This window comes from Epinephelus fuscoguttatus, linkage group LG5 (genome assembly GCF_011397635.1).
Source record: "Epinephelus fuscoguttatus linkage group LG5, E.fuscoguttatus.final_Chr_v1".
Lineage (NCBI taxonomy): Eukaryota > Metazoa > Chordata > Actinopteri > Perciformes > Serranidae > Epinephelus > Epinephelus fuscoguttatus.
The window spans coordinates 8,171,735-8,241,125 of record NC_064756.1 but is presented as its reverse complement, the minus strand read 5'-3'; the positions used below and the strand labels follow the sequence as shown (position 1 = coordinate 8,241,125).

At 41.8% G+C, this 69,391-nt stretch overlaps 7 protein-coding genes across 7 annotated transcripts; 3 read left to right on the top strand and 4 right to left on the bottom strand.

The window, feature by feature from the left end:
• Nucleotides 1-1,473: 1,473 nt before the first annotated feature.
• LOC125888857 (thymus-specific serine protease) lies at nucleotides 1,474-10,004 on the bottom strand. Its single transcript, XM_049576489.1, has 13 exons — nucleotides 9,944-10,004; nucleotides 9,197-9,372; nucleotides 8,501-8,600; nucleotides 7,925-8,054; nucleotides 6,537-6,660; nucleotides 5,921-5,998; nucleotides 5,476-5,523; nucleotides 5,267-5,383; nucleotides 2,934-3,098; nucleotides 2,546-2,687; nucleotides 2,260-2,439; nucleotides 2,031-2,185; nucleotides 1,474-1,936 (listed from the first exon to the last, which is right to left on the bottom strand). Exons 1-13 carry the CDS (start codon nucleotides 10,002-10,004, stop codon nucleotides 1,880-1,882), a joined length of 1,533 nt encoding a protein of 510 aa, XP_049432446.1. The 3' UTR covers nucleotides 1,474-1,879.
• A 3,648-nt stretch (nucleotides 10,005-13,652) lies between these two features.
• Nucleotides 13,653-15,693, top strand: LOC125888840 (lysophosphatidic acid receptor 6-like). The gene has a single exon (XM_049576463.1). It carries the CDS (start codon nucleotides 13,721-13,723, stop codon nucleotides 14,576-14,578), a length of 858 nt encoding a protein of 285 aa, XP_049432420.1. The 5' UTR covers nucleotides 13,653-13,720; the 3' UTR covers nucleotides 14,579-15,693.
• A 3,819-nt stretch (nucleotides 15,694-19,512) lies between these two features.
• On the bottom strand, nucleotides 19,513-25,636 carry itm2ca (integral membrane protein 2Ca). The gene is made up of 6 exons (XM_049577231.1): nucleotides 25,385-25,636; nucleotides 23,603-23,746; nucleotides 23,222-23,410; nucleotides 22,577-22,687; nucleotides 20,845-20,995; nucleotides 19,513-20,665 (listed from the first exon to the last, which is right to left on the bottom strand). Exons 1-6 carry the CDS (start codon nucleotides 25,475-25,477, stop codon nucleotides 20,568-20,570), a joined length of 786 nt encoding a protein of 261 aa, XP_049433188.1. The 5' UTR covers nucleotides 25,478-25,636; the 3' UTR covers nucleotides 19,513-20,567.
• A 3,787-nt stretch (nucleotides 25,637-29,423) lies between these two features.
• Nucleotides 29,424-42,261, bottom strand: cab39 (calcium binding protein 39). The gene is made up of 9 exons (XM_049576560.1): nucleotides 42,042-42,261; nucleotides 38,906-39,061; nucleotides 38,623-38,787; nucleotides 37,789-37,907; nucleotides 35,977-36,145; nucleotides 34,284-34,343; nucleotides 33,549-33,614; nucleotides 31,776-31,919; nucleotides 29,424-31,688 (listed from the first exon to the last, which is right to left on the bottom strand). The coding sequence occupies exons 2-9, from the start codon at nucleotides 39,017-39,019 to the stop codon at nucleotides 31,500-31,502; spliced, it is 1,026 nt and encodes a 341-aa protein (XP_049432517.1). The 5' UTR covers nucleotides 39,020-39,061; nucleotides 42,042-42,261; the 3' UTR covers nucleotides 29,424-31,499.
• Nucleotides 42,262-47,389: 5,128 nt separating this feature from the next.
• On the bottom strand, nucleotides 47,390-52,787 carry LOC125889433 (keratin, type II cytoskeletal 8-like). The gene is made up of 9 exons (XM_049577456.1): nucleotides 52,291-52,787; nucleotides 51,482-51,690; nucleotides 51,316-51,376; nucleotides 51,110-51,205; nucleotides 49,518-49,682; nucleotides 49,273-49,398; nucleotides 48,905-49,125; nucleotides 48,727-48,780; nucleotides 47,390-48,550 (listed from the first exon to the last, which is right to left on the bottom strand). Exons 1-9 carry the CDS (start codon nucleotides 52,723-52,725, stop codon nucleotides 48,433-48,435), a joined length of 1,485 nt encoding a protein of 494 aa, XP_049433413.1. The 5' UTR covers nucleotides 52,726-52,787; the 3' UTR covers nucleotides 47,390-48,432.
• A 4,777-nt stretch (nucleotides 52,788-57,564) lies between these two features.
• her8.2 (hairy-related 8.2) lies at nucleotides 57,565-62,325 on the top strand. The gene is made up of 6 exons (XM_049577457.1): nucleotides 57,565-57,709; nucleotides 59,149-59,266; nucleotides 60,534-60,812; nucleotides 60,946-61,041; nucleotides 61,132-61,210; nucleotides 61,625-62,325. Exons 3-6 carry the CDS (start codon nucleotides 60,750-60,752, stop codon nucleotides 61,993-61,995), a joined length of 609 nt encoding a protein of 202 aa, XP_049433414.1. The 5' UTR covers nucleotides 57,565-57,709; nucleotides 59,149-59,266; nucleotides 60,534-60,749; the 3' UTR covers nucleotides 61,996-62,325.
• A 3,792-nt stretch (nucleotides 62,326-66,117) lies between these two features.
• Nucleotides 66,118-69,105, top strand: her13 (hairy-related 13). The gene is made up of 4 exons (XM_049576461.1): nucleotides 66,118-66,632; nucleotides 66,856-66,942; nucleotides 67,022-67,103; nucleotides 67,857-69,105. The coding sequence occupies exons 1-4, from the start codon at nucleotides 66,546-66,548 to the stop codon at nucleotides 68,321-68,323; spliced, it is 723 nt and encodes a 240-aa protein (XP_049432418.1). The 5' UTR covers nucleotides 66,118-66,545; the 3' UTR covers nucleotides 68,324-69,105.
• Nucleotides 69,106-69,391: the final 286 nt, after the last annotated feature.

Below are 69,391 nucleotides of genomic sequence, written 5' to 3'. Positions count from 1 at the left end.
TAACACAGTGGGTGCTACATGCCTGTAAAAGGCCTAAATTCAACACTGAATCGGGAACAAAATGTGTCTACTGAAGTGAATCATCATGCGTGCACCAATCATGAAACCTGTGTGCTCATTTCTGTATGTTAAGAAACCACTGTATGTGCACAAAGTGCAGTTGTGCAGTCGTGACCTGACTCGGAGCTGATAGAGTGCTCCTTCACCTCCCTCCTCTCCTCATCGACCCCGCCGCCACCCTCCGCCCCAAACTCCCCAACCTCCCCTCCATCCACCCGGGCCACATTTTTCATGGCCCAGCTGTCGGAGGGCCGTGATTGGTTGGCTCTGCAGACAGATAGCCGATAGGCTCTGATTAATAGTTGAGGCCCAAGAACTTCCTCATTGATCAACAGGACAGGCTGGAGGAGGAGGAGGAGGGGGAGGAGGAATTGAGGAGAGAGAAAAAGCATGCCCTGTCGCTCTCCAAGTGCTGGCTGATAACCCTGATAGTGGCTCTCGGAGTGTGTGTAACTGTGTGTGTGTGTGGGTGTACTTGTTTACAATAGTTAGAAACAGGATGAAATGGAAATACTGCAGTGAAAAAGTGCTTTGAGTTTATTCACTTTCTTTCCATCTTTAAAGCTTTGTCTCTGGGCCGCGGTGTGTGATAGCATCTGGGAGGTTCCCATGAATAAGAAAGCCTGTATGAAAGCTCGTATGAGAGGCTTTAATGCATGTAATCGTGTGTGTTTGTGTGTGTGTGTGAGTGCAGCTTTGAATATAACATTTCTATTGTATTTCTTTGCATTCATCAAACTTGTTGGATTCAAATGTGCTTTTGATGTGTTTTATATATTGTTTCCAAGGTACATCTCTGTGTTACAGTATCTAGAGGTGTGTGTGTGTGTGTGTGTGTGTGTGTGTGTGTGTGTGTGTGTGTGTGTGTGTATGCGTGTGTGTTTGTGTGTGTGTCCCCCTGCTGCTCTGTCCAGCCCCTAGCTGATTGATGATCTCCACTCCCACGGGGTCAGCAGGGTCATGACCTCCCACTTTTGACCCCCTACTGATAGGGTCACACACACACACACACACACACACACACACACACTGCACTGCACTGCAGCCCAGAGTAAACAGATGGCCTTCGGACAACTGGTGCTTCCTCACTCTTCCAACACAAACACTCTCCAACGCTGTTACAAACACAACAACTCAACTGTATCACAGCCGCAGATACACTGTGACATCACACGTTCAATCCCCTTACTGACTCATGACAAATGCCCCATAATGATGGAAATAAATCTACACAGAGGCCTCACAATACCAACACTTCCTGCCTTTTATTAGGGACAACAGATGAATACCAGCATTTTGATTCTCTGTGTTTCACAGAGAATGAGGAGCAAGAACAGGGTTTGACACATGTGTAGCAATATCGCACCCTAGTGATACTACAGGGTTATGGCAAGTGATGGATACTGTAAAAAAAAAAAAAAAAAAAAAAAAAGAGCATACCCATAAACACTTATAAATTCAGTACATGTAAACTTTAAAATTCTCTACAAATATCAAATCTAAACTAGCAAGGGAAGAGAAGCATAAAAGGAGCTCTATCTGCATTTCCAAATTAGTAATAACTTTAAAATCAGGATAAACATCTGTAAAGACACTTTTAAAAAAAGACAGTCCACACAAACACACAAATCGAGCACAGTGATGAGCTATGGATGGACAGTGCGGAGGTGGAGAACAGGGTGTGCTCAGAGAGGAAATGGAGGAGGAGGAGGAAGAAGATGAGAGAGATCAGAGCAGCTCCGCACACCAGCTTATTAACTGCTTCCTATCTGTTTAAGGAAACAGCGATAAGAGCTGATCAGGTTATAATGTGATCTGATCAGACCTTCTCCTGTGCAGCCATCTTCAGCCAGCCGACCACATGCTTCTCAATCTCCTGAGAGGTAAGCAGAGGGAATGTTTTAAGGACTTCATCATCTTTGTGTCTGTTATGAAGATTACACAGTAACATGTTATTGAGGCATACATACCTGTCTGGCTTTCTTGAGCGAGCAGCGGTCTGTGACTCTCCCACTCATCATGTCAGCACAGTGAGCGGTGTCCTTAATGAAAATGGTCTGAGCTTCATCACCTTCCTCAGTCCTGTCCTGGACCACTGACAGCTTTCGCCATGGATCAACTCCACCTGTGGAAATGATGATATAGATTTTTTTTCTTAGTCATCTGCTATGATTTGGTCTCTTGTAAACCCAGTCTCACCGTTGACATAGAGGACCCTGTGTGTGTGTGCGTTGTCTCCTCCATAGTAGGTGTTTGTGAAGGCAATGCGTCCAGGCAGGGAATGCTGGGAGATGCCAAACAGTATGGGGCAGAGTTCAGTCTGGGACTGAAGGGTCACCATCCCAGAGAACGGACAGGTGGCATCCTCACAGGTCTGGTCTACACACACAGACAAAGAAAGGGTGTCAGGCCAAAGACAGAATGATGGTTGATTATGTACGTGTTGCTGTATGCATGTGAGTGTGTGTGTGTGTGTGTGTTGTACAGAAGCCAAACTCGGTGCAGGTCTGGTAAGTCCACTGTCTCTCTGCTCTCCGGCCTGAGTGGACGGACGTGTCCATCAGGTTCTTCACTGTTTTCTCATGGGAGATATCCAGACATGGCTCCTCGCTGGTAGAGTGGTAGATCTGCACAAACACACACACACATACAGAGGAAAAAAAACATAGAAAACATGTACCCTTGGGTGCTTGACCACATAGTCCTGCTGCCAAAAGAAATCCTAAATAGTTGCACCTTCGTGGTTAAACTCAGGGGGGCTACAGGCCAAGAAAATTGCTCCATGGTGACATCTGGTGGTTGTACTGTGCATGAAAAAGGCAAACAACAAACAGGAGTTCATCTTGTGCCATCTGAGAGTGTGTTTTCCGTACCTGTGAAAGCTTAACAAGGCGGTTGTAAGCCTCCACCTCCTCCTCACATGCCTCGCTCTTATTAGTCATCACAGCACAGATCTCATCAATAGACATGAGCACCCCTTCTTCATTGTACTGCACTGTTCCCAGGATGATGTCGGCCAGGTTTTGCATCAGCTCAATCTGAAGTAGAGATGTATGGTTAAAGAGTTATTTATTCTGAATCAGAATTGAAAAAGCAACAATAAAAAAGGTGGGTTGAATAGAATAAAGAGTGTAGTTTTATGATAAGAGCCATTAATATTTGTCTCAAATGCACTAATAAAATGTATGTGAAATATAACCACTGAATAAAAAGTTGGTTGAAATACCTTAAAACTTTAAGTGGAAGCCTAGGCTATTATTTGCTAAAATCACTGAGCTCAACAGGCGTATATTTAGGACAGGTCATTAAATCCTTTCACACAAGACTGTTACTCAGCAAAGATGGAAAATACTATCAAATTGTTGATTTAAACTAGTTTGAATATTACTCGTATAAAAATTTGGCTTCGAATAACATGAATTATGAATAACTCATTTGATTTAGCTCTGCATCAGAGAGCAAGAGTTATGACATTACTTCATTCTGTTAAAACAGTACTCACAATAATTTTTTATGAAAAACCCTTTTGATTCTTTCGATTGGTGGACCCATACAGACTAAGGGAATATGAATAACTTACAAGGAAATTGAGAAATGGACACATATTTTTCTTGTTTACCAACATTTAATAAATTTCAATAAATTATTGTATTCTTTGGTGCTCACTGTTTCAGTAAACCACCTGGTCCCAGTGACACAGACAGAGTGTGGAAATCAGCCAACCTCTGTAAAGACCCACCTTAAAATAAGATCAAACTGAAGATTTGTGTTGTTTTAAACAGACGTTCAAGTGAGTTCAACTCGAATTTATTCTTTCTATTCATCAAAACATTGACCAAGAGAAAAAGTTTTCACACATCAGTTGAAATGGCAAATTTAGAAAAACAGGATGCCACTAAGGCGAAAACACACGGGCGGCGTCATATGACGGCGGCGTCATTGACGCGAGTCAAGTACCTCTACCAACACATACAAAAAGAGTCGCGCTGCGGGGCGTCAACCGGATTTCTATTGCACACTCCTGTCCGCTAGGCTGGGAAGTACAAAATAACGCTTTTTCAAAGGCGGCGACGCTGGAAAAATAGGACAATAGCGTAAAGTGCCGCGGTGCGGCACGTCGACGCGCGTCGAGCCGCCGCCGGTATGGGTTTGTAAATAGAAAATAATGGGGGCGGTTGTTTTGACACGCGTCGCACGCCGCCGGTTTTGGCCTTAAGGGTTCTATGTCTGCTTTATTAAACCAGTTGCATCACCAAAATGTTTCAGCGGGGTAGCCAGATGAAAATCTTGGGGTGGGACACTGAAGCCAGAAGCCAAACCTGGCTGAAGTTCAGATATTATTTCAGGAACATGTCCTGTTTCTCCTTTGAGGCCAGAAATAGACTTGTTGCTGCTTCGTTTTTCCGGTTCAAGATTTGTTCTACATGAATGCATCAGCACATTGTTAGTACATGTTAGATACTGCATAGTGCACTCAGATCTCTGACATTTTGTAGGCCCAGTTACTAGTTTTTGTACATTTATAAAGCCATACTGGGTAACCTCCCTTTGTACAGTTGTACTTTGATTGAACAGAGATCTGACTGTAGCTACAGTCTGAGATCTCAAGACTTAGTTTTGCTGTCTGTTCTTAGTGCTCCGACTGAGCTGGGAAAGAAAGTTTTTATGTGCTCTGCTCCTCTCCCTCACACAAAAACTATGTGAATTGGTCTCTCTGTGTGATTTTAAAGCTCTCATAAGTACAAGGATGAATGAATCTGGGTCTTGTCATTGTACATAGGTGTTCTAATATGTTTACATGTTACTGTATATCTTTTATGTTTTTTATTGTGTGTTGTTTGGCTGTAACTTTCTGTATGTTGCTGTTGTGGCTAGGTCCTCCTTGTAAAAGAGATTGCTGATCTTAACAGGACATACCTGGTTAAATATGGGTTGAATAAATAAAATAGATAAAAAAAAATGCATTCAGTTATGCTGTTGAAGTATAATATGGGTTAGTTGAAAAGTATGTCAATATAAGAGTCAGGAATCACATACTGATATACTCTGGTTTCTTATCTTACAACTGATGTTACTATTAAGTGCACAGACTAACACCAGTAGGAGGTTTGATGAACGCTTTGATTTCAAGTCCTGTTTTGATGTCTTATGTACCCTTATGTAACCACTAACACCCATACCCACACACACACTGCACTGCAGTCACCTGATCATCAAGATCCTTGGGGATCTGACAACAGCCAAAATCCCTGGCCACCCGGCTGGCATTCCTGCTCATCAGTGCTTCCGCAGCAGCAAAAGCTTCCCGCACACCAGCCAGACACTGCAAGGGGAGGACCAGAGTGAATTTAACACATGAAACAGATGGAAATGCTGTGCCTGTCATAGTGCACAGACAGGTGGTTGTCTTCACACCTTTTCTGAGCCACCAACTGCTTCGTTCATGAGACTCACGCCAACACTCTGCAACAGGAAATCACAGATGTGAAAGTGAGAATGTGGTTATTTATCACAGGTGTGTGTCAATAGGCTAACTGATGACAAACAGCAATACTGCAAGTGAAGCTCTTATCATGACCTCAGTGAGACTCTTGTGAATTGAGGTGGCTTAAATACGTTCTATGACTCCATGGGCGTTGTATGTTTACACACAGATAATATAGATACAGAGATGTAGAACTCTCAACCACATGTGGCTTTTCATCAGCAATCAGACAATAATGTTGGGAGATAAAAATAAATAAATGCAAGGCTGAGTTGCACAGGGGAGCATGTGGACTCATGACCTCAGTATTTTAAAAATCCTAACTACTCCCTGGTTAATACGTAAATACTGTGACCGTGGTTTGTGCCAGTTTACATCGCTGTAGGCAGAGAAGTCCAACTTTGCCATGACAGGTGCAGAGGAGGCCACAGCTCCGTACACCAGGTGGGGAAACTGCAGTAGAATACAAGAGGAACAAAGACAAACATATTTAGGGATTCAATATAAAGTTGCTCCACACCCATTTTTAAAGGGGTCACACATGAGAAGAGATGTATTAAAGGATAAGTCTTGTAAAAGTATCTCTTTTATTATTAGGGAATCAAATTAGAAAATACCAACAATGAATTTATCCTTTTAACAAGTATCAGCTGTATATTTGTTCTTCCTCTGCGTCAAAAACATCAATGAGTGACTCTGTTGTACCTGACATGTTCGTTACGATGAACTAGTTACTTCTCTTTCAGTTATATTTGCCAAAATCTACAGTGCCCAGCTGTTTTAGGAAATTATTTAGGCTTTTTTTGGGGTGTGTTTGATTAACCGATGGATTAATTTTTGATTTTCATCTTCAGTAAGGAAGAATGGGCTTAGGTCTTAGAGCCACAGACAGGATTTGAACAAATAAGGTATATAATGATTATTATTATTATTATAAGACCTGAGTGACATTGAATTAACTGTGTTTTGTGCCTGAAAGTGTCTTTTGCACCTTTCCTCTGAACCAGGCGGACAGAGCTCCGGAGTACGAGCCTCCGAAGCTGATCCAGGTGTTCCTGTGGCTCAGGTTGAAGCTTTGGCTGATGTACTGGTGGAAAACAGCCAAGTCAGCAAGCCTGGACAAAAAAAACACACAAAAATGTTGTGTTATCATTTCAGTCTTTCACCTAACACACATTATAAATACATGCACAGACATACAAATGTAATGGAGCCAGAAAGACAGAGGCATACATGGGACACACATGCAGAAACACACTCACTATCTCCCACTTCACTGTGTTTAAAATATAGAATACATAAGGAGGATATATGAGGTGTGGAGAGAAGAGTTGTTCACATATGTACCACCTGTCTTGACTTTAACTGACTGTCCTGGAAAATGTGCTTGGGTTTCCTGGGACTAAAAAATGTTCTGTTTTTTTATTTGATCTATTTTTAAAAGTGGCTTACAATAACAGTGTATCCGTTACTATGACTCTGCACCAAGACGAGGCCAGAACGTTGTTGATTGGCATTGTAGTTACTGCAAACCACAGATAGATCACATGTATATAAGCTGACTTTCCTCGTGGGGAGGTGGAGGAGATGATGGAGGGCGTGTGCAGACCACTGTTTGAGACTGACAAACAATAAAACTGGCTGTTCGTTAGCAAGACGTCACAACATTTCCAGTGGCATTTGTGCCACCATACCTGGGTATTTTTAGCGACACATGGTGCCGTTTCCAGAGGCAATTGTGCAGGTGTTTTAAGCCAGATCATGAGCTTTTCCTAACCACAACCAAGTTGGTTTTGTGACTAAACATGACCGCTTCCCAGCTGACATTGGGTGAGAGGCAGGGTTCACCCTGGACAGGTCGCCGGACTATCACAGGGCTGACACATAGAGACAGACAACCATTTACACTCACATTCACACCTATGGACAATTTAGAGTCACCAATTAACCTGCACATCTTTGGACTGTGGGAGGAAGACGGAGTACCTGGTGTAAACCCACTCTGACAATGCTAATCACTGCACCACTGTGCCGCCATTTGTCACCCATAGCGTTGCTGAAAGGTTTCAACATAGCTGCTATGCAAGTTACATATGCATGGTTTGCAGACAGGTACAATGCCAGCATTTATTCTAGCAATGAGGTTGCAGCAGACAACCTCTAATGCAAGGGTTTGGTCATTGAAGATTTTGGATGGCAACACACACATACTCACAGATATAGACAGACAGAAGGAGAGGGAAAAGTGAATAAATATATACAAACCAGAAAAAGACACACGCACATACATATGCAATGAGGAAGGAAGTGATGTGACGAACACATCCACAACACACACACACACACACACACACACACACTTAGGGAGCCAACACTAACGCCTGCTGGCTGCTCAGGTCTGCCAGGTTCTCCGTTTTGAGGCCGTCAGGGTTGATGCTGTCACCATAGAAACGGTGCTCCAGAGCCAATAGCAGGGCCCCGTTCTCTTCAGCCATGTCAACATGGTGACCTGGAAAAACATGGTCAAAGCAGATAAGATTCAGAGTGCAGCAAAGTCTAATACTTTTTTTTTTTTTTTTAATACAAGCAATACGCCAACAGTGTGAGGGGATTAAACAGCTACAAGTTCTGCGGAGCAAAAAAAATGGCATGAAGAAGCACGAGGCACTATTCCCAGCAGAAAGATTTTGAAGAACACCAATTTAAAATCCAAAATTTAACTAATGGAAACATGGGAAGAATAAAAGTGAGGATTTGGTGGGTGTAGGGCAGAAAAGATTAAGCATATGCTCACCAGCAAATATCATCTTACTAACACACAATATGATGCTTCACTTGTTGTCTCCACTTTTATTTCCGAATCTTGGGAGGGAGTGTCAGCTGTTTTCAGTGTTTTATCTGCTGTTTGAGAGCGTGTGACAGACAGGTGCGTGCATATGCTGAATCCTACTGTACCTGCCAGAACATCAAACTCATAGATGGGCCCTTCTCCTCCAATGAAGAGGAACACTGGACCATCAGGGTGCTGCCAGTGCGCCTCGTTCACAAAGAATTTCTGAAAGAAAGAAATGCTTTATTCAGGTTCACCCAACCCAGCAGCACATTCTTAGTCTTAGTAATCCTTTATTCAATGCTGCAGTGTACACATTTACACATTGGCTGCCTCAAATAGCAGCGAGAGCTAAAGAAACATTGCATATGCTGTCAGGAAATGTTGTCAGTGCTTAGTGGAGCTGGGGAGATGAAAAGGTTAAATTTATTGTAGATTTTTCCAGATAGAAAGCTCACTCACTGCTGACAAGAGCTGCTGATTTTGCAAAGTCAAGCTTTGAACTGCAGAGTTTTTCACCACAGCAGCAGAGCTCAGTGGGACAGAATGGCAAGGCAGCTGTTTTTACTTGCTTTACCAGCTTTGCATTAAAAAAAAAAAATCAGAAATAGCACACAGTATAAAGCCATCTTGTTTTATGCTTTAAATAAAATATTACCTTTATGTTGGTTTCGAGTTCACAGTGTTCTTTTATCATCATCACACCTTTTCAAAGTCAAATCTTCCATCGCTTTTTATGTCTCAAATGTCAGGCCTTTATCATGTTACACTTGCTCTATGCACTCACACTGTCAGATCACTGATCACTGACATTTCTCTACCTGTGGGAAGGTGCTGACGTCTTTTCGGTTGAAGTGGTCCAGCTGCTGGTGAATCCTGCCCTCCTTCACATGTCTGAGAGGCTGACGACCGCTGGCTGTGTGCGTCAGGAGGAGCTGCTTGGCTTTCTGCAGCTGGAGATTACGCACTCGCTCCTTGATCTTAATCAGGGTGCGCCCTGGTTTCAGTAAAGAAACCGAGTAACAGGGAAAGGAGAGAAATGTGCACAGTCATGGGGTCATTACAAACTGTAATGGTTTGTGTTAACTAAACTGATCTGCTGGCCAATACCAGAGCTGAGAACTTGCTCTAAGAAGGCTCCAATGCAGCTCTACCAGCTGCTTCATTGATTATGAAAAAGCATATGTTCATGTCTTTGATGTGATGGTTGACAAAAATACCTAAAACTCTACCTACAAAGTCTTGGATCTATTTCAGGAGCATTCAACATCTAACATCAGACTCCCAAGGGATTCGCTGTCACCACCAGCATCTGTTTTGCTTTGTCTTCCAGCGCAAATTTGACAGCTGCAAACATAAATAAACTCAACCTGAAATGAGGAGCAAAGAATTAAATGAAACTTGATCGCCTCAGCTTCGTCACATTTGTGCTGGATGCATGACTTCAGCTTTTCAAAAAAACTTTCCAGCACGTGTGAAAGAGCTTCAACTTTTCGTATATCATCAAGCTGTCAAGTTATCAATTTTAGGACAGTGCGTAAAATCGAACACAGCTCTCATCAACTCACCAGCATCCGTTAAGGTCAAGAGGAGTAGAAGGATGAGACAGCGGACCAGAGAGAAAAGCATCTTCACCACCAAATCAGGATACTTTAGGCCGAGCGTAATGCATGCTCAACCAGCAGGACTCAAGAGAATCTCTGCCACTCATCAGCTCCCTATATAGTCCCTGGAGGAAGCTGCAGTGATGAGGTGATCCCTGGAAAACTGTGATATGACCTGTGCGTTATTGTGATCTGCATTTGGCATACCATGAGAACAGGGTGAGACTGTGTGTGTGTGTGTGTGTGTGTGTGTGTGTGTGTGTGTGTGTGTATATTATCTGCCATTAACAAACTGCTCAGCAAAATAGAGCGTCAGCTTGGTGCTGTAATGAGATCTCTTTGCTTTCTCATGGCTTTTTTGGAGTGGTTGAGTTATAGCAGCAGTTTATTCGACTTTTTCCTCTCCACAGTGTGCTTATGTGTTGTTCCTAAAGTAGCAAAAGTAGAAAAACTTTCTTATCAGTGTGAGCTGCTCCGATCAGAGAGTCACCTAAATGCTTAAAATGTGACAAAATTTGATTCCATCAATCTCAAGCCTTGAGTCACAGATACATTTGTCTTAACGGTGAGTGTTCAGTAGCTCTTTCATTTTAAAGTGTCACATTAAATATCATTGTGCAGTTTCCTCAAACTGAGCTGTGAAGACACTCAACCACTTCCTGACATCTGATAAGCGGTGTCATTTGAACACCCCCATTTCTTAAAACTACTGGGCAGATTTTATCAACACTCACAGCCAATTTGCCTTCAGATAACATGACCTTGGACTTGTTTTGAGGAAAGTGTCAGAGGAAGATATTTGTGCATAAGTTGTGCTTCGATGCGTCATCCGTTTACACTGACGCAGTTGCTACTGTTGGTAAGAAATGGACAGTTCAGTTCATAGACTTTTTTAACTTCCTGTTCAAAGTAATTAAGAAATGTAGAGTTCCTGTTCCTTAGAGTGTGAATGAAAGAAGAGAAACACGTGAAAAGACAGATTAAAAGTGACTATCATTAATATTTTTTTTATATAAGCAATGGTTGTGATGAAATTAACTGGTGACAGCAGGCAACTGTTTTCATCAGCAAAGCTCCCAACATACCACCTGCCCAGTACAAAATGGCTGACAGACACATTAAGTAGATAGTTGGTGAGCATAATGGAGTATTTAGCTGTTGGCAGAGAGTGGATCAGACCAACATTCATCAGGTCAACTCCAAATGAATGCTAATATTACTAAGTGACTACTGAATGTGTAAAGCAACTATTTGCTAACAAGTCAGCCATATAGTGATAATATATCAGTGTTTTGTTTAGAACTTATTTCAATTGCCCCCAAAGTTGCTATGAAATAAGTCACTTGGGGGAAACAGAACAACACTTACTGACACACTGACACGTCGCCTTACATCAGCTAAAGTTGGCACGGTGATTAGCTTACACATTCAACAGACACAGAGCAATTAGCACTTCATTCTATGTGATCCATGATCCATTGATAAGTACAGCTTTTAATTTAATTTAAACTTACATTGTGCAAATATGATGACACATACAGCTCTTTCTCACACAAGCTTTGCCCTCCACTGGAGTCTATGGGGACTCTATGGGAAACTTTCCTTCAGTCACAAGCACTCAATCGCCCACTGTAACTTGCATAAAAGTAGCTGGCCTACCAATACTATACTGGCTTTGTGAGTGCATCTCCCAAGCCTACATGTAGGCAGGCAGAGACCCTCTCCCTGTGGTCCACTCACACTCTACTCTCTCTCTTCTTTTATCCGGGGCCTGTGCTCGCTGAAACGAAACAAGACTTTTGAAAAGGGTTGGGTGTATGTCAGCTGTTTTGCACCTGACTACCCTCTGTGTTTGATACACCAACATGTTTCCCTGCTCCTTGATGGTCCAGGAAATGTGCTGTGCAGGATGTCTTTTGCTTGTCTTTCGACCCTTGCAGGATTAGGTCAAAGCTCCACCCAGTTTGGTTGCTCACCACCTGGGTTGACTGGGCCCCCTACCTCTCTGCTATAGTAGCTTAGGTTATAAAGAAGTAGAGGGGGTCCGGGTCCATGTCATTGCTTCGACAGCCCATTGGTTCGACATCCCATTAGTCCGACTGTCCGCGGTGCTGAACGGCTCGCGGCGGGCGTATGGTGCGCCGCGACCAGCTTGAGGCGGAGCAGGCTCACGGCTTATGTGTTTGTCACTTTCTTTTTCATTTTAACCCACACCATGATCTTTTCCTGACCCTAACCAAGTGGTTTTTGTGCCTAAACCTAACCAGACCTTAACCACAGGGCATCATGATGATTTCGGAACGGCCTTCGGAACAATGAGTTTAATATGGTCGGAACAATGGGCTGTCGAACCAATGGGCTGTCGAACCAATGGGCAGTTCCCAGGGGTCCAGCGACGTACTTTTAGCTGGTCAGGATGAGCTAAGGATGTTAAGTCGCAACAAGCCGTTCATTCATAGGGCTCTACCCACTGTTCCCAAAGAGTCCAGTGGGGGATGCAGACTGTGTGAGATAGAACCATAGATTGCATATTAAGATGGAGGACATGACAGCTCCCCCAAAAGTTAAGCCAAAACATCTTGATCTCCCCCTGGTGGCTGGATGCAGTACAGGTCACATAGCCCGCCCCCTCCATATTAGCAGATGGAACACAGACCAAACTAAAAACTCAAAGTACGCCTCAAATAAATGTTTCCCATTCCCTGTTGTATGTTCAGTTGTTCATTTTTCTGATGAGTTTGGTTTTAATTAATTACTGGATACTATGAAAAGGGGATTTGACATCAGGATTGACAGCTATGTGTGCCAATCGGTATGCTCGCGCTCAATGGCGCTGCTAGAGTGGGTCGTAAGGGTGTTTGGGTGAGAACTGGACACTGCGGAGATCACTACTGCACAAACTCAGGCTCCAAATGACGTCATCAGGGCAAGATGGCGGCGGCCATATCCAGGAAGCTGGTACCTAGGTTGGTTGGTTCTGAACATAGGGGCCTTGTTGCTCCTACCTCATTTGTTGAAGAGGGTGTAGGATAGTGGATGACATCATACAGCTCTTTATACCGTGGACTCCACTTATTCAGGTAGGTATGTCCTGATTGACCTGCTACATTTATAGAAATTTCAGTGGGCAATGACTGGAGTGCTTATGACTGAAGGAGAGTATTACCCATAGAGTCCAGGAGGGCTACACCTGTGCTAACGGAACTAGGGTTACAATATTGTAACCTTTGTTTTTCGGGTTATTTGCATTGTGACGTAATGGGATGACTTGAAAAACATAGTGTAATGTTACAACAGAGTTTAGTGGCCTGTGAAAATCATCAGTGGTGGTGGGAAAAGTACTTTGAACCTCTGTGTAAAACTCAACTTGCCACAATAAAATGATGTGAATGAAAGCCCTCGTGTCACCACATGATTTGCTTTAACACTTCATCTGTAAAATATTCACTTATTCCTCATAAATGTTGATCATTTCCTTACTAACTTTGAAAAATATGTCATTTAGGGTGTGATATTGCACAAAATTTAAAGCAGCCACACTGGTAAATTCGTAAAGATCACAGTGACTACAGTTCCTGAGTTGTGTCACCACAGTAATTTATTTCCTGTTACATTTTTAACTTGCCCTACAAAAACTCCCTTCACACAGATAAAGAGCAGAGGGACAAACTGATGTGGCGTGTGCTTGAGTGCAGTACGCAGTAAAGCTCCCGGCAACATTGCTTTTCTCATCTGGCAGACATGAACAACACTACGGACAATGGACAAGAGCCAGAGCTGGCCTATGCTCTGGTCTTTGGCTCTATCTTGGTAATAGGTCTGCCTCTCAATGCTTTCTCCCTGTGGACTCTGCTAAGACACCACAGCCTCAAATCCCCCAGTGCCATCTACATGGTCAACCTGGCCATCTCTGATCTGCTGCTCGTCATCTCCCTCCCCATGAGGGTCTATTTTTATGCCACAGGCACCTGGCCTCTGGGTAAAGAGGCATGTATCGGGATCACAATGCTCTTTCTTGACAACATCCGCTCTAGTGCCATCTTCATCACCCTCATCAGCGTGGACCGACTGCTGGCTGTGGTTTATCCTCTGAGGTCACGGCATCTTCGAACCGTTTGCAACACCTGGAAAGCTGTTGTGCTCGTCTGGCTGTTTGTGGGAGTGCTGAACATCACAGAGAGAGTGTACCTTTCAACAATCTTAAAAAGCTTCGATGGAGCCAGCTGTTTTGAATTTCCTCACCATCGTACTCGTAGATCACCAATGGCTTATGTAGAGTCTGCATTAGGGCTCACCTTGCTGGCAGTCAATATTGTGTGCACCACTTCGGTTTCTTGGACTCTACACAAACATCTCAGTGATTTTGCAAGGGTCAACAGCAAGGTGAATGTCATGCTACTTTTTGTCATGAGTTTGGTTATATTCGTTGTATGTTTCTTGCCTCCGTCGATTGCTTTATTAGTTATGGGGAGACCTTTGACTACGCCTTACATATGTGTGGCTAGTGCGAACTGCTGTATGGATCCACTGTTGTATTACTTTTCTCTGGATGCCTTCTGGAAGAAAAAAGAGGATGCAGATCTCGCAATGGAGCCATAGACAAGGACATGCTATTTTCATGGGAAGACATAATAGCTTCTTGGATGCTCATTTGACTTTGTGAGTTTGATGGTAAGATGGATTTTATGTATAAAAAATCTCTTTAATAAAATATTTTTGATATCTAGTAAAAGACGGAGAAAAGTGTTATGATACAGTCTAATGTCTAATGTACAGCTATCACATTTAATTCATGCTTAGAGTCTGTAACATCACAGATTCATGCCCAGAAAGACAGAGGGCAGTTTAGGAGAAATTGTGACCTTTTTTTTTTGGCGTTTTGCAAAAACATTTATTTGCTTTGCTGCTGATAGTTAGATAAGAAGACTGATACCACTCACATGTCTGTATGGCAATATGAATCTAGAGCCAGAGATGTTTAGTTTAGCTTTAAGACTGGAAACATCTAGCCAGCTGGCTCTGTTTGAAGGTAAATCCTAAGTTTAAAAATGATACAAATACTTTAGCATTTGAGAAAATGTGCTTATTTGCTTTTGTGCTCAAAATGAGATGGATAGACAGATAAACTCTCTGACCAGATTAAAATGCAAAATCTACTTGGAATGCAACATTTTCTTTTGTTTTCACAAACATACACATAAAACATGTGTTTATAGGTAAACATATACGAGACATATGAGATATGTAGGTATATATTTATGTCTATATATATATATGTATACTGTATAAATAGTTTTCTATTTTGCTTACTAATTTAATGACCTATTTTGCTCTGTTGACAACCGTCATTCTACTGCAGGAAGTTTAATTAAAACAAGCAATTTGAATGAATTTTGAGCAGATTATTTTCTGTAAATTTTGCATCTGGAATGTCTGGAATGTCGATTGTCTGTCTGTATGATGTATTTTTTTATGACAATTATACATACCTAAAAGGGTTCTCTTTTGACAAGTTTGGTGCTTTCTTCTCTGTGACACTTGTCCATTGTTTTATTAGCTCTTTGGTAAGTTTAACTGCATACTTTTCTTATGCTAGAGTAAAGGTTCTATTAGTATAACTTGTGTTCAGGTCTTCACTGTGCCTTTGTCCTGTGAGATTTATTTTAAGTTAGTGTCTTCAATAGTAGTGCAACAATTTTGTTATTAAATGAATTGCTGAGATATTGGGCTACTGTGTTGTTGTTGTTTTTTTTTAGTTTTCTTACACCCCCAAAATAAAGAAGACCGTGTGACCCCCTATGGAGCAGTGGGGTATATATAGGGAGTGCAGGCAGTGTGGTTACACTGGGGCCTGTGAGGTGGGGAGCCCAGAGAGAGAGTTGCTGGGTAGAGAATGGGCCTTGAAAATATGCCTGACTTCAAAGAAATACTCTCACTGAATTAAAAACAGTGCCATTTGCTATATATGCCCTTGACAAAGCCAAACCCCTCTTCATCATGTTTATTTTTTCTCACCTATTTCTGCAAATCAAATATTCTATAACTATAAATCAACTACTAAAACTGTTAATGTTTGCTTATGTGTGTTGACAAAATCTGCCCTCGATCCTCTCTTCTCAGGGTTTGAAGACTGAGTGTGTTTCCAATTACAGATATCTTGGTTTATTAATTGATGAATCCCTCTCTTTCGCAAATCATATTCAGCAGCTGGTAAAAAGATTGAAACTGAAACTGGGTTTTTTTTTAGGATCAAATCCTGCCTTTCTTTTAACTCAAAAAAGAGACTGGTTGCTGCCACTTTTATGTCTGTTCTGGACTACGGTGATGTTGTATATATGCAAGCCTCGTCTCAAAGCTTACATGCTCTTGACACTGTGTATCATGGAGCTCTGAGGTTCATCACTGGTTTTAAAGCGCTTACTCATCACTGTATACTGTATGAACGGGTTGGATGGTCCTCCTTATCAATACGTAGACTGAGACACCTGCATATTCTCATTTACAAGGGAATCATAGGTTTTCTTCCTTCTTACCTTTTGTCCTACATTAACCGAAGTAATGCTGGAACTCACAATCTTCGGTCTCAGGATTTGTTCTTGCTGTCTGTCCCAAAAGTCAGAACTGAACTGGGAAAGAAAGCATTTAGGTTTGCTGCTCCCTCTGCCTGGAACATGTTACCGAAAACTTTGAAACAAAATGAATTGGTCTCATTGAACACTTTTAAGGGGAAATTGGATGACCTGGAGGCAGAAACATCTGGTTGTAGATGTTTTGCCTGAGGTTTTTATTATTGTAGCTGACCTTGAATTGTTGCTGTTTTGGATGCTATGTGTTTTTAATGTTTGTGTCCACCTTGTGTTTGTGTGTATGTATGATTATGCTGCTGCCTGTCTTGGCCAGGACACTCTTGTAAAAGATATTTTTAATCTCAATGAGTCTTTTCCTGGTTAAATAAAGGTTACATAAAAAAAAGTACATCTATGTATATAATATCAAGTCTCTGATCACGGCCAGACGATATGTGCACGATAGCATGCACATTGCATCCATCATAACACCTTACGCCATTGCTGTGGAGCTTTGGTGACCCCTAATGGGAGTGGGACCTCCAGGGTGGGAACCAGTGGTCTAGCACATAACCCTGTAAAACTATAACACTGCCATTTTTCAGACTCTGGTTTGGTTTAACCTATGAATGGCCACTGCTTTCAGTCTTTGTGCTAAGCTATTCTAAAATAAGCTAAGATTGGCACGTCCAGGCTGTAGCTTCATGTCTAGCATACAGACATAAAAAGTGGGAGTGTACTGTTTTTCTCATCTATAGGAGAAAGTGAAAAAGTGTATTTACCAACATGTTTATCTGTGTATAAAGTGGCAAGTAGGTTAAATGTTCTGCCATTTTGTAGCTGACTGAATTCACCTTGTGTCATACCTCCTAACTAAACTCTGGCGCCTGTGGACTTCTGTGTTTAACATCCAAGCAGGAGAGAGGGAAGGTTTTGGGTGAAAAACAGGACTTTACTGTCACATTAGCATCATCGTTTTCTAAATGTATCTTTTAATGGACTCTCCCATGTGTTCTGTATGTTGTCATTTTTAAGTGGCTCAGGCCTCTGTCTTCTTTAAAAGCGTCTCAGTCACAGAGCCAGCAGCTCTGCAGGCCTAAGCTGCGCCAGATGGAAGAGCATCGGTGTAAACCCACAGCAGACTGTGAGGATCTAGATTACCTCATGTGCAGATTCAAAATGATCCAAAAGTAATCATTGCAAATGCAATTAGCCATTGAGGGCTGGCAAAGTAGTATGCTTGATGTCATCTCAGACAGGCTTTATACGAGCCTAATATTACACACTACCCCGTCAAATGAGGCCACTGACGGAACACTATGTACATTTTTGTTATCTGTTTAAATCCGCAACACATTAGAAGGGTGGAAAAACTGATCAGCTCATTCGCACTTCCATTGTACAGCAGATGGGTGTGATGCAAGAGCTAAAATGATGAGATTAGAAGACGAGTTCAAATTAGCTACTTGGTGCAATACTGAAGCTAGCATCACAATAAAAGCTGTAATCAGCATCAGAACGAGCAAATAAATGAGCAGAGGAATCAGGGGGAAACATGTTGTGTTGTCTGAGACTAAAACTGATGTGTTTAGAGCCTGGTTGTAGTGGCCCAAAATTGGACACACCGGAAATGTTTCTTTGCCAGTCTCAAATCAGGAATTTAAACCAGAGCCATAAATATATGTAGACAATGGGCAGATTATGAGACAATAATGGGCCCTTCAGCACAGACATGCAAAGGGCTCTACCACCTCTCCTGCACAGGAGAAAGACACACACATTTTGTTGTGGTTTTATGTCTCTTTGAGGTAATTTTGTGTCTTATTGTGGTAATTTGCTGTCTTTTATGGTTGTTTTGTATCACTTTGTTGTCATTTTGTGTTTCTGTGTCTCTTTGTCTTTGTGTCTTTTTGTTTTTGTGTCCTTTTATAGTCTTTGTGGACCCTTTGAGCTATTTCTGTGTGTTGTGGCAGTAATTTTGTGTCTCTGACATAATTTTGTGGTCGTTTCGTGTCTTTGTATAGTCTTTTTGGTGTCTTTGAGGTAATTTTGTGTCATAAGGAAGTAATTTTGTGTCTGTTTGTTGTCGTTTTGTGTCTCCTTGTGGTTATTTTGTGTCTCCTTGTTATTTTTTGTCTTTTTGTAGTTGTTTTGTGTCTTTTGTGGTTGCTTTCAATTGTTTTGTAGTGATTTTGTGTCTCCTTGTGATTGTTTTGTGTCTTGTTGGGGTCATTTTGGTCTCTTTGAAGCAATTTTGTATCCTCTTTAGTATTTTTGTATTGCTTTGTATTGTATAGTGGCTGTTTTGTGTCTCTTTGAGGTAACTTTATGTTATTTTGTGTCTTCTTGGTTGTTTTGCATCACTTTCTAGTCATATTGTGTCTCCTTGCGGTTGTTTTGTAGTCTTTTTGGTCTCTTCTCTGTCTCTTTGTGGTCGTTTTGGGTGTCTTGAGGTAATTTTGTGTCTTTTTTGGTAGTTTTGTATAACTCTAAGTCATTGTGAATCTTCTTGGGGTCATTTTCTGTGTCTTTGTGGTTGTTTTTGGCTGTTTTGTTGTTATTCTGTGTGTCTTTGCAGTTCCTTCGCAGCTCTTTTTCTGGCACTTTAAGCTGCATCTCAAGGTCTTCATCAGTGGATATAATAGTTTTCTCAGTTGTCATGTCAACCATGACAACTAAAATAATTAAAAATTTTTATAATGAATATGCTCAAATGAACTAATGCTAAATTTCTTGTATATTTTTCATCATCATTAAATAATCTCACATCTGATAAACACTTAATGGCAAAATGCCTTGCTGCTATAAAATAAATACATAAAATACAAAGAATTCAAGTGATGTCGGCATGTTCTGTGAAGATTAGGAGGCATATTAATGTATTTAAAATAACCTGGCTGCAGCATTACGATGCTGCTGGGTCATTTTGTCAAAGCTCTGAGGGTCATAAAACTAAAGAAGCATCAGTTATTTTCACTACTTTATTCACAGACAGATTTCATGATTTCATCAGCAGACAAAATATACAGATCAAAGTTGGTTTTGTTTGACTAACGTATCGTATAATATGCTCCCTTTCAGTAGTACTGACTTTAATCCAGTCTCTGACTCTGGACTAAGGCTTAAACGTTGTTTTACAAAACATTCTAACAGTGCTGTTTTTTCTCTTATAGATAAACACATGCAAGGGGAAACAAAGACATCTTTTTTAAAAATGATTCACAAAGGCATTGAAGACTGCACTAAAAAATAAAAGAAGAAAAGAGAATAGCAGATGAAAAATAAGCAAATTCAAAATAAAAACAGGTGTTAAGCAGTTTCAATCATGATGAAATAATATACAAAAAAAGTAAATGCAGTCTAATGCCTGACCTTCTCGAACGTGTAGAAAATGAAAAGTAGGAAGGGGAGTGAGGAAGCAACAGGCAAGCAAGAGGATAAAGATGCAAGCAAGCAACTAGTCATCAGCAGTTACATGTTTACATTACAGAGAACATGAGAAAAAAAAAGATAATCATTGAAATCTATGGACAATGTTTGCTCTGATAAGCAAGGCTTCATGCTCTGCACAGATGATTGTGTCAGTAGAACTAAGGGACACAAAGTAACCTCCAGTGCAGGAGAGAAAAAAAAAACAAGTGCAGTCTCCTTGACGACACATGGAGACAGTCATCTCCCCCAACGACAGTAACCGTCATACAAATCCCCAGAGGAAGAGGAGAGGTCTTGAAATTCTAATTCATTAATGGCTAAAGCACTTTGCTACAAGGAAAATCCTGTGATAGAACCAGCAGTTTATATTGCATCGCACTTCAGGGTAAATATTATTTGAGGGAATTGAAAAAAAAAAAAAAAAAAATAGGTATTGAAATGAAATAAAAATCTTTTACGACATCAAACCGAAATCACAAGTAAAGTGCAACTCAGACATGATCAGGTCCACAGGAGGATGCTACAGTGGCTGGGGTGGTGACTGGAGATGTGCCTTTGGGTGGGTGGGATGACACGGATGACCATTCTGTTTACTCCTCCTCGCCTTCACAGATAGTCGTCTCCACCACAAATGTATTCTCAAAGTGACGGATGTGGTGGCAGTCCTTCGCCTCGCGCTTGTTGATGCCTGCGAGGGAAACAGGGTGAGACAGAGAAAGTGAACCAGTGACGTGACTTAATCTGATCGCAACAGTTTAACACAAGAAAGTTCCCTCTATTCATTAAAATAAAAACACAGACAACGCCACCATCTACAATGAGCCTCTTAAAATGTTTCCATTGATCCCTCCATTAACGCCAACTTACGTCTGCGGGTGACACGGCGGTTCAGGCGGTACGTGTCCTTCCCGTTGCACAGGCGGTAAATGAAGGGTCCCAGCTGACGCATGTTGTGCACTCTGCCTGTCACCACCATCTCTTCATGGATGATGTAGGTCTGAGGCAAGTATGTTCCCTTCTGCAAGAGACGGAGGAACAATAACAACAATCTCACAGGAATAGGTTTTCCAACAGAAACACTGAGAGGCCGAACAGAGCAAACACTGACTGCACTGGACGTGTTCACATCACAGCTTAACAGTGCTGATGTTTGAGGGAGTGAAGAGCTAGAGAGAACTTATTAGCCATGTCACTCCATCCAATTTTATTTAAGCCTCCTCAAAGTATAAACTGCACCACTAAAGACTTTGGTTTATAGGAAGGATTCAGCTGTGTCAATGCATTGTCTTGGAAAGGGACTGTTCATTTCTTATAAGGAGGGAAGGGGTGGTGCAAGAAAGTGGGAGCCATGTCAAACAATTTTTAAGCACTGGGGAGGGACTATGTTTTTTATTTTGGCTCAGAGGAGGTGCAAACAAATTTAAATGGCTGTATTTTGTATTTAGTTTTAAAGAAAGCACGTGCCTGTTTTCTTTATCTTTTTTTTTTTTAAATGCCAAAATTACACCATTAATCACAGCCAGAAACTGTAAAAACAGAAATTATTGTTGGATTTTCAAATATCTGTTGGTCCTTGAACACATCATGTGCAATAAATGCTCCATCAGAAAAAACAAAAACAAAAACATAACTAAATCTAATTTTCACCTATGTACTCTGTTATGTACTGTTAAATAAGAAAATTAATAAAAAATCATTAGAGAAAAAAATAATAAAATAAACCATTTGCACTACTCCACGATCTCATCTTCAACTTTTAACATTAAACATCAAAGGGTAACTACTCTGGAATAGAGGGAGGGTTGCACACTTTCCACCAGTCACTGCTTATCTTTGGGGAGAGTAAAAAAATAAACAAAAACAAAACAAACAAATAAAAAATACAACAACGAAGTCACACCACAGCCACCCCCCTCCTCTGACAAGTAAAGAACAGTCCCTAAGCGACATTTCCCCCCTTTTAATGACACTGTTTTAAAGTATACTGTGCAGGAAAACTGTATATACAAAAATAACACCTCTCAGTCCTCACCTATGGCCCACTATAAGTGTGTGGCAGTGTATTTTTCTCTAGAGACTCTGCCCTCTGCTTGTATTTTCTTCTTCCTCTTTGTGTTCAGGATGTCTATGGGTGTTGTCCCTCAAAGCACTCAGGTCAGGTTGAGACATTTTTAGCATGGTTTGTGGTTTGGTTAAATGTTGTTCAGTATTTTTGTTTTTATGTGAAACAGTTAACACCCTGGGACTCAGGACAAACTGTAGAATTTCTCTGATAATAAAGTGTAATCATGCTGCTACTAGCAGAGTGCTAATGAGGATAACAGGAAGAAAAACAGAACGTGGACAGACACCAAAATTTACCCTATCTGTTTGGTGGGCGAAATGATGGCCCTCTATTTTCTCATGCTTCAGCACTACACAGCTGCATCACAAGCGTAGCTGCGCAGTTACTGACGCCTACATCATTACCACAACAGACAAGTTGACCTGATCGCTTGCAGATAACCGTGCACACAGTCTGCCTCAAAGATCTGATTTCAGATATCTGATTTGCCTGCAGGTGCAGGGTGAGCGCAGCCTCAGACGGCAGCTGTGTTACCTTGACATTGATAAGCAGCTCCCAGAGGTTGCGTGGTGGCATCACGATGGTGGTGTTGAGCTCAATGACGTAGCACTTGTCCAGAGCGATGTCGTGGTAGGCGGTCAGTCCCTGGAAAATAAAGCAGTTTATAAAAGATCAACTGAAGACAAGTGCTTAGGGGTTTTTTGTTTTTCTAATGTCATGTGTTGACAGTGTATTGTACAATGATCTGAGTCATTATAGACATGTTAATGGTAGAGCTCTGAAGATTTGCCATTTGATTCAAGTTGATTGCCTTTAAGATCTGTACGGACATCCAAGATCCCCAAAGATAGGTAATCTGCTATAGTTTCATCTAGCATCATCAAGTCAGAGTTTCAGTTTGTCTAACACTTTGGCTTATGGTAACCATGACACCTGCTGAACAGCTGTATATTAGCAGTGTCACTAGATGTTAGCATCCTGATGTTAGCATTAGGCTCAAAGCACCGCTGTGCCTGAGAGCTATCAGCAAGACTGTAGACTGTGGTCTTGTTTTATATCCAACTTCATATTCCTTCTCTTTTTCTGTAATTAGTTTAAAGTGGGCTATTAGAGATTTAATAGGGTACTTATGGTGTTCTGTATTCAAGCTGTATATGTCAGATGTGTGTTTGTCCTCACTCTGTGGAAGTCGTGGATTATATCAGCAGGGTCGCTGCCTCCAAAGTGAGGCACGGGCACAGTGATCTTCTCGTAGTTGTCGGCCAAATAGATGCCGACATTTTCCTCCAGCTCCTGGCGCCCACGCAGCGGGGCATACACGGAGTCTTCATACAGTATGCTGCAGTGGAACATGTTATCCTCTGGGATCTGCACACACACAAACATATTAGCATCTGGATCATAACACCAGCGGGAACACTGGGGAACAAGTCTATAGCAAGAATATCCTTCTGTTACAGCAGTGACTTGAATTAAAAACTAAGGATGTATTTCATTTATGGACACAATATTTGAAGCTGAGACACATACAATGCTCAATAAAGTATAATCAGATCTTACATGAGGTATAAAGTAGTAGCGGTAGACATAAATGGAGGCAAGGACCAGACCGGCCATGAACACGACCAGGCCAAACGTCAGACAGCAGAGGCCGTTGAGGGGAGACTTTTTGGGCCGCAGTGGCAGGACCAGCTCATCCTCATCCTGGAAAACACACACACACACACACACACACACACAGTCATTAATACTTCAAAAAGGCACAGAAAAGCATTTCCAGACAGCTTCAATCCAACTTCCAGCTTACTCATCTTCACCGTGACAAGCAGCTGAGAATGACCCAAATTAACTAACTGCTAAAATAGAAGCTCACATTAATGGCGACGCAGCATCTCAAGCAGGAATTAGTAGAGCTGAGCCCGGCCAGAGGAAAGGATGACAGAGAGCTCGGTTATGAAAAGTTGACTGAGATGGTGAGTAATCTCTCCAGACGCCTCCAGTCTCGCAGTCCATCTGCCGGAGCCACGCGCCCAACCTGCGTTGGCAGGGTGGCACTACACACAGATAGTAGCCACTCGCTGTGCGCTTCCATTTACAAATATAATGACTAACAGACGAGTGCTGTACCATACAGAGAGTGCCGTAAGCATTCGGCAGGTAAAATTATCTCCTGGAAAAGTGGCTCTGCAAAATAACAACAAAGGTTGCTATTGTGAGCTGGAGAATGGAGTATTGTGTGTGTGTGGGGAGCAGCTGTTGTACGAAACTTAAAAGAAAAATGTTCCATAATTTTAAAAAGGAGATGACGCAGAAAGCTAAAGAGCAGTGGCTTCTTTCTTCTCTTTGCAGAACACGTTGTATACTCTGCATTTAATACTAGGACAGCATCTTATCTTGCGTGTTTTCATTGTCATCACAGTTCAGTGTGCTGTTCTTTGTGGAAGCATTTGGGAACAGAGGGTGCATGAGGACAAGGCGACAACTGTGCAAACACACTTCTGTGAGACTCAGATCTTTGTGTTCTCCCACCCCACTGAGAGAGACAGATAGAGGCTCTTTCACACCAGCTGAGAGCGTGACACACCATGAGGCCTGTGCGTCTCCTGTTCTGTACATTTGGATGAACAGATTTCAAAGTCACACAGCCTCTCCAGCTCTGCACTTCTGCTATAGCCACTTTATATGCATGCCTGTGATGTCATATCTATATTCCATTATGGCTCATCATCTTCAGGGCTCACTCATGTATCTTTGATAAGGGGCTGAGGCCATGCTGGGATGCTGCCACTGCAAAGTTGAGGACTCTGGCGCTCTTCCTCATTTAGAGCTGTGAAAAATAATCTTGCATGCGCTGCAAACCACAGCAGCCCATCTGCCATTTTGTCAGCCAAAGCTCGTGCATTTCTTGCACTCTACCTTTTTTTTTTAAAGCTGTGGTTTATTTATATCTGCATTGAAGGAAACCAGAGGCCATGTCAGATATAAATACAAATCTTTTACATAATTGCTTTTTGCTGGTAATCCTCCATACAGTCCTGAACAAAAGAGCATGTATCTGCACATTATAATTACTTACATCCTGCCTGCAATAAGCACACTGGCGCAGAGGAAAGCATCGCAGCAATGTCATGATTTGTTCCCAACCAAATGGCGATAGATGCTGTCAAAAATCCCCTGCTGCCGCTCATGGCTGTGCAGGTGCAGGCTGCCCCGCAGAGCAGCCAGGCAGCAGAGCAGCGCACAGCAGGCATCACATTACACATCATATAAAGACGACACTCACGAGCATTACAATTATTATCATTAATAAGAGAAATAACAATAAGGGCCCGCGTCTCTCACCATAGGATGAGGGATGAGGATCTCGGTCTTGTCGCCATCATTCTCCTTCTCCACTTTCTGTCCCGCGACAGACTGGAAACTGATCTTCACCATGTCTCGGTGTGTCTGTGTGTGTCCGTCTGCAGGTGTCTCACTCTTCGTCTGCGGTAACAATGGCTGGCCACCTTTCTGAAACAAGAGTCCCTCGCCTCGTCCTCCTCTCACCGCTGGGCTGCTTCTCTATCTGTTTTTGTCTGTATTTATCTACCGGAAGTGAGCAGGGTTTTTTTTTTCTTCTTCTTGTCTTTTCTTTTTTTTCAATAACCGCCCTTAAAGGACTAGTGCGGTGTTTTTCGTTCACAGAGATATCCTGACACAAGAACTTTTGTTGGGTGTACATTTTTAATTTCTCCTAGCTATTTGGGATCAGTAGGACACAATAAGTATAAAAAAACTTAACACTGTCAATGATAATAAAGTCCCAAAGTCTTCAAAAGAGTCTTAGCTTGTTACTGTTGCTAAAATTGGTCAACTTTGTTGCCATATCAAACTACAAACATTATTTATCTTAAATAAACAAGTTTCAACCATAAAATGTGATCAGGTTTTGGACCTGACTTGCAGACTGACTTGGCAGAGATGGCCGCCATCTTGTTAAAACATGGATTGTGTTTCTCAATCAAGTATGCCAAATTTGCGCACTTGGGAGTTCGGACTTGGCAAGTTCGACTCTGAGAGTACAAACTCCCAAGGGCAGCTGCCATAGAGTGTGCCAGTAAACCCGGAAATGGGATTTTGGTAAAATGCCTCAAATAAGGTCTGTGGTTAACAAAAGCTTAAGCGAGTTTCAGGTTTTGTTCTACGACATAAAACACGTCAGTAAATACCCTACTTGTGAATTTTGAAGCTTTTACGTGTTGTAAAAAAGGCGGTTGCTAACAAGTTGCTCAATACGACTACAAACCCTGTCGGGGACATTAATTGTCGTCACCCCCGAACAGGCGAGAGTGCTGGCAGTCCGCCATTACAGCTTCTTATTTAGCTTAAACAGTCCAATTTCCCCATTATACAATGTTTTTAAAATAAAGCGGCCGAAATCAGTTGAAAGCTTAGTGGCGGTGACGTCAAGAGTCATGCGACCGTGGAGTAGTCATGTAGTCCGTTAAAGCCTAACGTTAGCTTTTTACTTCTGGCGATTGCATTTAAGCTTCAAATGCGGTTTGAAAGGTGTTCATATGTGAAGATTATCTTGCTGAACAAAACCTGAAAGTATCATAAACTTGTGTTAGCCACAGAGCTTATTTTCTGACATAATCCAAAATGCAATGCAAAAATCACATTCACTTTCTCTTCTGGGAACCAGCGCTATGCTAAACTTCTGGGTTTTGACGTCAGCCCTGGCACTCTATTACCGCTGGTCTGTGAGAAATGCATTCTGGGATACCTGGCTGTCAAAAGTCCACACAAGTCACCTCCCGATGCATCCTCGCTGGAACGGGCAGAGCAAGTTCACATCCAGGCATTTGGACTGTACTTGGCTGCATGCGGACTTTGAATTGGAACAGTACTTGAGCTGCGACTGATGACGTTTCACATGTCCACAAGAACACAAGTACAGGCAAGAACGCAGATTGAGAAATGCCTACAGTGTATTGTACTCTAACTACCACTAGATGGCAAAAAAGTGTCCACAAAGGAGGACAACAGGTCTAAAATTAAGAAGGCCAAGTAAACTGTAGATAGATAGATAGATAGATAGATAGATAGATAGATAGATAGACACTTGCACAAAGTCAGGGATCTTGTAGGATCATGGTCAGGTGTATAATTAACCAACTGTACCAAACAGGTGCTAGCGATCATCAACTTCATATGTTGGTTGAAACACAGTCATGAACTGAAAAAGAAACAGCTGTGCAGGAGGCTTAAAACTGGGTGAAGAACGTTCAATTAAACACAAGAAATTTGTGCTCCAGAGAAAGCATCATCACTCAGTGAAGGACCTCCTCAGCCCTATGATAAGCTATTATAGCAACTATACAGACCAGTGAGCGGTGATGACTAACACGTCTCTGGGGTCATCAGGTGGGGAACCTCCTTTCACCAGTGTGTTGTCCAGTTGGTCCCACGACACCTCCAGGAGGCTCTCTGGCATCCTGGAGTCACTCCCCTGATGCCGGCTCTCGCTGCTCCTTGCACCAACCCAACAACCTCCTTTATCTTACCTATGTTACCACATGGCTTTGACTGTGCCGAACAGTCAAGCTCTGCCACCAAGGTGAGGTTGTGGAAGACCGTCTCATGTCACAGGTCGCACACCGTGACAAGACTGAGCACAGAAGCAAGACACAGGGTGCTTATACTGCTGCATCAGCGAGGTCTCTCCCAGGCAGAGACTTCAAAGCAGACTGAGGCTTCAAGATGTGCTCAAGCTCTTTTGAAGAAGCTCAAAGAAACGGGCAGTGCTGAGGACTGTAGACGCAGTGATTGACTGAGGAAAATTAGTGCAGCAGATGAAAGGGGATTTGGTCCGAATTAATGGTGTTCTCAATGCTAAGAAATACAGGCAGATGCTTGTCCATCATGCAATACCATCAGGGAGGTGTCTGATTGGCACTAAATTCATTCTGCAGCAGGACAACAACCCCAAACATACAGCCAATGTCATTAGGAACTATCTTTGGTGTAAAGAGGAACAAGGAGTTCTGGAAGTGATGGTATGGCCCCCACAGAGCCCTGATCTCAACATGCATGCGGCTGTTACTTTTGATATAGGAGGTATTACTGGTCAGCATGTTAAAAATGTAACAGGTCACACTAATGTGTCTAATGTAATTACTTCCTCAGAGTAATATAACCCATTACATTTGATTACTTTTCTAATAAATGTTTTGAACTGAGCAGTGGAGGTGAAAAATGCCCAGAAATAGATCATGCCAAAATAACATACTCCCATACGGCAAAAAGATGCAAAGCAACAAAATTTCAATTAGTCACCCGGGCTATTATTTCTTTAAATCACTGAACTCAACGAGCCTATATTTGGGACAGGCGTCTATATGGGACAGGTCTTTAATTCCTTTCACACAAAATTGTTGCTCCATGTGTAGCCACACTGGGCCAGTGAAAGGGACTGGGCGTGTAATTGGGACAAGGCTTTTAATTTAACTTTTACCGTAAATTCTACATTAAAGTTTTGACCAAAGATAATATATTCAGATACACCTTTGTAATCACCAACATTTTCATTAGATTTTCTCCGTAACAGTAACTGATTAAACACTAATACTAATAAGTTTGTTGGTCCAACACACCAGGAAAAGTATTTGCAATATTAGTGCGTGATAAATGTCAGGATGCTTTTTGGTCGCTGTGATCAGGTGTTAGTTTTTATTAGGTACAATTAATGACACAATTCTGTGGAAGCTAATGCAGCTAGTATCAATGTTTCAACTGCTTTCTTTCATTTCGTTTTTCATAATTATAAAATAAAATAAACATTTACAATTATGATACTAAGATATTATTTAGCAGATGCTTTTCATAATTATTATAAACTTAATTTGCCATAATAATGTGGAAAAAACCTTAGCAGTGATTTTTCTTTTATGTGGCAGAAATGAGCTTCCATACATTGTGTTGATGCGCTGTTTTGTTTTTTGCCCTCTAAAATGTAAGGAACTGTTATGGAATAAACTTTTCAACAGTATTTAAGATCTCCAACTTAATAAACTACATTAAATTCTGGATAATTCTGGATGGCTTTAAGTTTTGAATCATTTAGTGAGACGTTATGAATTTGTCATAGGCCATTAACAGGATGACTTCTGGGTTGTAAAATATAAATTTGGATGTTATATTCCCCTTTGAATGGAGCAAATCTGCAGAAGTACGCTGATAATACTTGTGTATATGGCTTGTATAGAATATATTTCAGTAAAATAAATCCTTGAACTAAAGGGGAAAAGGCACCACTTCAATATACCGAGCTGATGTACATACCCAAATGTTGTCAGCTGACTTGTGTCTGTAAAGAGGAAGAAAATGACACAGCTTTTTTATTCCAAATGTTTTTTCTCTTTATTTCAATTGTAGGGCCCAGGCCTTTGACACTTCTGAAAGCACCCACACGCTCTATGCTGAAACTGGAGTCAAAGTCAGCATACAGCCAAGCGTTCAATTTGACATTTCAATGTTGTTAAATACTTGGAAAAAAGAAACAATTCCAGTACAACATCTTTAGTACAGCATCATGCACAGCCAGTGGAGGAACATGCATGTTCAATGCGAATGGAGGAACAGTCAGATATCCGATTAGTGCTGTTAATCTGCACTGAGATGGTTTCTTATTTGCCTCTTGGTTTTATTACATGGACCATTTCATTCACTGTAAATTAACAAATCTGCAGTTTCATCAGTTTTGCTCAGCACCATGAGGACAATCCAACGTGCCCTAAGTACTCTGCTACCCACAATGCTTTACACTCACAATTGTACTGGAATTATAAACCCTCTGAGGAGAAAGGCTCAAACATGAGGAAGGGGGAAAGTAAGAATGGTGCGCTGAGTTGCCAATGTCCTGATGAGCTCACCCCTGAAGCACACTCACTGCGGGGCCACACAGCACTCCCAGGCCTCTAGCAGAGTGGTGAGAATGAGGAAAAACAAGTTAATGAAATTGAGGAGTTTTGGGGGGGCGCTATCCTCGACTCCAGTTAGGTGATGTTGATCGCTCAGCATCTCACAAAGCGCACAAACACACAGACTTTAATGTTTCAGTTAATGCTCTTCCAATCCCCTCCCTACCTCCCTCCACTCTGGCACATTTTCAGCAGTCTGAGAGATACTCAAAATGTACATGGAGAATAAAAAGAGGATTAACAGATCCAGAGCTAATACCATGACATTCCTCCGCTGTACAAATTGTTAATATCCTATAGGTTAGCTAAATGTGAGCTGGCCCTTTAAGTTATGTACAAAGAAACCCAACAGCAACCATTTCAGCAGTAAAATGAAATGCAAAAACAATGTCACTTAACTTGTTTGTTGTTTCTTCTATGGTTTTAGAAAGTAATTTGATTACAATTAACCAAAAACATGAGGTTTAAGGTAATATATATATAATATATATTCATATGTTAAGGTTAAACAAAAATCTACAAAGCAAAAAAAAAAAAGGCATATGTACATGTTCACCCTGTCCCAGAAAACAAAAAAGAGACCCAACTCTCGGGCTTTACCAAATTCATACCTTACATCCCTCCTTCCCTCATGTGCTTCAAGTGCTGTGTCGTAACAAAGCACACAGGAGGTAAATGGTTCTGTGTGATGGCATCTGAGAGCTCGTCCCCATGAATGGCTAAAATGAACCACTGTTTGCTGTTTTGGATGAAGGCATAGATACGAACTTGTAGCGGTTGCTGTGATGCACGTGCAATTCCGAGTCTGTGGCACTGAACATGGGAGCCAGACTGGGCAGGCCATCACAGAGCCGACGCTGGGTACAGCCATGGATCTGTCACATTTCAAGGCATGCAACCACCACACCAATGTTCAACTTGCTCGTACCATTTCCATCACAAGGTTTTTAGCTGATATTCTTGCAGTATGTGTGTATGCATGTTTTTTATGTAATAGATATCTGCATGTAAACATGTCTACCTTTGTTCCTTGAAGTGTGTGTGTGTGTGAGTGTGTATGTATGTATGTATGTATGTATGTATGTGTGTGTGTGTGTGTGTGTGTGTGTGTGTGTGTGTTTTTCTATCAGGAAGTCTGCCTTACTTTGAATGCACCAACATTTTCTGTTACTATGTTTGATGGACTGCTGTGTCATTATAATATACCTAACATGTCTCAATGTGCAAGAAAGCAGCAGCATCTATTATTTTCTCTTATTTCTTTTGAAGGAAAAAGACTGAAAAAGAAAAAAGAAGTAATCAAATGTTCACTGAGGAGCAGAGGAGCTGGCGACTTCCTGATGAGTTGATATGGGTACGTTGGTTTTTCGTTTGTTTCCTCAATTTTTGTTCAGAAACCAGAACAGCAGCTGCTGATGGGTCCGTTAAGCAGACGTTGTCTGGGTGTTGTCCAGACATGGTCCTGGTGGCTCCTCCCCCCACCTCTGCACCGTGCCTCAGGCCTCCTGGGGGGCAGGCCGCTTGAGGTCCCTGATCTGTTTGACCAGGTAAGTCTTTTCGTCATTGAACTGTTCATCCTCCGTTCTGTCGTTCTGGAACTTGCTGAGAAACTCAATGAGTTTGGTTTGGTTCTTCAGCAGGATGTCCAGGATGGGCTGCGTCTTGTTGGGGTTGGCCACAAACACCTGGGAGTTTAGGAAGAGGGCAAGGATGTTAATATGTGCAGATATTCTATATCTTCGATGTGGTACAAACTGTGTTTGGATTCTTACCTTAAAAACATGGAAAGCCTCAAACTGGATGTTGCGGCTCTTGTCCCGTAGCAGGTTCATCATTAATTTGAGATTCTCTGGCTTGCTGATGTATTTCGTCATTATGGTGAAATTGTGCCGGTCAAGAAGCAACTCCCCCAGTAACTGTGAGACACAGAAATAAATATTAATTGGAATATATATATGTATTTTAGTTCAAATAAACACAAGACATTTGTGCTCTAGAGAAAGGATCAGCGCTCAGTGAATAACCTCCTAAGCCCTATGATAAGCTATTATGGCAAGGCTTAACTATTCTATTCTATACAGACCAGTGAGCAGTGATAGCTAACACGTCTTTGGTTCTTTCTTTAAATAGACAGTTGCAGATTCATCGAATAAACAGGCTCACCACTTTAAACCCCAATCTTTAACTTCCTTTTCCTGCTAATGTTAAGCGGCATTAAAACTGAAAACACGAGCCAGTTTTACAAACAATTCTAGTGTTAACAAAGCTAAACAGCATCAGAAATTAATAATAAACTTTACTAGAAGAGTGCACTCGATGTAGTGGACACTCTGCCTGGACAACTCTTTTAATTCACGCAGACGTATTTCAGAAGCTCCCAGAAGCTGAGAAAAATACACGCTTCATATATTTTTGACAGAGCTGCTACATAACTGGACTTTGAACAGTATTAACTTTGTCTGCAGACGATAGCACAACAAAGTAGGAGATAACAACAATAAACATGATTAAATCAGACCAAAAAATAAACACTGAACTACATCGCCTGCTTATTTACGTAAGACAGAAGCACAGGTATCGAGGAAAAAGGACCAAATCAAAACAATCTGCACGTCTACAAAATCAGGCAGGCGAAACACTAAGTGTCTGAAATGCTGATGGAGTGGTATGACGCTGGAGAAGACAGACAGTGGAGACCTCCACCCGGTGGAATTGTCCCTACCAGCTCCCTTACAGTTAAGATAGCACTGAAGATAACAAAAACAGTGCCCAAATCATCTGTTATCATGGCTAACTTTAGTGGATCATAACATTGTGAATATGGAAATAATCTGCAGATGCTCTGGTTCAAAATAAGAACAAACCTTTCTATAGATGTCAGTTTTAAAGCCACAAAAAAGGCAAAAATGTGTCCTGCAACAAACTGCAAAGCTTGTTGTTTTTAGCTAACTGATTCACAGACAACTTGCAGCCCCTACTGGCTGGTTGGGAGGTGTCAAGAAGCAATCATGGTATGATACAATCACTAAAACAAGACTTTAAACAATTGTGAATTAGTCATAAATGTGCACACCAAATATTAGGCTAATTGGTGCAGCAGTTTTCAAGATTATCTGCGGACAGAGGGATACACACACTCACAAACATGCTTACACGTGACTATTCATGATCCCTGGAGATGATTAACAACTTGAGAGAGATAGCAGGTTTCAATCTTTGGTAATAATTTGTCAGTGAGTTGGCAATTTGTTTATATTTTGACAACAGATTATGAGTTTAGAAGTACAAAATGCATATTATTCAGACTAAGGTGAATGTATGCACTAAATGTAGTCACAAACATAAGGCAAGTGACGCTGAAGTGAAGAAGACTCAGAGAACATTACTGTGCTACCACCACTAGATGGCAGTCACAACAAGGTGATGAAGGTGGAATGGTTCAGAGAAACCAAACACTCTGAGCAGACCCCGTCTTTAAATAGCTCTCTGAGTAGAGTTGCACCACTACATGAGACCTGTTTACTGGCACGACCTGTGGTCCTTACCTTGAGGGACTGCCTTTTAGTCACGTAGTTTTCTGAGTGGAGTAACTTCTCATATTCACTAAAGAACTAGAGAGAGAGGAAGAGACAGTGACAGAGAGAGGACAGAAAAAAATAGAAGTGGTCGGGGGCGAGACAGAGAGAAAGCGAGAGTCATCTGAATGTGTCAAGCAGTGGTTTTTTACAATTGCATCTGTGTCTTGTATCACAACACAATGACAGGAAAATGAGAGATTTTCTGTCAGAGACTGACAGCTACTTTGTGTTCACAGCCTGCAAATTATGTCCCAAATGGCTGGTTTGATGTTGTTGAGGAAAGAGACTGTCAGCATGCCAAACACACAGACGGCTACAACTTTAATTTGCATGTAACTGGCGAAAAAAATGGTTAAATTCAATGAAAGTTTGTAGAAATAGTAAGCACTGAATTCCACTAAGAAGGCCTTTAAACAATGGTACATACTACAAATGATTAACGATTAATGATCGCTGAATAATTCTTTGTTCCTGTTTTGTTGTGATCAACTCTGTACTGATGAATATTTTCAAAAAATACAGTTTTGTCAAATAATACCTTAAGATCTGTATTGTTAACCACTCGTTTAGCTACTAATAAACACTGGTGGTAAGGACACATCCAGCCCTACTTAAAATACAAATCACTTTAAGCCTTTCTGTCTCACTTTATGTAAAGCCATTTCTTTTTAAACCCTAGGTTTATGCTGAGTGTGGACTTACTCTGTCATAATGTTGCTCCAGAAACTCTGCACTCAGTAGCTTGTGTCTTGTGAGGAGGTCCTGAAAAAGACAATGCAGACTATTAGAAATAAATTCATACTTTATGTTTACTACTGAGGGTGCTTTCACACCTGCCCTGTTTGGTTCAGTTCAATCTAACTCAAGTTCGTTTGAGCAGGTGTGAACACAGCAATCTCACTCAGGTGTGCACCAAAACAACCGGACACGAGACATTCTTGAAGAGTTGGTCTCAGTCCGGTTATAAATGTTCTGGTGAGTTTCGTTTATGGTGAGAAGGTGTTCCAACCTAGATGTGAAGCAACTGCAGTCACATGACACATTGTTTGGGTTAAACATGAGCATGTTACAGTCCTGGAGGATTATTAATGTGCACCTCCTCCTGTACTGCCTTAATATGCACATTCAGCACATCCAATGCATCAAAACATTGTTTTCTAGTTGGAGCCGCGCCTCGTTTTCAAACTGTATGGTTTGACTAAAATAAACAATGACAGCAATATAGTCCACGATGAGCAGCGCTAAAATCAACCTGCGTAGTTGTCCCTCCATTGTGACATTAGAAAGTGTCACATTTATCTTGCTATTGTTCAACGTTTGGTTTACTTCTTGGATTTTTCCCGCATGAAAATTCTGACCAATAAAGAGCAGCTTTCTCGCACAAGACATTTAATTTGGTCCGCTTGTAAATGCTGCCGTGAGAACACGAACCAACTCTAGGAAATTATACAACTATGTAACAAGATTAGTCCCTGATTCAGACCAAAGCGAGACAACTCTAGGTCTGAAAGCACCCTTAGCCTGGCTTCATCTGTCTCCTTTTTGGACACTGAAGATTAAACAAACTGAAGCACATGCAGAAATAACCCTTCTAAAAAACAACTGAAACCCCCAACCTAAAATTTAGACTGAAAATGTTTTGGGTCACGGTGTTATTAGTTAGCAAATTCATCATTTTTGCTTTGTAAGAAAATAAATCTTAGCTTTAATGTCAGGATTAAAATCGGTAGCGTGGTGTTAAAGTTTGTCCAGATAGCACAAGATTTCTTCCCGTCTTTAAAATGCAAGTTTCAACAACACACCCCTCTGACAGAAGTCTGAGTCATCAGCAAACTTCTGGTAGTGGTTTGAATGACAATATGACTTAACATGATCTCACTTTCAATCAGAAATTCAAGTTAATCATTGAGGAGACTCTAACAAGGTTTCTACGTCAGCCACTGTAACTTTCCGTTTTGAAAATTAGAGGTAGATTCATGCCTGCATAGCATAACTTTGCCTTTATGAAACATGTCTGTCCCAAAACAACAGCCACCGTTGGCTACAAATCCTCAACCTCCGTTTGTTTGCGTCAGTGTGTCTTTATAGCTGCAATATCAGCAGCAGCCGAAGCATCATCAAATTTGCTGTTTGAGCTTCTACTTAGTTACAATGCTTCAGATTATATAATGTAAACAAACCACCTTCAGCGGAGTTGCAGGAAATGGGAAATGGGGATGCTGAAGAGAAATGTCTTGAAACTGTTAACAGCATCTCCGCTAATCACTCACAGCAGTTAATGACTTAGTTTTGAAATGATGCTTTTAGATTCTTTAAAGAAAACAGTCACTAATTTTAAGGAGTCACAGATGTTTTAGAGCACTATGCAAACAGCTGAACAGGTGAACCAGCTTACTTTGAAAGTGGCAAATGCGTCTGAGGCAATGTCGAAAGTAGACATCTCCACATATCTGAAGAAGTCGTAAAACTGCTCTGACCACAGCGTGATTTTGGCCAGCGGTTCATGTCTGATGCACTCCCTCAACATGATACCGCAGTTTAGGGCAATCTCTGGGGACTCATACCTGCACAAGACAGCAACACAGGACAAGGACTCAACATCATATAGAAGCAAACTGCACGTACATTCATTTGGTGATAGCAAATAACATTTACGACAAAATGTTAATTACACATGACCAGTTGTGTTAATTATGTCATTAATGATGCTTAATTTATTTATTACTTTGTGAATATATTTCTGTGGAGACATTTTTACACAGCACCTGCATAGTATAATGGAGGATTAGCATTTGTTACATCATTACAAGAAAAAAGAAATCCTGTGATAGGAGGATAACGTCGATCATCGTCAAATCCACTACGCTATGCACAACATGGGAGCTCGCCACTAGACTAATCACATTGAGAGTATCTGTACATGTCGAAGGTTCACTGCTTTATTACAACACTTTAAACAGCATCCCTAAAGACTTTACGGAAGGACGCCCATCGTGTCATGCTGTGTCATATGATGTGTGTCATAGCCAAGGTGGGTCAATCCAGGATGTGAATGTGATAAAGTTGCGAAACTCTTGGAAAAGAGGACAGTGTTGTATCCTGTGACACCCTTGTTGAGGAGTGAGTGAAGCTCAAGCGATACGCTACCACAGTAGGACCTGTGTGTATATAAGCTGTGCAAAGCGTTTTTTCTTTTGTTTTACTTTGTTACCTTTGTAAGGAAATCCAGCCAAAGAACCAGAGTCAGTTTTTGGGATCAACAAGCTAAACAACAGATTCATCTTCAAGAGACTGAGCAGCAAAGACACTGGCACACTTTCTACTTGAACTCATCATTAAAATTAAATGGCTATAGAATAATGACACCAGCAGTCTTTAGATTGATTTCCTATAAGCCTCACTTTCATTATGCAGTTCTGTCCGCCACCTGGTATGATCTCGCTGGGAAATGACGGCTTGATTTACAGCACTAAGGAAGTGCGTCAGGATAGCACTTTTATTCTCCTGGTAGCTAGCAGTGGCTATCCCCAGTTACCAAAGAGTTTCAATGTAAGCTCCAAGTTACTATCCCAGTAGCGGAAATGGCGGACAAAGGAGACACTAGAGTAACTGTGGAAAACAAAATGCAGTGTGTCCTGTGTTGCTGGGAGTTACTAGGCTCTGAGGAAAACGGAAAGCGATCCCGGTTGTCTTTGCAACAGCTGCGCCAACAATAATACTACTTTGTAAAGCTAGAGTGGGAAGAGTTATCAGTTTCCATTTTAATAGCACCAAACAATGTACTATACTAATATCTCAGTGAATATCTATTTACTCAATTTGGCTATGTTGTCTTTGAGCATTATGAGCATTGCCTTCTGTACTGTACGTTCCTGGGCATGATATAACTCCAAATTTGGCATCTTTATTAGCTACTTTTATCTTGCTTTGTCGAGCACAGGAACAACTGATGAGGGTGATAACCAGTATGTGGAACTTGCATCACAGGAAGCTAGGCAGACACAACTTTCATCACAGTTCAATGCTGCTTTAAGGTAAAAACATTTGAAGCCATTTTCATTCTTGTTCTTGAGGTAGCAGTCACGCCATTTAAAAACAGGTGCTCTCATTTGCCTTTGTGTTAGGCAGTCACTCAGGTGCTCTTCAATAATAAGCTGAGATCAATGAGGGGCATTATGACTCTCTGTGTGTGTTTGTGTGTCCTTACCCTTTAAGCAACATGAAGAGGATATTCTGCTGGGTGCAGAGGTACTCCACTGTCGGCGTCCGAGTGCCAATCTGACGCCTCAGGATGTTGTTGAATATCTGAGCCACATCTTTTTTACCCTGAGGGCAAAAGATAAACCTCATATGTAGGTGTGAGGAAGTTGAGGTTTATAATATGCAATACATGAAGAATACAATGCACAAAAAGGTTATATAGCACTCTTCCACACTGACAATTAGGAGCTAGAGAAAGGTGGAAAGCAAAAATGCAGCTCTGAAAATAAGGTATGGTGTTGCTTAAATTGTGACAGAAATTAAATAAATGATAAATTTTTGGTGTTTCAGCATCAAGAGCAAAGATTAATATCCTCTTAAGATAGTGACAAGGACACTGACAAATTGCTACCCATAACACTACAAAAATTCCGCATGCACCAATTGTGCACACAACTCTCTAAAATGTTGAATTATTGTCATATTTCTATGGTGTACGCTTGTGATTTGCAATTCTTCACCAGCTTTGCGTTTACACACAGGGAGGATGGGTGAGGGTAAAAGAGGAAGAGAGAGATCACACAACACAGTGAGTCATGCAGTGATAGAGTGAGTCAGGGAAGCCTGCAGCAGCAGTTGCCACACAGCACCAGTCTGACATATTGCAGGGAGACGTGAGTTTGCCCACACATCAACATAGGCAGATGTGTACCTCAGATAATCTTCAACCACTTCACTGCCTTCTTAGTGTTAATTAAATGTCTCCCACTTTTTCACTTCTTTCAGTCTTGTTCATTAAATATCGTTCTCACTCAATCTTATAACAGATGCCAAGTCTCACCTCAAAGTCGATAAGCTGCAGGTCCGCTATGAGGGTGCTGAGCAAGCCACTGTTGTAGAGCTCCTGGGCTAGCTGGGCCACTGCTTCTGTTTGGGGCTCTTTCTCATTAGTCCCATAAAGGATCTCCTTCATCGCCACCAGGCTTTTTGACACCTCCTCTGTGGCCTTAATAATAAACACATAGCGCACGTTACAGAAAGCTACTTCAAACTCATTTTCAGAGTGATGAGGTGATGAATCCCACAAGTGAAGAGCGAATGAATTTTTGCGAGATTCATCCTACCTTCTCTGCCTTTTTGTCCGAAATGTCGTGCTTCTCGAGCACCGTCATGCTGTCCTTAAGGTTTTTGACGATGTCCGCCGGCGACTTGTGGGACTTGCCAAAGGGGAAAGGCATGGCGGAGAGTTACCACGAGCAACCAGGCAGCGGACTGTCCACCTGAGGAACGAAAGGTGAAACTGGATCAGGGCCTGTGAAGATGGTGGCACTGCTGAGATGAGACTGAAAAGGATGTAAAAAGCACCAAAGACAGAGACAGACCTAAATAAACGTTGCTGTACTGTATCCAAAAAAATCTTAACGTATAAAATAAAAGTCTTAAATAACAGATGATCTACAAATAACATGGTCTCAAGTATTCCAGGCAATATCAGGCAGCACTGACACTGGAGCAGAGGAATTTCCTTTCTTTTCTACTGACATTTAAATTAAATCTATTTTCAAGATTTGTTTTGTCCTCTATAGCATTTTTCAAAGAACTGTCTGAGTTGTGATACCACTATGGTTATTGTGAGCAAATTATCTTGACAGTGAGTTATGATTTCTATCACCAGTGTACGTGTAGAGTAGCAAAGACAACAGCAGACCGAGAGAGAGGAGCACGTAGTGCTGTCCGAGCTTATTCCCAAAAAGGTGCTGTTGGTGGGCCAATTCCAGTTTCCGTAACATAAGCCACCATTAGCTCCTGCTGTAAAACAAAGCAGCTAGCTCTGATGCCAAACTGTGAATTAAGCCCTGATGAATCAATCACTGATGGCATTTATTACTAATTCAAGTCCCATACCAGGGAAATGTTAACACACTAGAAGAAAGATGATTTATTTATATAACTTGTGCGCATAATATCTGGATCTGACCTTCAATGCTTTATTGTGAGGTAGTACAATCTTGCGAATCTTCTGGTAATTGTCGGTAAATGATTAATCAAGCAATGTTTACTATGACATAGGTCTACTTGCACCGTGACATAGCCTCAGCCCTTTGTATGATCCATACTCCCTGACCAAGTAAACACCTTGTCACATAACTAAACATACAGCACATTCTAATGTTACTAATTTCAGTCAATAATCACACTCCTCTATAAACAAAAACCTCTAACCGGAGATAATACTGAACCACTTCACAAGGACCATATCTCACCACTGCTGTTATTTAACTGGGTTACTTAACAAGGACCCTTATCTACACAACTCCCTGACCCACCCAAGCACCTCACGTATACAACGGGGCAAAAGCCGAAGTTTTCTGAAGAGACAAGAAGTGAGAGGGGAAATTCCAAGAACCCAGGACAGAAGCATGTCAGTAAAACTTCATCACAGTATCATGATCATTTTAGTCAATCAGTTATTTTCATTAAACATACTGCACTTTGAGACATCTGTTTCCAGTGGAATATTGATGCCACAAAACATCAACACAAGGTACACATCAAACCCTAAGAAGCACTGACCTAACAGTCTGTCACCAACCTGTTGTCCTGCCTGGATTCTCTAAACTCTGGACACGAACCCTGGAGTGGTCACACACGTCCTCTCATGTCTTGGCAGCGAGTCCACATTTAGAAAGCAACGCTGGGGCCAGGAATATAAACCAAGCAGCACCGAAGTGGGAGGTGCAGTCCACCACCAGTCGTATATGATGTGTCATGTGTGACTAAGTTGAGCTATAAAACATGCCACTGGGTTCACTGGTGGTTCACCCAAGTTGTGCTTGCTTACATCTTTATTAATCTGGACACACCTCAACTTCGCCAGGTGGCCAATTCCGTCTGTCGCACAGACTTATGCTCGTTAATGTAGCCAACAGGCAGCAGAACCGCCTCTCCACTCCTGACCCGCTTCAGTGTCACACAGTGACGCAAATAGGAAGAAACATATGGCAGGTCCTAAATCAGCTGGTCCCTGCTAACCAACAATGACTCTAGTGCTTGCTAATCGTATCGTATGCTGGAGTAATGTTAGGTCAACAAATGTCAGAGGTGATGTGCTCCTGACTTTCCTACAAACTGATTTAACGTGGCCTAAGAGACGGATAGGGAGTCCAAATCTCTGCGACTCTTTCAAAGGATACCACCGTCATGCTAGCCAGGACATGCTTCACATATCCGCGATTACACCATGGCCCTGAAGTGTAGTTACCCTCCAGGAAACAAACAAAACAGTGCCAAAAAACAGCTCAAACGTCACCCCCACCCTTCAGTCCAGACAGCAGATGCTCTGCTATCATCTGACAGCAAGCTAGCAAAGAGCAGCTAACGTTAGCTAAAGCTTATCCAGATATCTAGCTAGCTTATTTACACATATCACAAACTCTCCCAAAGCTATTTCTGCTACACTTCAGACAAGTATAACTTAACTAACTCAAACAAGTTGCACACCCGCGGCCCAGTAAGCTGGCCAGCATGAAGCTGACAGTGAGCACCGCCCCTCTCTGTTATCCATGCCTGGTTTGTGATGGTGTGAAGCCTGCCAACTTTGCGCAATGCTAACAAAATGGATACTTGCTCACTGAGTAATTCCGCGTCTGGCAAATGCAACACAGCTATAATGCAGAGCTACAGCAAATAAAGTAATCCAGCTACCTTTACTTTACAATCAACAGCTCCCCTTTTTGTCTGTTTGTAAGCTAGCGTGGCCTGTAATATTTCAATCACTGTCCACCAAACAACAGTGCTACTGCTAACTTGCTTGTGGAAGTGTGTGTGTATGTGTGTGTCGACACACCGAAGGCCTCAGCAGACCTGATGGTTACAATCCTTTTCCTGCTTTAACCTCATTTTAAGCAGCTACGACAGTAAGAAGTAGCTAACTTTATTACAGCCAGTTTTGTAACGTGATATTGGTAACGTCATTTAGCTAGCCCTGTTAGCATAACGTTAGCCTGGCCTGGCAGTCGCTCCCTGCGCTGGTAACGTTACTATCAAGCCCATGCCTGCCTTTAGCACATCAGCAACAGCAGGCTATGCTCAGCTAAACGTTTTTACTCGCTGAGAGCTGTCCAATAAGCTAACTAACGTTAGCAAATGTAGCTAGCTAGCTAACTTTAAGGCAACCGTTTTCAGCTAAAATAGCCTCACACCACAATGCTTAAAAACAGTGATTCACAGCATTAACGTTACATACACATAACATTATACCTTGTAAACGGCGTCTTCACTAATGTCCCCCGACTTGTCAAGACAGCAAAAGGCAACTCAGGTGCTCCTCGGAACAAAACCTGCTTTGTTTTCCCTGTTCGCCGCCTCCCCTTGTTGGTAAGTTGCTGTAGTTAATTGTGCAGCCCCTGTTTCCTAGTTCTTTCTCTGAGCTCGACTGGTGAAGCTAGCAGCGGAGCGGGTGTCACTGCAGCGGCGTCTATCGCCCCCTCTGGTCGTCTCGTGTCACTGCAGCAGGGGTGGTTGCACTCCGCGAGGATGGCAGGTGACCGCAGGGGGGCGCCCTAACCCCACAGACCATTTGACATATGAACAGGTTGGTGATGCTCGAGTTATGTTCATTTATAATGCAAAGCATGTCATAATAATAATAATAATAATAATAATAATAATAATAATGTAGGTCTAATAACTGTCTGTAGATTTATCCTAAGATAGGCCTACTAGAAGACAACAAAGGCCTCGGAATTGAAATTTAATTAATTTAATTTAATTTAATTTAATTTAATTTAATGCAGTGGTGGACATAGCATTTTATGAAGGTATGCTCAGTAGAATAAATGGCGATCAGGAGAAAGAAGTATATCCTTGGGCCCAGTTATGGACTCATATGAAAACAGAATTTAAGCCTATATAAATATGAACTTGCTCTATTCTCTATGAACATATGTGTGACTTGTTTTTGTTCGTTAGTTTTTTTTCTATTCACTGGAGTCCACCTCCATATTATAAAAAATATGTACCTTGTATTCATGTATGCCCAGAAATTAATATGTGTATGCCATTTACCAAGCCTTTAAAACCAATAAAAACTTGAATTATAGATACTAATACTACTTCTACTACTAATAATAATAATAGTAGTACCTTGGATTTATATTTTGTGTTTCTGCATAGAATGATGCTCTACATAGAACAAAACAACAAAACAAAACAAGAAAAAAAGAAATAATCTACAAAAAGGGAAACAATGCAGATGGGAGTAGAAGGACATTTTGACGATGTGTGTGCTGTTTTTTGTTGTTGTTGTTGTTGTTGTTGTTGTTGTTGCTGTATTCAATGTAGCGTGAACATCACAACCTATTCCCCTCAAAAAAATATTTCAATATAAAGAAACATCTAACAAAAACAGTGAGCCAAAAAAAACAACAATCTATTTTGTGACACTCTTGTCACTAAGGTATCTCAACCATTGTACCTGGACGTTACTATTAGCTTACAGTGGAGGCAGTTCAGAGATTACAGTGACTCCACGATTGATAAAGGTAATGTTTCTATGTAGGCTACTCAGTGAAAGGCTGCCATATCTTTAAAAAGCATGGTTGGCATCAGTAGACCTGAGAGTGCAGGAGGGAGGGTGCCAGTGGAGCTCAGAGAGGGAGGGGGCAGCCACGTTGTGGAGGGCTCTATAGGTGATGATGAGGAGCTTGAAGTGGATACGTAGCGTATGAAGGATGGGGGTGATGTGGTCATGGGTGCGGGAGTGTGTGAGAAGACGAACAGCTGAATTCTGAATGTACTGTAGTTTCTTAAGAGTTTTGGATGATGAACCTTAAAGGAGAGTCTGATCTAGTCTGGAATTGATGGATGAGAACATAGAAGGCATTGTAAATGTAGGGGATACTGAGGACTGTTGCAACAAGTCTCATTTCTCCAATTAGAAACATGCAAGTATAATGACACTCATACTACAGATGCTCAGTTAGACCCCCACCACACCAGAAATGCAGAAGACAGATTAAACATCCTCTGCTGTGTTTAGTGCAAACAATTGTTTTAGAGGTATGAAAGTGTGTTTTTGTCATACTGTCCTGACCTTTTGTATGACTTAATCAAAACTTAAAATGGTGGGGACAGTTGCAACAAGTTGTCGCAACTATCCCTAAGCTAAACAGCCACGTCAAAACAGACCACACAACAGTATTTTCATGTATTCAGTATTTCAGTATTAACATGTACAAGTCATTGTGAGTTACACAATCATTGGAGTTAACACAATAATGGGATTGTTTTCTTATTTCCTATGAATGTAACCTTATTATTGTAATGATCCATTAGTAAACAGTGAGCCATTATTGTTTGTCATACATTGAATAAATTAATCAAAAGCAGAAATTTATTTTTTCTTGTTTGCCAAGAGTGAGGAGGAGAGTTACTAACAGAGGTTGTCCACAAACAAAACTCAATAACTGTTATTTGATAATAAAGCTAAACAAATAATACCATGGGATTATTGTATGGCAATGCATGTTTTCAGCATACGTACTAAGATAAAAGTTATTCAGTGAAATTTAATGTTTTTTTTTAATATGTTGCAACCGTCCCTGCGCCGTGTTGCAACTGTGCCCAAATTAGGTCAGTTGCAACATCTGACTTCTTCTATTGAAATAAATATTGTGAACGATATATCTATTCATGTTTAAATGGTATGGGTACTCTGCAGACAGATGTAAGTTTAATATTTAACAACTCGAACAACTACAATAGTAAAATGTTACTTTCAGTATAATCAAATAATATATCTAATACAAGAACACTCAAAGGGGCCAGTTTTCTGCATTGAATAGGCTACTTTTACTTTTTGCACTACAACTTTAATGAAAATAATAATAATTTGGGTAAATCCTACAGTGTTCATGAAAGGCTGATTATTCTAAGGAACACATCTTATATCATCAAAAGGCTGAAATCTATGGGAATATTCTGCAGATGATAGCTGGTTCTGAAGCTTTCTCTGTAAGGCAGAAGTTGTGCCTGAGACTCTGTACCTACCAACACAACACTGTGGAAGTCAGTTTTTATCTGTGCTTCTCAAAGTATTGAAAAATACATCTGTGTGATTCAAAGGCAATGTGTCCGTCCAAAATTTAGAGGTCACACTCATGCTGTTTTTACTGGCTGGTTAAAGATACTTCAACACTAAAACACTGTCAATATCAATTTATATTTCAAAATGTAGTCTAAATTTGAATGTATAAAACAAAACTGAACATACAGTGTTTTGTAATGCACCACATGAAACAGTCACATACAGTTTTAAGATAAATTTACAGTATTAATGTCTCTGCCAAACCAGACCAGAGGATAATTGTAATATGTAGGCAGTGTATGGTTATATCAAAGTATGTTCTTATAAGCTTCCAACCCTGTTAGTCCTAAAACAATGCTGCTCTCTCAGCTCTCAGCTGTTTGATAATCATAATCATGGTTTCACACATTTAAGAGATGCACCATAGTTGTCTGTGTAGATGCCATGTGTTGGGATGAGTTATATAACACAAACGAAACCACGTTATTTAAATAATATGTGCATAGAAATAGCTGACTCGAGACATGTATGAAAATCAGTTGTGGCAGTCTGCTAATATTATGACTTGACAAGCCATTGTTGACAGACAGCTGTTGATTTTTGTTTTTGTATATTGTTTGTTGCCATTATTACTCATCAAAATTGTATTTTTTATTGAAGTTAAGGAGGTGGCACAATTGGTTCACCCTTACACTCATGTTTGCTCTGGCGCCCTCTGGTGGGGTAATCCAGCCCTGCCTCCACCACTGCAAACTTGGCAAAATTCTTTGAGGCAGTATCCTGATGATGCAATCATGGTGCAGGATGACAAACACCAAAACCATCCAATCAATGAGTTACCTGTCAGTCAGTAGAACTTCATGTTAACTCCTCTTGGCTGAAAAATGTCAGTGTGAACAGGAACCCGACCAAAACTAAAATGCAACATTATCATCATTTTTTTTTTTAAAACACTTTATTTTCAAGTACAGTGAATTTCTGGTCAGCCCGGTCCCACTCCAAAATAGCTGTCCTTTAACGTCAGTAGTGTCAGGGGGAAACGTAATGGGACAAGAACGAAAGTTAAGGTGGTGACAGTCCAAGTAAGGAGGGAGGGGTATTGGATGGGTCCAGCAAACACCGACTTTCATCTGGCAGACCTGCGTTTGCATCCTGTAAGATTATTAAAGCCAAACCCTGTCCTTTTTTCCTAAACCCAACCATGTGCTTTTGTTGCCTAAACATAACCGTGTGCATTAGTTGTTGAAGGAAAGAATAACATCAGTTTGCAGCGTTGTACTGATGTAGTGCGTTTATTTTGATAGACACTGTATGTAAATGGTACATTTCCTGTGAAAACAGAAGTGTATTTTGAAAGAAGATGGTATGTAACAGGCAGAACTTGACATGGCACAACCAGGGTACCTTTCACATCATATCTGGACATGGAAAGTCCACAACCAAATGTCAATATGTGACAAGATCGGAGTGAGAATATGTCATTTTGGCACAGAGCTTTTATTTCTAAGTACCATTTCCTGCTGTAGAGTGAGTGAGTAAGGGACAGCTACTTGACAGAGACAGCAAACTAGCTGGACTACATGGCTAAACCAAAGTATGATGCTGAATATATTAAACTGTGTGGACCTAGTAAGTACTAAAGAGAAATCTGGAGCCCATGGCTGGGCGAGTTGGGAACCATTGGACTAGAAATCGTCTCTGTTGCTAGGTTGTTGGGGTCATCTTATTGGTGGAGCAGCTCTTTGTCTTTCCTTTTTATTTCTTTATTTTTGTGTCATACACACAAAGATTAGCCCTCATGGGTTCACAAGACACCATTACAATATCGCTGCAGTGATCAATCCAAAATATGTGTCATTTTACTGCTCAGTCCCAAACAAAATACGCCTTCTCTCCCAGGCCCAGCATGCAAAGTCTGCCACAAAAAGGCTCCCCTTCTGAAACATGACTCAAAATTTTAAGCTCAGTTTAGTAAACTAAATTAACATTTAGGAATTTAGCAACACAATCTGCCTTTTGCATCAGCTGAGGCTTGAACTCACAACCTCTCAGACTAAGAATCAATTTCTATCTCACTGAGCTAATCAGTCAGTAACAATTCATGTGTAGCTTCACAAACTGACTAAGCCAGACGTCCAGGTTTAGCAGCCATCCATGCATGGAAAAGCAGATTTGAAACCACTGTAAAAAATTCAGTTAGACAAAAATCTGAAAATACACATATTGCATCTAGACAGCATGGAGATGTTGGTAATTTGTTTGTAACAATGATTGATTTGCTCCATAAGTGAAAAACTGATGTTTAAAATTGCCATTTTTACATTGACTCCAATTGTTCACATTAAAGCAAAATTCAAAATGCTAATTCAAAATAGGTTTAAGAAGTTTTACAGTTTTTGAAAAAAAACCAGAGTGGTGAACTTCATAATTTTTAATAGGTTTAAATGTACAAAAGTTTCTTCAGTACAATATTGGGGCTACAGTTTGGTGAAACTTGTGAAGTTATAGCACGTATGGTTGATTTATGGTTGACCAGGCTTTATTAGCTACATAGCAGTCTACTGACGTGACTGATTGGTATCCAGTCATTAGTTAGAACCCATTTCCATAAGAGATAAGCAAAACGTGTTTATTATGAGAATGAATTGCCCCACAATATGAGTACATTTTAATGGTATCTTATATTTAGTTGGTAACTGTTGTGTAATTGCAATATTAAACTCAAAGGCTTCACTGTCATTATGAGCCAGACTGACGTGATTACGCCCTCTTGTGTAATATTGCTTACAGTGTTTGCATTGTTTGAATATGAAATCAGATTTATTCCATTTATGTCCCAGTTTATTTTTTATTCAGAGTGGAAATTGAGGTACAGGAGCATCAAAACACCAGTGGAGAGCTCATTTTTTCTCAGAGCAAAAGAAAAAGAGGTACCCAAAAGTCAAATATGAAAGTGTAACATGTGACTGCTTCTGGTGGTGGTAAAATGCACAACAAAACGACAGATGTGAGACAACAGCAGAGACTTTACAGAAAAGAGGAGTTATGCCATGTTTGCTTTATAAATTCAAGACCAACCACAACATTCAGACCTCCCTCTGTGCATATCAAAGAACTGCTATTGGCATTTTGTGTGCAGCGATTGTTGCCATAAGGATTCTCTGCCATGACACTACAACTAGGCTATCCTATTGTCTGCGTGACAGCAGATCCAGCAACCAAAAGACAATCAGGCTGACTGATTAAAGGAAGAGAGGGCTGACTGTTATCTCTGCTGCTCGTTGTTTCTGTTCTAATATTTTCTCTGCTTCTACTTGTGCTGCCAAAAAGTTGCATTAGCACAGTAATTCCAAAGAAAGCTGCATTATTACATGGATCTGACAGCTTAAAATTATTAAAGGCAAATGTTTCTGAGGATGCGGTGAGGGGATTTATGGAAGCTTTGAGTGGTTTTCAGGGAGAGGGGAGGGACAAGAGAAGGAGAATGAAATGAGGGATGGAGGACAATGGAGAGAAAGACAACTGCTGTTTATAGAAAGTGAGGATAGAGCTGCTGGTTGTTCTTCAGGAGGTGACTGTGATGCTGTCATAGGGCCCGTTAGTGGCTGACGTGGCCTCGTCAAAGGCGTTGCTGCTGCCACCGCTCCTGGCCGTGATGCTGTCAAAGCCACTGTAACCGCCACTACCGGATGATGAAAATAAGACTTTTTCAGATGAGATGGCAGGAATTTCCGTTCAAACGTAACAACCACACTGATAGCTTTACTGATGGTTTTCATTTCATTTTTATTTAATTTCATATTTTCATGAACTTGTGTAGAAATGACTTGAATTGTACAGATATGTGTCAATACGTACCGCTGCTGCTGACACTCTATGCGGACAGTTGCCTCTCCTCCCCCACCTTCAAGTCTGCAAAAAGATAAATAAGCAATATTAGCTGCTAATGTTGCTGCCTGCATGATGTGATGAAATGCAATCAGTAAGTGCTTCAGAATATTAGACACCTTGTGAACCCAAAGTAACTAAGATTTACCTAAGTTCCTCTTCCTCCAGAAGCTTCCTGTAGGTGGCAATCTCAATGTCCAGAGCCAGTTTGATGTTCATGAGCTGCTGGTACTCGCAGACCTGGCAGGCCATGCTCTCTTTGGCTTTCTGCAGGGCCACCTCCAAGTCCTTTATGCTGGCCTTGGCATCTTTCACAGCCAGCTCTCCGCACTCCTCAGCCTCAGTGATCTGGACATCCAGGTTGGCACACTGAGAGATTGTAAAGTTAGCACAAGTTTCATTAGTGATATTTGTCAATGTCAAAATGCCCTCTACATGATCATATATATGTGCGTGTGTGTGTGTGTGTGTGTGTGTGTGTGTGTGAGTGTGTAAATGATGTAACTGTGACCTTACCTGTCCTTTAATTGCCTCAATCTCACTCTGGAGGCGGCTGATCAGGCGGTTGTGTTCAGAAATCTCTTGCTTAGATCTGCGGAGGTCATCTCCAGTCTGGTCTGCACTGGTCTTCATCTCCTCGAACTGAAGGAATAAGATTAAAAATAATTGTTATTGCAGATTCCACAGACCGACCTCTCCCCTTTTATTTGACATTGCAGGACGTGTGTGTCGTGATGAGATTGTTTTCTCTCTCTATCTACCTTCTGCTTATAGCATAATTCAATTTCAGCACGGCTGCGGTCCGCGATGGCCTGATACTGAGCCTTGACCTCAGCCACAATGGCGTCCATGTCCAGTTTTCGGCTGTTGTTCATTATCACAGTGGCTTCAGTGTTCTTACACTGTTGTTGAAAGTGCTGCAGTTCCTGCAAAAGAGAGAAATATGTCATTTAAAAAAATGAAATTAGATGTTTAATATCTATTTCTATTCTGTATCTGTGCCCACATTATGCCATTTAACCTCCTCCACTCTCCTAGGCATCCTCAGCTGACATTACAGTCTTCTAGAGGCTGTAGTGGGTACCAACCGTGTCTTGTTATCTGGTCAGTAAGGGATTGAGTAATGCTCTAAACTTAGGTTAAATTTTGACGAGGGAAAACCATGGCCATATTCACAGGGGTCCCTTGACCCCTCACTGCAAGATGCCTGAATGAAAATGAGCTCTGTGGGTACCCACGAGTCTCCCTTCTAAAGTCATGCCCACTTTGTGCTACTCCCATGGAATTTGGGGCAAAAGCGATGCCATTTTTCTCATGCAGTACAAATGTCTTATTTTTGGCTATTCTATTTCAATAGTTCGGCATACTAGAGTCCCTAAACAGTATTGGAATTGCATAAATTGGGTATGACTGGAAAACTGAGACTCTTGTAGATTTATTGAGCCCAACTCTGTTTATATTTGATGATGATAGCTGCCATAGTAGTAGGATTATCACAACCTCATGAAGTTTTGCAACCACAAACTAGAGACTTCAGGCATTCAGAGAATGTATGGCTTAAAGGGATAGTGCACCCAAAAATGAAAATTCAGCCATTATCTACTCACCCATATGCCGAGGGAGGCTCAGGTGAAGTTTTAGAGTCCTCACAACATTTGCAGAGATCCAAGGGGAGAGGGGGTAGCAACACAACTCCACCTAATGGAGGCTGACGGCACCCCAGATTCAAACGTCCAAAAAACACATAATTGAAACCACAAAATATCTCCATACTGCTCGTCCGTAGTGATCCAAGTGTCCTGAAGCCCTGACATAAAAAGTTGTTTGGAAAAACGTCATTTGAACTCGGCAGTGCCCATGTCTCATGGTCTCGCACAAGTGCATACACGTGAGCGCGGTGCACAGAGAGGCAGTGAGGGCTATAGGCTACAATGAGGCTAAAAACAGAGTTCAAATGATGTTTGATGTTTTTATGTCGGGGTTTCAGGACACTTGGAGTTGTGTTGCTACCCCCTCTCCATTGGGATCTCTGCAAGTGATGTGAGGACTCTAAAACTTCACCTGAGCCTCCCTCGGCATATGGATGAGTAGATAATGGCTGAATTTTCATTTTTGGGTGCACTATCCCTTTAAATGGGTGTATTGACAATAAGCAGGTTTCTCATCATTTTCCAGAAAAGAAGTGCTCGCCATCCAATTGCGGAAAATGCAATTCTTAGAGAAATCTCCAAATGTCACGAGTTTTTGCCACAAATACACCTTCAATGTTAGGTAAAAGTGTTCCCCTAAATAAAGGAGCAAAGAAACAGAAATGATAGGAATGAGGCAATTTGGCGTGGTTCGTTTTTCTTACTGCATCATAAACAGCTTTGAGGAAGTTAATCTCATCCTGGAGGGAATCTGCCTTGGCTTCAGGCTCAGTCCTGTTCATGTAGGCTTCATCCACAGCCTGTATGTAGAGAGGAAGAAAACAGTGTCAGAGGAAAAACATTAATTAATCCCACTGTTGTTAATGAAATGGTGAAGTGACAGGTTCTTTAATCACAGGCCAACTCTTACCTTCTTCAGGAGCACAAACTCATTCTCCTTAGTGGCACGCTTGTTGATTTCATCTTCATACCTGCCACACAAACAGTGGAAAGATTAGCTGATGGAAAATGTCTATGGATATCAGCTACTGTAGGTCTGTAGCTGTTGTTGGTTTCCTGGGCTAGTATGGACTCACTTTGTCTTGAAGTCTTCCACCTGTCCCTGCACGTGCTGCAGCTCTCCATCCAGCTTTATTTTCTCCCTGCCGAGCCCGTCCAGATGTCTGCGCAGGTTCATGATGTAAGCCTCGAACATGGCTTCAGTGTTGGAGGGGCGGGCCGTCTGCTCCTGCATCAGGCTCCACTTAGTCTCCAGTATTTTGTTCTGCTGCTCCAGAAGGCGAACCTTAAAGGTAAAATCATTCAGCATTTTTAGATCCAGTCTCACTTGGGGGAGAGGTATTACTTTGAATATGACTTCAAACCACATTGAATGACTGTGTAATTAATTAAATAATAAGACTATATTAAAAACTGGTAATAATCCACATCAGAAGATTTGGTGCTTGCTGATGCCTCTTTTCATTTTCTCCCTTTCAGCAAACCACAAATAAAAAAAGGCAAATATATCACAAAACACATCAGCAACTGAGAGAAAGCTTCTTCTTCAGCCTCATTACCATTGCAATATTACTACCGCATGGAACGCTCCATAACATTTCTTTTGATCAGATCCAGGGCCGCTGTTGGCCATTTGTGCGCCATAAGCGTAACTGCTTTGTGGTTGCTATGTAATATTCATTGAGCTCAGGTGGTCTGTTGCAGCCATTCACCTTTGTACAAGCCAATGAACTCTACTGTTTACAGTGCATCCACTATCTATTACTAATATTTCATATTCATTTATGTTACAATCTGTTGTTTAACCAAATCAGAGTTGTTTTCTCAAAAGCACAAACACACTGAAATGGTGTGGGATGTTGATATACAGAAAAGAGCTACTCACGTTGTCAATTAACGAAGCGAAGCGGTTGTTGAGAGTCTTGATCTGCTCTTTCTCCTGTGTACGGACAGTCTGGATGTTTGGGTCGATCGTAAGTTCCAGAGGGGTCAGTAGGCTCTGGTTGGCTGTTACAGCTGTGATTTGTTGCGCTGCAAAACCTGTGGCAGGACCAAAACCACTTCTGAAACCACCTCCACTAGAGGCTCTGAGACTACCTCCACTAAAGGCTCTGAGACTACCTCCATTAAAGGCTCTGAGACTACCTCCACTAGAGATTCTGAGATTACTACCACCAGCAATACTACTGGCAAGACCACGGACTGACGTGTTTGATATTCTGCATGACCCGCTGCTGATAAGAGGTCCTGAGAAACGATGATCAGTGTACGGAGCTTGTGGGCGCGAAGGTCGTAACATACTCTGAGGCACAATTTCCATGGCTGGTGTTGTTTCCTCTGAAAGAGAAGTTTCACAGAGAGAAGGGGAAGCAGAGAGAGAGGTTTGGCAGAGCAGTGGAGCGCACTTAGAGGAGAGCCAAGTCCCAATAAGTGACTTCTCCCTGTCCGTGATGGATTTTTATCTGCCTTCAACTTTGGAGGAGGCCCCAATGAGCTCCACCTAATCTTACCCCCCCCCCCCAAACATTCTTCAGTTACTTGGAACTTGGGAGGTGCACTTGCACACACCCAGGTGCTGTCATTGTTAATGGCATCACAGCCAGGGGTAACGTGAGAAAAGACAACAAAAACATGTTCTCCAGGTTCTCCAGTTTTGTTTTTTTTTTAATTGGTGTAATTTCTGAAGCTGCAGCATGTTTTTCCAAATGGAAACATTTTGGGTTGCTGTGCTGCATTTGTCCTTGTTGGCCATTGTACCATACAAAAGGCAATGAGATCCAGTCATGCTTTGGGGAACTAGGCCTCAACAGTGCAGCAAGAGGGCTCCTGGTTCGAACTCTGGGGTGGGGGAGCCCTTCTATGTGGAGTTTGCATGTTCTCACTGTGTCACTGTGGGTTGTCTCCGGCTTCCTCCCACAGTCCAAACACATGCAGGTTAATCGGTGACTCTAAATTGTCCGTAGGTGTGAATGTGAGTGTGAATGGTTGTCTGTCTCTACGTGTCAGCCCTGTGATAGTCTGGGGACCTGTCCAGGGTGAACCCTGCCTCCCACCCAGTGTCAGCTGGGATAGGCTCCAAATCTCCAAGGATTGTATTTGATCTCGCATGATATGACTGGTGACATTTTAATTTAGAATTGCTGTGCTGCACCTTTTCGTAGAGTTTTCTAACTTTTTGACGCAGTTGACCTCTGTGTTTTCTTACCGCGGCTGGTTAACACAGGGCTGTCCTCAAAAACTGATCAGTGGTTTGAAAACTACTCGAGCGAGGGAACGCAAAGTGTCCAAGCTGGTGGTGTATTTTCTTGCTTTTTGAAAATACAAAATGGTGTCCTGCCAGGCTCTCTGCTGAGACCTATTTTATTAGCAATTTTATCAATTCAAAATTTCATTTCCATGTGTGTGACATCATCATTTGTGACTCATCTTTAGCCTGTGTGACTGAGAAACTGCAATCTGCTTTAATTGTTGTTCAGAGGAGTCTTTATGAGGCTGGTACTGAATCCTGACAAAACTAACATGATGTGCTCCCTTAGGTCGAAGAAGACGGCTGAAGGATTCACACAGAAAAGGGGGAGCAGAGAGAGAGAGGTTTGACAGAGCAGTGGATGTCCCAGTGAGCTCCACCTCCTCTCCATCTTCCAATTGCTTGGAACTCATCTCAGCCTCAGACTCAGCCTGTCAGACAGGTAACAGTGTGTCCATAGTGTTTCCTAAGAATTGCACTATTGCCTGAAGTGAACTGCAAACCACTGTTTTGGGGTGGACCTAAGATGATAGTTTCACAGCAAGTTTGACAGCAACTCAAATGTAGTAAACAATTTGGGAAAAAAGCCTCAACTGTTAAAAAAAAAAGTCCAAAACTGCATGAGGTTGATCAACTGATCAGCAACAGGGGAGAAAGTAAGGGTTACAGCATGACCTCATCTTACGCAGAAACCTTGAACAGCTGTCATGTTGACACTGTCCTGCAAGACTTCTGTACTGTAACACGGAAGATTTATGTGTCTACAACTTGAAGCACACACTATTAAGATTACCCATATAGAAAAGCTATAAACATGTATGTGGACATTTTGTCTGCATATGAGTGATGATGTATTTCAGATTGTTAGTTTCAGTAATAAGGTGATTGAACAGGTCTCGGGTTTTTTCCTGCAAGACAATCTGTCCTTTAAACACCATTTTGAGTGTCTTATGAAAAACACTCAGGGTGATGTTGGGTTTATATTATACAAACAGTTGGTGTTTGTTGTTTGGTGCAAGGAAAAAAATGGTTCAAATGATTATGAAGATATTTTATAATGCAAATTGGTCCTACTCGAAAATCTTAGATTCAGTGTACCATGTTGCGCTGTGGTTTGTCTCTGATTCAGGTTTCCGTGCACTCATTGCAGTTATCAGAACGACAAGTGTCGTAGAGCTAGTTTGACAAGTGAATGCACATATCGAGTTACTAAATGTTTGTTTTTTGTTTTTTGTTTTAACTTTTTGCTGTTGTGTTTGTTCTGTCATGTGAGACTTTTCATGCTGTTGTTTTGACCAGGACTCCCTTGCAAAATAAATTTGAATCTCAATGGGCATATAAGTTTAAACTGGTAAAATCTCACTGGATTTGCAAAACACATTCTGACCAAACATACGTTTGAGTGCAAGCATGTAAATTCATTTCAAACATGTGTGCACTGATTCCTGAAGACATGAATGTTTGCACCATATGCTTATAGGTTAGTGAATGCTCAAACAAATTGAGGCACTTGAGCATAAAAGTGGATACAGCTTTTGCTATCCAAAATCAGGCACATTGTGTCATTTTCTCAAACATTCTTATACCAATAAGCAGGAAAACAATAGACTGACAGAAAGCTAAAAGGAGTTTGAACTATCTGTAGCAGAGAACAGAACATATGGGGCATTAATATAAAGCCTGTGTAGTACATGTAACATGGGACTGTATATGGAGTCAGAGTGTTGTGCCAGCCCTGCATGTGTCGGCTGGTGCTGAGCACAGCGTGGGTGTTTTCAGACCTGGCAGGTCTGATTTGTTTCAGTTAATGTGATGGGATTTAGATTCATTTCATACACAAGAATCTATCTACACCATGAACTGATTGTGTAACTCAACCATCTACTATATACCTATGAAATTTGGCAATCACCTATGGCATTTTTTTTTATACCTACAGAGCACTTGGTACTCTTTGCCTTTGGTCCCATGGCTACAGTGTCAGACAAGGGCAAATGTGTCACATCGGCCCAAAACATTTCCATTAGGAGAAACACACTGCAGCTTCTGAAGCGATGCCAATTCAAAAACACATACAAAAATCCAACACAACAGAAACATGCTGCAGATGAAAAATAAATAACTTCACAACAAACACACAGTAAATAATGAAGCGATGCAAAGAAAAAACACTCAAAACAAATGCAACAAAAACATGCTGCAGATGAAAAATAAATAACTTCACAACAAACACACAGTAAATAATGAAGCGATGCAAAGAAAAAACACTCAAAACAAATGCAACAAAAACATGCTGCAGGTCCAGAAGTTCTCCAGGCCTTTTTGAAGTGGCGTAATTTCTGAAGCTGCAGCATGTTTCTCCTAATGGAAACATTTTGGGTTGCTGTGCTGTGCTGTATTTGTCCTTGTTGGCCATTGTACCGTACAAAAGGCAATGAGATCGAGTCATGCTTTGGGGAACTAGGCCTCAACAATGCAGCAAGAGGGTTCCTGGTTTGAACTCTGGGGTGGGGGAGCCCTTCTATGTGGAGTTTGCATGTTCTCACTATGTCACTGTGGGTTGTCTCCGGCTTCCTTCCACAGTCCAAAGACATACAGGTTAATTGGTGACTCTAAATTGTCCGCAGGTGTGAATGTGAGTGTGAATGGTTGCTCTACATGTCAGCCCTGTGATGGTCTGGGGACCTGTCCAGGGTGTACCCTGCCTCTCACCCAATGTCAGCTGGGATAGGCTCCAAATCTGGTAAAGGATTATATTTGATCTCACATGATATGACTGGTGACATTTTAATTTAGAATTGCTGTGCTGCACCTTTTTGTAGAGTTTTCTAACTTTTTGATGCAGTTGACCTCTCTGTTTTCTTACCGCGGCTGGTTAACATAGGGCTGTCCTCAAAAACTGATCAGTGGTTTGAAAACTACTCGAGCGAGGGAACGCAAAGTGTTCAAGTTGGTGGTGTATTTTCTTGCTTTTTGAAAATACAAAATGGTGTCCTGCCAGGCTCTCTACTGAGACCTATTTTATTAGCAATTTTATCAATTCAAAATTTCATTTCCATGTGTGTGACATCATTATTTGTGACTCATCTTTAGCCTGTGTGACTGAGAAACTGCAATCTGCTTTTATTGTTGTTCAGAGAAGTCTTTGTGAGACTTGTACTGAATCCTGACAAAACCAACATGATGTGCTCCCTTAGGTCCAAGAAGACGGCTGAAGGATTCACACAGAAAAGGGGGAGCAGAGAGAGAGAGAGGTTTGGCAGAGCAGTGGATGTCCCCTCCAATTACTTGGAACTCGGGATGTGCACTTGCAGGCAGGTAAATTGTCTCAGCCTCAGACTCAACCTGTCAGATAGGTAACAGTGTTTCCTGAGAAATGCACTATTGCCTGAAGTGAACTGCAAACCACTGTTTTGGGGTGGACCTTAAATATTGTGCTTTTTGTGTTAAGACGTGCATTTTTGCCACACCTTCGGGGTGCAACAAGAGAGGAATGCAATTTCTGAAGAAATTTGGGGTGTGAATGCTGAAATGTAAGTAATGGAGTAGTTGGAAACGTGGGAATAGGTTTAACAGGTATGAATGTCGTTGAAAAGCTGAATAATACCCATAGTAAAAAAAAAAGATCTAAGTCCTGTGTCTGTGTGTGTGTGTGTGTGTGTGTGTGTGTGTGTGTGTGTGTGTGTGTGTGTGTATGCAGGGGGACCTGTGGACCCCCCAATCTCCCCACTCCCCCCAATCCATGACTCACTAACACACCTTTGATTCTGACCTTTTTATGGCGCAATAAAACAGAGTGAAATTTTTTTTCACTCTGTAAGTAAAGTGACCTCTTTTTTGTACCATTTGGGTGATTGGGACAACACGTCTTAGCATATGTGTAAGCATATTTATTGCACAGTTTATTTCATTGTTTGATATAATTTCACATGCACACTTTTCTTTTCCTGTTCATCATTATGGACTCTAGTGCTGTCTGCATTGTGTTGAGAGGCCCAGACCATGGATATCTTAGGAGGCGATCTCTGTTTATTCCTGACAACTCTGACAGCAAAAGGTAAAAACAAAATCCTGTCCATTATGACCACAGAACTCGAGCCCCTACACAAATTAGGCTAAGTGACACAGGAATATGTTGGCATAAAATGAACTTATAAACACATCTTAACAGTGCTACGACAAATGTTTGAATTGAGGAAAAAAAAAAGAACACTTTTAATTGAGGGTAATAATGCCAATCAGGATAAGATAGGGTTGGGTAAAGAGGTCAGTGTAACAATGGGTGTACCAGGTGAGAGTGGACTCAAATGCACAACTCTGGATACTCTATCAGTGATGGTAAACAAATCCAGCAGAGATGGGGCAGAATCAGAGTCAATCAACAAGCTAAATAGGCTACAAAAAAACAAGGACAAAGGGAAACTAATGGCCCAAATGCTAGACACACAAGGCGCTAAGACAAACTGGCGCTGAAAGAAAACCAGACACACATTAAATACTCTGGTGAGGGGAAGGATAACGAGACACAGGTGAGGCTAATCAGGGCGGGACAGACAATCAGACACAGGTGACGTCATCAGAAAGGAGGGAAAACACACAGGGACAGGAAGTGAAGTGATCTGAAATGAGAGGACATGTGAGTTTCAAAGTACAACTGGGAACAACAGGAATGAAATAAAAAAAAAAAAAACATAACCTAAGAAACTTGAGCTGTGACAGTCAAGGCTAACAGGGACTTTATAGCCTACTTATGCATTGAATTGACGCCACAGCTATGGCATAAGCTCCACGTCGTAGTTCTACGCTGTAGCCTGACGTGCACCTCCCCAGAATTGTAACTAGCTACTTGTCACGGTGACACAGACCTCCTGTCTGTTTTTGTAAGCTCAAACCATTTCCCTCAGTGGAAACAAAGCTGTCATTTAACTACTTTCATTTCACAGATAAGAAACAATAAATTGTGTATACAATACAGCCTCCACAAAAATAGCAATTTAATTCTTGTATGTTAGGCTATTTATCTTTCGAGATTTATTCTGGCTTCATATAAGCAGAGGAAATCTCCGCTTGTCGCTAGGCTAATCTATACAATATAAGATGCCATAGGGTTGTGCTAGTAACGTTAGCCTGTTCTATTTGTTTGGAAAACGTGTTTACTACAAGACAGTTGTTTTGTCAGTGAACCTTGTGAGTTGTAATGGAGCCAAATTGTGCACAGGTACCTGTTAATGTTGCTGTTGTCCCTGGTTTTACATGAGAAGAGAAAAAGCTTGCCAGTTGCTAGGCTAATTTGTAGCCAACAATTTAAAATGCCATAGGCTTGTGCTAATAATCTTAGCATGTTATATTTGTGGGGAAAATGTGTCCAGATAAAGATAAGTGTTTGTCTGTGAATGCTGCGAGTTATAGTGAAGCTGATTTGTGTACTTGTGTTTGAAACTGTCTCTATTAAGCCATGTTTAATGTGTGTTTAATGTGTGTTTTGAATCGGCTAAGCTTTACAGCACTTCACGGAAACCTCCACCGCCCACTAGTGTTGTGGAGGTGTAACTGCAGAGAGACACGGACACACCACTGCACAAGTACAAATGTTCACAAAGATGAAGGCGACGTGGTAAGAAAATAAAACCCTCCATTAAACCTGATGCCCCAATCACCCCTAATTCTTGAAGAACCGTGATATTTTTTATAGGCTAGATAAAGTTAATGCTGTTTCCCATGGCAACAACAACTAAAAGAAGGTTGACGTTATTTCCTTTAAACATCGGGGGTATTCAAACAGGCCTAATTGACATTCTGATGTAATTAATTGCGTTGGCTGCCTCTGTAGCACTGGCTCGGTTTCTCTCCTTTACACCTGCAGCACTGGTCATCCACTGGTCACCTGCCAAAGCGTCCTCCTCTTCCTCCTCCTCCTCCTCCTCCTCCTCCTCCTCCGCGGCCGGACTGTCCACCCTCTCCGGAGGTTATTATACTCTTCATGCTGATTAGGTTTGAATGAAGAGCGGCCTTTGTTCGGCTCCGGTTCCCACGACCCGGCATTCGCCTGGCAGTCGCGTGGCTCTCAAAACAGGGGCCCGCGCGCTTTGAGGGACCTAAGGTGGGGGGACATCTGGTCAATCTGACATCTGCTGGCTAACAGTTAAGAGCAGATGTCTGATTTGAAAACACGGAGAGTGATCAAAGCCAAACAGGCTGCAGTGGAAGATGTTTTTGGGGAAGAATTTTAGATTTCTGTGATATCTTGACTCTCCCTCAAACCTTCCTTTATTAAAACTTAACTTAAGCATGACTCATGACGATTGAATTCATGAATGTATGCAGGATATAGGCCTATCATGAAAAAAGGCTCAATATTTCTATGAAAATAGGCTGTGGAGATGCAGGGGTCTGAAATGAACACATGTGGCGCTGGAATCCTAATTTGGTCTCCTTTAAATTAATGTAGGCTACAAATAAAGTGTTAACTAATATGCCTTAATTGGTCCATTAATTAATCAGTCATGCATTAAGTATTTACACCCTATTATATAGTTTTATAATTTCATTTTATATGTGAAGCATCTTCTGCACATGCACCCTGCTCTGCACCCTGCAGGCTATAGGGGCAGACATATTCTCAAGTGATTTGTCAGTCCATTGTGTTTCCCTGTGAGCTTTGAGGGAATAGGTTTGGCCTTTTTGCAGGTAGTGTAATGTTGCTCCTGAGAAGAATAGGCGAGGGGCTCCCCGGAGTACAGCACGGTAACTGCACACTCTTGTTCATCCCTGGGAGAAGAGGAAACTGCAGTTTTTTTGTTGGGTGGAGCGCGGAGGGTGGGGGTGCATGGTTTCAGGCTGGACATCTGTCGCTTGTGAGTTGTTTTTTTTTTCCTTTCTAGGCCGGGTCTCTCGGTTATTGAATGGAGCCAGTGACCTGTCAGTCTTGACTGATGGGACCCCGTGTGTGGGAAAATCCCGCAGCCAAAGAGTTGGGAGCATTCACATGCTAATTGCGCCCGATAAATAAGAGGGCCGCGCCGCGCCGAGGGCCCTAGAGACGCGCTGAGATCCAGAGGACAGAGGAGGCACAAGCGCACAGGCACCCGAGGAAAAACATGACTGCTTCATCCGTGGCGCACAACGTGGGGAAACATCCCAGTGCCAAGGAGGAGAGAAAGGTATTTTACACGGATTGATCGATTTCTCTTTTTAGGACACACAGTGAGGGCCACACTTTGTCCTCTGCGCTCCAGCGTGGTGTCCTCACCATCCTGGCTTCTTTTAACCGACGTTATTTTTCATTCTTTACAGCTGAGGAAGCCGCTCATTGAGAGGAAGCGCCGAGAGAGGATAAACAATTGTTTGGATCAGCTGAAAGAAACTGTGATCGGGGCGTTCAGACTGGATGTGAGTATCTCCTCACGTGTTTCACATCCTCTACAAATAAACAATGTGGGCTGAAGCAAGTTAACTTAAAGGCTGCTCATCTCTCAACAGCAATCCAAACTGGAGAAGGCTGATATTCTAGAGATGACTGTGAAGCATCTGCAAAACATCCAGAGTAGTAAACTCAACGGTAAGAAACGTGGCCCCTGTGCACTTGTCTTTATGAGTCACATGTGTGGGGGTGTAATGAAAAATGACTGAGGATTCTAGTGTGTACTGATCCCTGTAATACTGGCTGTTATTTAAATTAATCATGTTAATCCTAGGGTCAGAAATTGATTCCTAGTTGAAGCAGCAGAGAGGCAACATCAGCAAAGTGTTAGATATATCCAGCAGCAAAATGTATTCAGATGTAAAGTTGTGATTAGAGGAGAGTTATAATCTGGTTTTAATTGTTAAATGAAATTGTGCTGTCAAATATAAAGTATCCCTGAGCAGCTTCCTGGGAAAGAAGCAACAGTTGATGCTGTTTTACTGGCTGTATGTTCTGCTGTCACCACCAGGGGGGGCTATAACCTCACACCTCCTCCCCTCTCTCCCACAGACCCCACATTAGGCCTGGAGGCCCAGCAGAAATACAGCACAGGCTACATCCAGTGCATGCACGAAGTCCACAACATGCTCCTCACCTGCGAGTGGATGGACAAAACGCTGGGCTCTCGCCTGCTCAACCACCTCCTCAAGTCCCTGCCCAGGTCCACCGATGAGCGCCCCCTCCAGCCCTCACCCAGACATGATGCACCTCCTCCAGCCGGTCAGGGCACGGGGCTCCCCTGCACACCCCTCAGAGGAGCGCCCCTCGCTGGGAGGCAGCTCCAGAGAGAGAGCCCCACCTGCCATTTGGCTGGACGCCAGGAGAGGCCAACGCTCCACAGCTCCCACCTGGGGATGCTGGAGATGTGGAGGCCCTGGTGAAGTGGTGGATCTCAGTTCTCCATTTTGTTAGACCATCCTCTGTTATGTATCTTATAGATATGCTGCTCAGAAGACAAACGTGGGGCAGTTTTGTTCCAGTGATTATTATTGTAGGTGTGCTATAATGATTCTATACAGACCTTTTCTCAGTACTTCCCTTCAGAAGTCGACGTCTCGTAGCCTGCATTATAGAAGGCTCTTATTAATCTTTCATGTATTTATTGTATTAACAGCTTTATTTATTTGATATTATAAGGCGTGAGTTTGCTTCGTAGATGCTATGCTTATGGTATTGCATAGATTTGTATGTCTTCCTCCTTTGCTGTATAATTAACCCAAACATTAATAATAATAAAATTGATTGTACACTCTTGAGATTTGATTTGGCTTTATGAACAATCTTGTTCATGTTAATCACGTTTTGAATGTGGTCATGTAGTGCAGAGGGACAGGATATGAGAGCCAAACTGTTCAATTATCAGATTATTTACTAATATAATCATGCAAATATTGATGTGGAAATATAATTGGCAAGTGAGGCCTATAACAACAGTACATGAAAAAAAAGAAAGAAAAGGATGTTAGCCTTCAGACTTACCTTTTCAGAACATTTTTAGAGCTGCATTAATCATTTTTAAATATACATTTTAAATTAAATGTCATGTAATGACTGTGAGATGGGTCACTCACAGTGACACAGGAAATTGTGACCCAATTCTGCAGCTCAGTGTGTCTCTTAGGCCTCTTGTAGTTTATTGTTTTAATGGCTGCAACTGAAATAACTGGACAGGTCAATGTCACCGCAGTTCCAGCAGCAGCAGCAAATGTTTTAGTTCATAAACTCAGATATCTGCCCTGCAACAAATGCCAGAATGTTTAGTGATTTTAGTGGAGTCTGAGCACAGCTAAAGGAATGTGGGCCTTTTACACATTTTGATTTGTCATAACAGGAAAAGCACAGGTGTTACTTGAAACATCAATGGCAGTTGTGTTCCATTCAACTGTCCCAGTAAGTCGTGACAGTAAGCCAGCCGAAGCAGCTTAACAGAATTCAGCCACCTTTTATTTTATTATTGGCCTGTCCTCCATGAATGCGATGTTGCTATTTAAAGGAAGACTTCACCCACAAAATGATCATCTGTATATCAGTTATTCACCATGGTTTACAGTGAATTTGTGTAGAAAACTCTGAACGGAGAATCCAAAACCAGAGGAAACTCTTAATGAATTGAAGCAAATGGGGACCACATTTAAAAGCAGCAAAACTATATCAAAACACCTGATAACAAACGCTCACACAACTCATGCAGTATACTCCAAGTCTCATTTATCCAGCTGCATGGCCAGTGCTTCCCAAACACATGTGTTTTCTCTCAAATCTGACAATCTAAAACACTTTGCATAGTGTGTCTGGGCTGCTCTGTATCACACTGAGCAGAGTTCAAATGTATGCACTTGCCCTGGAGTGCTATTCATTCGCTCATGAGAGTGTAAATACCAACGTGTTTTCAGTATTACAATTTTAGTGAAAATGAATGTGTATTTAACCTCTGTTTATTATTATAGTAGTTGTAATTGGCACAGGGGTGTGGTTTCACATCATTACCTGTTCATTCACTGGCGTGGTGGCTTTTAGACACAGTGAGTTTTTCGGCTCTGATATTTTCTGTTGACTGTAATGTCACATCATGTAATATTTCATCTCATTTTGCTTTGGTTATCCAGCTGTTTGTTTAATAAACCACCACTGAATGCATCTTCTCATTGACAGTAGTCTCTACAGTGAGTGACTGATATACAAATAGTCATTTAATGGGGGAAGTATTTCTTTGAAGCCTCCATGTTGCGTAAGTATTTTAATATTTCTACATGTTAATGCATATCTTCTCTGTTTTTTTTTTACTGTTGTTATTGTTGGTTGTCTGTAATTTTTTCTTATGCTGCTGACTTGGTCAGGTCTCCCTTGAAAAAGAGATCATTAATATCAGTGGGACTTACCTGGTTTAACATGGGTAGATATAATTAAATCAAATAAAATAAAATTAGATGCAATTAGATAAAATGAAATGAAATGATATTAAAAATAAAATAAAATTAAATTAAATTAAATTAAATTACACATTAGCCACAACAAGTTATGTATATTAATTAAATTCTGATTATAAGTCAGAGTTTAATGTTTTTTTTCCTGCCCCCTAGTGGCCAAAACTACAGTTTTAATTAAAGGGTTAGTGCACCCAACTCATAAAGCAACATGTTTTCAGTTTTGTGTGCTGAGGTTTGTACAGGTGCAGTCATGGAATTCATTTGTGGTGCTAAAAGATGTTTTTGTTTTGACACTGAATAAAATGAACGATGGATGAACTCCACACTGTTGTAGCTTACTGGCACATTTGCGATGCTTTTAGTGCCACAAATTAAACTCCATTCACCTCCATTGTATTTTGGGTGGTGACAGAAATGTCAGAGACTGGAATCTCAAAACCTGAGTCACTAAAGTCAAACCACAAGGTAAATGAGACTTTTTATGACTTGGGGGAACTCATGGCCTGCCAACACATTATTTTCACTGAGGTGCTAATTATGAATTAATGAATTATTAGGGATTGGATTGTTCATGTATGCCTAGTATTTGTGGTCGAGGCACTGACACTGGTTTCCCAGTTTAATGGCCTCTGGTAAACTGTCAAAATTAAAAACATACATGTAAAAAAAATAAGTTGGATAATCAGATAAGGAACACAGCGAGGTTTAGGAGCATTCAAGAAAGAAAGCAGGGTCAGGATGTGCTCGGGTGCCTACGTTTGAAGAAAGTAATTCATCATTGTAATTCATCACTGGGCTCTGAAAAGTAGAAACGTGCATATGGCCCATTCTCCCGCTATTATTACCGTTATGACTGGCCGCCACATGGAGCCAGGCGGCGGGTCTGAAGAGAGGAAGAGAGACAGAGAGAGAGAGAGACGCCTGGTCCCTCTGCGGAGCTCAGCAACAAAAGCGAGCCGAGACAGCTGCTCTCTCCACAGTCCACACCATTAAAGATCTGGAACGGGGATCTGGGGGTGGCGAGGTGCCAAAACCCCTCCACTTAAAAGGTCTGAAACTCTTCCCTCATTTGGTGCACTGGAGTTCAGTGGTGCTTTTTGCGGAAATGCTGCACAATTGAGGAAATACCGTGCGTAAAAGTGCACCTGAAAACACACCATTGCATTTACCTGGACTGTGGCACAGATGCCTGCGTGGTCCTTCAGTGAGCAGACAGAAGTGCTCTATTGTGAGGGTGATTTGCATGATAATGGTGTGAACAAAACAAGTGTAATAACGAGGGCAGAGGGCTGAGCGCTCTTATTAGACATAAACAAACAGACATTGTGCGCAAAGGACTAAACCATCACATCCAAACCCCAAAAGTCCAATAATGATACCGCAAGAACCAGCATCATTTAGCCTAACTCCAAGAAGTCCTAATGTTGCTTAAAGGATGACATCTTTAAAATGCACATGCTGATACACACATCACAATGAAGATGGTATAAATGGTGTCAGCAAAACCAACCAGATATAAGGCTTTAAACTCTCACACAGCGGAGCAGGCAACGTGAGAATTCAGTTGCACACAAATCAGAAGTCACCAAACAAACGGAGAACAAACGAGGCGCAGGCCAACACCTGTCGCTTTCTTTGGAGAAGGGCCCTTAATTCCCCCGGCTGATTCAGTTTGGGCCGAGGGGCCGCCAGCAGCAGCAGCTGCCAACTGAAGGCATCGCGTTACATCCGCCAAAACAGCCGGGTAAATCTACTGAGGCTCGGACACAAAGGGCTGCAGAACGGAGAATGGGGTCGGGCAGAAAAACAGACATGAGGAGACACTCATAGAATAATACTGGAATGCACTGACGCGTCAAAGTGGTCAGAAAATTGCGCAGCAAGGACAAATACAGAGCAATACTTTGAATAATGTCACCAAATTATAGGCTACTGAATGTAAATCACAACTTACCCTTCAATAAAAGAACAACAGTTATCCAATCATTTGTCATATAGTTTTATTAAAAAGGACAAATGCTTTGTATCATTTAACAGCCTATTTATTCTGCTTGATTATTAATTTTGTACATTTGGATATATGTAGGCCTACACATAGTTAATAAGGGCCAACAGAGGGGGAAAAACAGGGCGGTCGGTCCCTTAACCCAACAAACTGTCTGATTAAAGCCCATCCAGCTCCTCGGGGCGCAGACCGGGGCTGACCGGAGACAAAGGGAGTGGGCGCTCATTGGCTCCGGCCGTGTGCGCTCTGTTGTCCCCCGGCGAGAGCAGCTCAGCCCCCATTCACATGTTAATAAGCCCCTATAAATACTAACAACAGCCACTCAGCGCCAGCAGCACGTCTCACTAGGATTGCACAATAAACAGAGGGCGCCTCGCCTTGCCTGTGAGTTTGTCGATTTTTTTTTCTTCCTGTAACCGGTTCCGTTTGCCAGCTGCCCCCTTTGCTGACGGAGAGACGCAGCAGTGGGAGAAGCCACAGACGCGGCGATCCGACCAACATGGCCCCCTCGGCTCGGCCCAGCAACACCGGACTGGATATGGAAGAGGATGAGTCCTACTACGGGATTCAGAAAGTGGACAGAAAGGTAGATATACAGCGGAGCTGCTGAGGGAATGACTGGACACAGTTGGCTGTGACGCACTTGTCACGCCGGTGACAGTCTGCGATGCATATCACGTCGCTGCAAATTGATGAGAGTTAATGGAAAGAACGTTTAAAGCTAAAACAGTCGATTGTCTCTGCAACTTATGTACAGTAGTTTTAAGTTTCTCTCCCTTGAATGAAGTGTGATCTTTGTGTTCCTGCAGACCAGGAAACCTCTGGTGGAGAAAAAGAGGCGAGCTCGCATCAATGAGAGTCTGCAGGAGCTGCGGACTTTACTGGCAGACACAGACGTGAGTACAGCTCAGCTCACCTGTCCATGTGATGCAGAGGTAGAGTTAGGTTCTGATGGTCTGTTGGTTGTTTCCACAGTTTCACTCCAAGATGGAGAACGCAGAGGTGCTTGAGATGACCGTGAAGAAAGTGGAGGACATACTGAAGAACCGAACCCAAGGTATGAACGACTCTGTGCAACTTAGACTTGTATATCCAAAGGTGTAGATTTGGGGGGGCACAGGGGACACGTCCCCCACAATATTTAAAGCAGGGGCATTTATTCCCATGACAAGATCATGAAAGTTGTAAAGTTGAAGAGGACTTTTATTTTTGACCAAATGAAAAACGTTTTCACCATGAAATGATGAAAATTGATGCATAAAATTTCTCTAGAGTGCAATAAGTTGTTTGATGCTCAAAATGTCCTTTTAGGGGAACGCAGCCCCAGCTTCATATGTGTACCTTCATATGGAATGAAATCTATATGCTCTTGCTGAGGCCTGCAAAGTACTTCTGGGGGCTGTAATTTTAAAATTCAGTATCTGACTCCCTGCAGACTAAAGTTTGCTTCTGAAATCATCAAACCTGGATCATGGGATGTTATTGTGTATGCATGGTCAAAGTTCGACCTGAAATTTAGAGCACTGGCATCCAACCTGGGGGGTCAAAACACCCACACAGGGTCACAGGATACATTTCAGGGTTCAGGAGATGTTTAATCGATGAGAAAAGCAGAAAAAGACACACATTTCTGCAACATAAGTTTTGCAATTTCTTCAGAGCTTCGTCTAACCTTCTTTTAGCTTTAATCACTGCATAACTTTGCTTCATCAGGACTCACAATCAAATAACAAGAGAAAACAACACAGGGATCACAACACAAAAAGCAGCCACTGCAGTCACTTCACAGTCTTTCTGTCTCCCTCCCTAGAAACAGACGCACTCAACCGAGAAGCCAGCGAGAGGTTTGCAGCCGGCTACATCCAGTGCATGCACGAGGTCCACATGTTCGTGTCCAGCTGTCCTGGCATAGATGCCACAGTGGCAGCGGAGCTCCTCAACCATCTCCTGGAGTGTATGCCCCTGAACGAGGACCACCTCCAGGATGTGCTGATGGATCTAATCACTGACACTTCTGGGAGTAACGGCAGCACTTGGCACGGAGGCGACGAGACGCTCTGCACGACCCTGGCTTCGCCTGGAGGGAGGAGTCTATCCAGCGGCTCGTCCTCAGCCCTCTCCCCGGCCCCCTCCACCACGTCCAGTGAGGACCTGTGCTCCGACCTGGACGAGACCGACAGTGAGCACAACCAGAGCTCCAGCGAGGGCTTGGAGAGCAGGGAGGCGATGAGCATGCCCACCATGACCTACCCTCGGTCTATGTGGAGACCTTGGTAGGGGTGTGGATGGAGTGCAGTTGGGATATGTTGAAGCAGCTTTCTTTTAAGATGTGACACCAGGCCTCTTACTGAAAGGGAAAATTCCACCCTATGGCACTCCATAAATAACCATTTTTGTTGGTGAAATATATCTGGACTTATTTACCTCTGCAGTTAACTGGCCACATGCATGGATTTTTATTCTGGATTCCCCGCATTGATTTTCAATAATCAAACCCTCAGAGTCCAATCTGTCCTCTGGCATCACTTTTGTGGAGGGACCATGGTGTTGGCCTTTCTCTCCACTGACATCTGAAGCAACATGTTTGACTCCTTTCCTTGGTGTTCTGGGGGATGTAGGAAATCACTCAGTGAAGAAGAAGTTTAAAGATCTCTGCTCAAGTACTTTGGATATCACAGAAAAGTGTTCCAAGGGTGGAGTTTTCCTTTATCTCATTAGAGGGGCCCTTCCTTTTAAAGGTCCCTCCAGCTCGGGGCCTCCTGAAAGCGCTCCCCCTCTTTTCCTTTTCAGTAGTGACTCCCTGGCTTCGAGTCCTCTGTTGTGACTGTTCTTTACACCTGGAGAAAGACGAGAAACATTCACTTATAACCCAACAAAGGACAGACGAGGAACAGTTCACACTTTTCTTGTGTCAGTAACTCAGTGTATATAGGATTTGTATGTGGAGAAAAGCTCTTTTAGAAATCGAGAAGTTTGGCAATGCCTCTGATTAATATAAATATTTCTATTGTATTTCATAAAGGCCTGTAGTTTATCGGACCAGTAGCCTCCTTAAGAACGACCACTTTATTGTTGTAATGATGTTTAGAAATGTCAGTAAAATGTCTGATTTTGATAAATAAAATACTGTAACTGAAAAGCGGTTGTCTGACTCAATGACCGAGAGTATTACAACAGGAAGCAGCATAAACATCAAATACAATTTAAAATATAAAAATATGGGTAAGGCATTTTTCTCCAGGAAAATGAATGAGATGTTTACTTTAAGAAAATTAATTTTTGTTGCTGTAATCTTAGCACTCCAGGCTAATTTGTGGGAAGTAATTTGGGTCTTTGATTGCATGG

Excerpts from the sequence above, each read along its gene's own strand:
- LOC125889433 (XM_049577456.1), bottom strand. The coding sequence starts at position 52,725 with ATGGAAATTGTGCCTCAGAGTATGTTACGACCTTCGCGCCCACAAGCT. Across the intron at positions 51,377-51,481 it reads GTGGAAGACTTCAAGACAAA|GTATGAAGATGAAATCAACA; the intron begins GTGAGTCCATAC and ends TTTGTGTGGCAG. Across the intron at positions 51,206-51,315 it reads AGTTTGTGCTCCTGAAGAAG|GCTGTGGATGAAGCCTACAT; the intron begins GTAAGAGTTGGC and ends CTCTACATACAG.
- itm2ca (XM_049577231.1), bottom strand. The coding sequence starts at position 25,477 with ATGGTGAAGATCAGTTTCCAGTCTGTCGCGGGACAGAAAGTGGAGAAG. Across the intron at positions 20,996-22,576 it reads AGCTGCTTATCAATGTCAAG|AAGGGAACATACTTGCCTCA; the intron begins GTAACACAGCTG and ends CGTCTCTTGCAG. Across the intron at positions 20,666-20,844 it reads CCGCCGTGTCACCCGCAGAC|GCATCAACAAGCGCGAGGCG; the intron begins GTAAGTTGGCGT and ends TTTCCCTCGCAG.
- her13 (XM_049576461.1), top strand. The coding sequence starts at position 66,546 with ATGGCCCCCTCGGCTCGGCCCAGCAACACCGGACTGGATATGGAAGAG. Across the intron at positions 66,943-67,021 it reads CTTTACTGGCAGACACAGAC|TTTCACTCCAAGATGGAGAA; the intron begins GTGAGTACAGCT and ends TTGTTTCCACAG. Across the intron at positions 67,104-67,856 it reads ACTGAAGAACCGAACCCAAG|AAACAGACGCACTCAACCGA; the intron begins GTATGAACGACT and ends CTCCCTCCCTAG.
- cab39 (XM_049576560.1), bottom strand. The coding sequence starts at position 39,019 with ATGCCTTTCCCCTTTGGCAAGTCCCACAAGTCGCCGGCGGACATCGTC. Across the intron at positions 38,788-38,905 it reads CGGACAAAAAGGCAGAGAAG|GCCACAGAGGAGGTGTCAAA; the intron begins GTAGGATGAATC and ends TTTATTATTAAG. Across the intron at positions 34,344-35,976 it reads ACGCATTTGCCACTTTCAAA|GACCTCCTCACAAGACACAA; the intron begins GTAAGCTGGTTC and ends TGTCTTTTTCAG.
- LOC125888857 (XM_049576489.1), bottom strand. The coding sequence starts at position 10,004 with ATGCTTTTCTCTCTGGTCCGCTGTCTCATCCTTCTACTCCTCTTGACC. Across the intron at positions 5,524-5,920 it reads ACTTCTCTGCCTACAGCGAT|AGTGTTGGCGTGAGTCTCAT; the intron begins GTAAACTGGCAC and ends TTCCTGTTGCAG. Across the intron at positions 2,688-2,933 it reads GCCTTGTTAAGCTTTCACAG|ATCTACCACTCTACCAGCGA; the intron begins GTACGGAAAACA and ends GTGTTTGTGCAG.
- her8.2 (XM_049577457.1), top strand. The coding sequence starts at position 60,750 with ATGACTGCTTCATCCGTGGCGCACAACGTGGGGAAACATCCCAGTGCC. Across the intron at positions 61,042-61,131 it reads TCGGGGCGTTCAGACTGGAT|CAATCCAAACTGGAGAAGGC; the intron begins GTGAGTATCTCC and ends ATCTCTCAACAG. Across the intron at positions 61,211-61,624 it reads CCAGAGTAGTAAACTCAACG|ACCCCACATTAGGCCTGGAG; the intron begins GTAAGAAACGTG and ends TCTCTCCCACAG.
- LOC125888840 (XM_049576463.1), top strand. The coding sequence starts at position 13,721 with ATGAACAACACTACGGACAATGGACAAGAGCCAGAGCTGGCCTATGCT.